The sequence below is a fragment of the Thalassophryne amazonica genome, chromosome 4 (assembly GCF_902500255.1).
Source record: "Thalassophryne amazonica chromosome 4, fThaAma1.1, whole genome shotgun sequence".
In the NCBI taxonomy this organism is placed as follows: domain Eukaryota; kingdom Metazoa; phylum Chordata; class Actinopteri; order Batrachoidiformes; family Batrachoididae; genus Thalassophryne; species Thalassophryne amazonica.
Genome location: NC_047106.1, coordinates 91,945,510 through 92,017,598, shown reverse-complemented (window position 1 = coordinate 92,017,598; position 72,089 = coordinate 91,945,510). Strand labels below are relative to the sequence as shown.

Genomic DNA, 72,089 nt, shown 5'->3' with positions numbered 1-72,089 from the left:
TAAGTTATAAAATACATCTATCAACTGTTTCAGAAGACCATAACAGGTCGGTTTAACATAAAAAAAGGTAAATATTACTCACACATATGCTCTTTAGGTTTTTAGCAGGGAAAAGTAAGATAAAGCAAAATAAAAAAAAGAACCAACAACGCAACGGGTCAGATCACTGCTTCATTGCTTCAAAGCTTCAAAGAAGAGTCGCGCTGCAGAAACGGTTGATTATAGACCCTGCAGGGGTTGTGTAGTCAACGTAGAGAAATTATCATTTTCCTGACAAACACCCCCCAAAAACAACGGCCGCTCTGAAGCACCGATAACGGAATCGTTAAGCAAAAAGGCTATTGATGTCAGTGGATCGAATTATTTCAATTTTCAATTTCAATTTATTTTCATTTATATAGCACCAAATCACAACAGAGTTGCTTCAAAGTGCTTCACACAGGTAAGGTCTAACCTTACCAACCCCCAGAGCAACAATGGTAAGGAAAAACTCCCTCTGAGGAAGAAACCTCAAGCAGACCAGACTCAAAGGGGTGACCCTCTGTTTGGGCCATGCTACAAACATAAATTACAGAACAATTCACAGAACAATTCACAGAACAGTTCACGGACGAATATACAAGAAATGCTATTGGTGCATAGGACAGGAGGCTCGCCAACACGAATACAACTCCCATCTTTGGATGGCGCTGCACCTTAAACAGAGAGAAAAAAACAGAATCAGGCATCAGAAAGACAAAAAAAAAAATACTGTATAATATGCCAGCATTAAACAACAAGAAAACAGAGAAATACTAAAGTGATCGCCGGCCACTAGCCGTAAACGTCACTAAAAGACCCAGAATTTAGGTAAAGTTGATCATTTCTTAACGATACTTGAAAAGAACCGGTTCCCGATACCCAACCTTACCTTTAAATGAGACCTCAAATTAGTAACAGGTGAGCACGTTACAGGCCTAAATTGAGCTCTCGAAATATGTATTTCATGCTTCCATGTCATCATTTCTGACAATTTCTCAAAGAAATTGAGAAACTGTGCCCTCGTTTTACTAAGGACCCCTTCACACATAACACAAAAGACGCAAAAACTGGAAGAAAATCTGCTAACCAAAAACAAAATGGGGAACCACGAAATATTCCACCTGCTGCCGGGAGGGACGCACAGTTGGACGGGTGTGCACGATACCACAGCAATGGTTTTGTGCACGCCTGTGTTCACGCATATGAACAGTGCGAGCACCTGGAAAGTCACACAGCAGCGGAGCAAAAAAATAATAAAACACCACAATTTATAATACTTAATCAGAGTTAGTGTACGCCTCGACGTACACCAGGAAGTAATGAAATGACGTGGATTACTGTTCTCCCTTTCATGATTTACATGGATTACCTGATGCACTCCTTCTCATGAAGATATCAGGCAGGTTCTCGTCTCATGAAGAGTTGGCTCCCGTCTCATGAACAGCGAGCTCTCGTGTCATGAATGCATCAGCTGGCATGGTGTGTCCAGTGCGCAGTGATCCACTGGTGACCGCATTACAAATGTGTTGATGTGTTTTAATTATTACAATGTGGTCCCAGTGTCCAGCCAGCCCCAAGTGCGTGTCCAGTGAGCGGCATACATGTCCAGTGAGCGGCGCGCTCTTGGAGAGACACTGCGTTATGTGGACCGTACCTCATGTGGGTGATGTTACATTCAGATTGCCAGCTGAGTGTTCACATGATGCATGCTGACCAACCGCTCCAGCCTGTGGCAAAAGTGATATATGTCTTTATGTATTTCCACGTGAGGACAGCAGGCACACGCATGCTCCTCACAGCATACAGTTGGAAGGTCATGTCCTTCAAAACACGGTACGTGTTCTCCAGGTGGGCCTCGCAGGTTCAGAGATCTCAACAGCTGCTGCTGTTTGTACACCTGTTCGTACAGCGCACAGAATAAAGTGTCACTCTCTGTTTCTGTGTTCTGTGATCATTCGCTGTAGTTATTTGTTATGTAATTGTGCATGTAGTTATTGTGGTAATGTTTTATATACCTGTCCTGGCTGTGGTCTCTGTGTTTTTAATGTAACACGTCATGTTACATCAGCTGAGAGATGCCTTGCTGTGCTGTGTGAGCTCAGATGTGGCTGGCCGGTACCAATGTGAACACATCTATGCATACATATCATTTCATGCAAATGTCGGGGGGGGGGGGGTGACACGCGCGATACACATGCACGCCACATGTGTTGGGGGAGAGCAGGGGGACACAACATACGCACGATACACACGCATGCCACATGTGTTGAGGGGGGAGCCGACACTTTGGCACATTACATGTGTGTTGCTCAGTGCCACACTCATGGGATAGCCACGCCTTTTCTAAGTACCCAGCGAGCATTGTTAGATGTTCGTGTGTGGCACCTGGAATTTGGCTGACACCTGCTGATAGAGGGGTCGAATGGGCACTCACAGGGCATTCGCTGTCTTTCGGCCGCTGCCTCACGGTAAGCCTCACCGACCGAAATAAACCGCGTAAACGATGGAATTGGATTAGAATGGGAATAACCCCCTTGTGTCTGATGATTTGTGGACGATCATGCTGTTATACGGTTGCAAATAAACATTTTACCGGCTCCGCTAATGTGTTGTCGGTAAAGCTGCACAGTAGTGTCCTCAGTTTCCATCACCACAGCTGATAAAGCTGTCAACCAATATGAAAGCCATTATTCAGAGTCTGTTTAAAAAAAAAAAAGAGTGGGTCTTTTTCCTCACAATCAACTGTAAACGTTTGTCTGGCTTTTTTATGGAAATTTGGAGTAATGGGTCTCATTATTCTTTTGCTTATCTCTGTTCATTGTTGGACTGCAATGTGAGCTCTTGCCTGGCATCACTCTGGGCTATAAGATCTATGATAGCTGTGGCTCCATTGCCAGGGGAGTGAGAGTTTCACTTGCTTTGGCTAATGGTATTGAAGAATTATCTACATCCTCCCAGGCACCATGCACCAGACCAGCCCAAGTGTCAGCCATTATGGGCGAGTCATCATCTTCTCCTTGCATGGCAGTTGCTACTGTCACTGGACCTTTTTACATCCCAGTGGTGGGTAGATGTCTTGGAGTAAAAATTTATTTCATATTCAATGCAAACTAATATATGAATCTGCCAAATGCAGGGTTTTTTCTGTCTATTGTTTGTTTTCATTAGATCAGCCACTTTGCCACTTGTGCTTGTCTCAGTGACAAAATCAGATACCCATCATTCCTCAGAACTATACCCAGTGACTACTACCAGAGCCGGGCTTTGGCACAGTTGGTCAGACACTTTGGTTGGACTTGGGTGGGAGCAATCCGAACAAATGATGATTATGGCAACAATGGCATGGCCACATTCACAGAAACTGCCCACAGGCTTGGCATCTGTCTGGAATATTCTGTATCCTTCTTCAGAACTGATCCACCAGAGAAAATTAAAAAGATTATTGACATTATCGAAGCCTCTACTGCCAAAGTAATTGTCACATTTCTCTCTCATGTTGATATTGTCATACTAATAGAGGAGTTTGCCCACCACAACCTGACTGGGTATCAGTGGGTTGGCACTGAGGGCTGGATCTTTGACTCACTCACTGCAGCTATCGACAAGCATTATATTCTGGGTGGTGCTATTGGGTTATCTATCCCCAAAGCCCATGTCAGCGGCCTCAGAGAGTTTATACTGGATGTAATACCATTAAATACATCCAGTCATGAATTATTTACAGCATTTTGGGAGGAACTCTTTAATTGTAAGTTCAATTCCACAAAGTTGTCAAAAGAAAACATGAAACACTGCACTGGATCTGAAGATTTGAGCGGACTTAAGAACAGCTTCACTGACATGTCGCTCATGCCTATATTTAACAATGTCTATAAAGGTGTGTACGCTGTGGCCCATGCACTTCACAGAATTCTCCATTGTAACAAAACATGCAACAACAATGTGCAGCTAGATCCATTCATTGTGAGTTGAACATTGACGCCTTTAATAGTTATATTTATTTATTGCAACCTGTTTATAAGACTTTTCATCCAACAATGTTTTTTGTAATATATTTTTCATTAGATTTTACAGCACATAAGGAAAACTCAATTCAAAACAAAAGAAGGGGAACATGTTTATTTTAACACAAATGGAGACCCAGCTGCAAAGACAATAGTTCACATTATTTACATCGCCCATGAGAAGGAATGGATAAATATCTGTACTGTAAGGTCTATTGTGGATATATGCATATGTACTGTATATGTACGTACATATAGATATGCATATGTGTATGTGTATAGGTATGTGTGTATGTGTATGTATATGTGTGTGTGTGTATATATATATATATATATATATATATATATATATATATATATATATATAGTATTTCTACCTCATTTTATGCCGTGGTCTGTTACAAGTATTATTATTATTGCTTATCCTTGCACACACTGCTTGATGAACATTTTCCTCTACTCACACCCATCTTGTGTGTTTTTTAAGAGCTGATGTAACGTGAATTTCTCCTCTGTGAGATCAATAAAGTTTATCTTATCATATCTTAACAACCTGCTTTGTGGCGGCATGCGCACAGTAGCACACAGAGCTTTCGGTTTGATAGCCGCTGTTCACATTCACTGTACATGATAATAATTCATAATTTTTATCATGATAAAGTGTGCCACATACATTTCAACAGTTCCTTTTGTGCTCAGGGGGGTGGACATTACTTCAGATCATACCTGCAGGGATACTGTGCCAGATCTATCTCGAGGTTCCCTCATATGCGCTCAGATCATTTCGGATCCCATTATGCCACCATTAGAACACATAAATTGCAGTTAGATGGTCCACAGATGGTGTGTCACCTGATGCACATATCACTTGCGCTGTGAGGGAGCGTCAGCTTTGACATTTTGGAAATGTGGCCAGTTCCTCTGTGCGTGATACAGCATGCATGTGCCTGAGTGCTGAGGACCCCAGTCGCTGGTGAAGGCTAATGGGATGCCCTCATTTCACCTGGCTGCGGCAAAGAGATGGTTATTTTAGAGATGTGGGAATGGACTGGTTGCCTGCCTGAGTGGTTGCCATTCATGAATCAATGTGGTTCTGTGGTGCCATGGATGCAGCAAAGCAAAGCACCAGTGCACACTCCCAGATCTGACGTGGCTTGACAAGTGAGCTCTGAAAACGGAGGTAGTTAGAAAAACTATCTCACTGTCCAATTATGTATGAAACTGACTCTATATGAATTTACATGTGTATCATATCACTCAAACACATTATCTCAGTTGAGTTAAAATGCTTGCAATGGTGTGCTATCCGAGCTTTGGTGTTTAAATTAAGAAAAATAACTGATCTGTGATGTGTTTTGTTGTGACCGCAGACTCTGCCACCTGTGTTCGATGCCATCCTGAATTCTGGTCAAATGTAAGAAGAGATGCCTGTGTTAAAAAGGAGGCAGAGTTTCTGTCATATGAAGAGATGATCAGAGTGCTACTCATTTCAGCATCCATTTTTGGAACTCTCATGACTGCTGCTGTGGCATCGATCTTCTTCACATACAGAAAAACTCCGATTGTCCGAGCCAACAACTGTGAGCTGAGCTTCCTGCTGCTCTTCGCCTTGTCTCTCTGTTTCTTGTGTTCTCTAACCTTCATAGGCCGGCCCTCTGAGTGGTCCTGCATGCTGCGACACACTGCATTTGGGATAATTTTTGTCCTCTGTGTCTCTTGTGTTCTTGGGAAAACAATAGTGGTGTTAATGGCCTTCAGAGCCACACTTCCAGGCAGCAAAGTCATGAAATGGTTTGGACCTGCCCAGCAGAGACTCAGTGTTTTGACTTTCACTCTGATACAGGTTATGATTTGTGTCTTTTGGCTGACAACCTCTCCCCCTTTTCCACTGAAGAATTTTGATGATTTCAAAGAAAAAATAATACTGGAATGCGCATTGGGCTCAGCGGTGGGCTTCTGGGCTGTTCTTGGGTACATTGGACTTTTGGCCCTGCTGTGCTTTGTGCTGGCTTTTCTGGCTCGGACATTGCCTGATAATTTTAGTGAAGCTAAGTTCATTACCTTCAGTATGCTGATTTTCTGTGCTGTCTGGATCACTTTTATCCCAGCGTATGTCAGCTCTCCTGGAAAGTTCAGTGTTGTTGTGGAAATATTTGCTATTTTAGCCTCCAGTTTTGGCCTGCTCATTTGTATTTTTATTCCAAAATGTTATATAATCTTACTGAAACCAGAGAAGAACACCAAAAAGCTTATGTTGAGGTAAGCACATTTAGTGCAGCAGATAACAGACTATTTACAGAGGAATCTTTCAAATCTGGAAACAAGCACCAAAGTTGGAACACATACTCCTCAAACATTACTCTTTTGAAAAAAAAAAACTGAGTATCCACTTTAATTTTCAGTCGGTGGCCAGGTAGGGGTCAATTGAAGAATTACACAGGGGTCAAAATTAAAAAATGTTCCAATCATATTGAAAGCTATACCACATTATTTGTCTGAACATAAATATCACAAAAAGGTATAGTTTGGACTACCTATGACTGAATGTTCTGGAGTTATGGGGTAAAAACAGCAAGAATGTTAACAAAGGTCAGCATTAGTTTGTACAGGGGTCAGACGTTAAAGTTGCTCTAAATATTGTAAAATGTGATGCAAATTATTGGTTGAGTTAATAGGGTTTTAAAAAGGAATAGTTTGCACTATGTGTCATGCTTAGTTATGTTACAGGGTAACATATGTCACATGTCGTAGAATCCAATGGACGTTGACATTGCTCTACCTTTACCTTGCAGACCAAGCATTCAACACAGTCAAAACTATTTCACTTATTAATCCTATTAGTTCAACCAATAATTTGCACCACTTTTTACCAAATTTGGAGCAACTTTAACTTCTAACCCCGTCACCATTCTTGTTGTTTTTATCCAATAACTCCATAACATTCAGTCACAGATAGTCCAAAGTATACCTTTTTGGTATCGTTGTGATCAGACAAATAATGTGGTATAGCCTTCAATATGATTGGAGCATTTTTAAATTTTGACCCCTGTGTAATTCTTCAACTGACCCCTACCTGGCCACCGACTGAAAATTCAAGTGGATACTCAGTTTTTTCAAAAGAGTAATGTTTGAGGAGTATGTGTTCCAATTTTAGACCTTGTTTCCAGAAATGAACAATTGTTACAGTTATCTGCTCCACTACTTCAGAAAAGTGGAATCCAAAATAGCATCTTCATTAAAATAAGGTGTTTATGTAATATTTGTGCTCCAGACTGTGTTCATTTTATTGAAGAGCCAAAATGAACCTAAGCATCTCTAATCCTCCAGCATCACAACGTTTAAATAGTCTTAGTTTAGCTAATAAACAGCATGGAATTGCCATATACCCTTGCCTCTTTTTGTCTGTTTGTTGGTTTCTTGACTCAGACAATGTTGTCCTTTCGGCTGCTCCCGTTTGGGTCGCCACAGTAGATACAACCAGATCTGCATTGGTATTTCACACAAATTTTACACCGGATGCCATTCCTGGCGCAACTCGTTTTACCGAGATGAGGACCCAGACAAGTTTGATCAAAATCATAGTCGTTCTTGAGATATCTTTCTAGCCTACATATAAACACAATCGCCGCTTTTGAAGATTGATGGTGCCTTGCAGTAGGTCGCTAGTGAGCATGCTCCACCTGCCTAGCAACAAATCTGGCTGGGCATAACAGACCGCAAAGCCATTTGGAGTATATGCTTAGATAGTCCAGGTAATGCAATGGCTGAGAAATGGATGATTAAAAGCATCAGAGAGTACTTAAATGACAGGAATGTTTCGACCATGGGTTACAGAAAGCAGGAGCTGTTAGATTTTGCGGAGAGCGGATGAAATTGGCCTGCCAGTGAGAGAAGATGACGATCATGAATGGGAATACCTATGACGTAGAACTGTTGTCCACATGAGCAAATTGTTTGTATTACCTGCATTATCAGCTACTCCAGCTTGGTATGATTCTTTGAAAGACTGTTCAGATACAACAACAGCAGATATATTTGTTCATCTAATGAAGAAGTGTGGCTGCGATGGGTGATATTGATGCATAATGGCAGCATCCACTCCACAGGTTGTGAGTGGATAGGGTAAGTATAGATATAATTAATATAACACTTGGCATATATAAGAAAATTTGAACAAATATACCGCCAACAACAAAAATCAATATCAGACCATGTTATAATAATATTATATACATATTAGTACACAGTATATATTAAGGAAGATGCCAAATGTGAATGTACATGTACTCTTTTGCCACAGAAGTTCTCTTGTGTTTAACAATATTGCCATTATGGTAACCATGACAAGTTTTCCTGAGGTAATCATTTCCCATTTTTGCATGCTATGTTGACAACATTCAAGCTCAGTTTGTACAGATTTTCATGTAACATATTGACATAACATTTAAAATTTCCAATTTGTGAAATTTTTCCCATTCCTGTGATACATATAGTTGACATATATTCAGTGATTTTGGCTTGGATCATGGTGAGTATCCAGTCAGCTTGGCCACACTACGAGACCAGTCCAGTGACTAGTGCAGCAGATCAAAGAATATTTACAGAGGAATCCTTCAAATCTGGAAACAAGCACCAAAGTTGGAACACATACTCCTCAAACATTACTCTTTTGAAAAAACTGAGTATCCACTTGAATTTTCAGTCGGTGGCCAGGTAGGGGTCAGTTGAAGAATTACACAGGGGTCAAAATTTAAAAATGTTCCAATCATATTGAAAGCTATACCACATTATTTGTCTGATCACAACGATACCAAAAAGGTATAGTTTGGACTATCTATGACTGAATGTTATGGAGTTATGGGGTAAAAACAGCAAGAATGGTAACAAAGGTCAGCATTAGTTTGTACAGGGGTCAGATGTTAAAGTTGCTTAGTTATCATGTTACAGGGTAACATATGTCACATGTCATAGAATCCAATTGACGTTGACATTGCTCTACCTTTACCTTGCAGACCAAGCATTCAACACAGTCAGAACTATTTCATTTATTAATCCTATTAGTTCATCCAATAATTTGCACCACTTTTTACCAAATTGGAGCAACTTTAACTCCTAACCCCTGTACAAACTGAAATTTACATTTGTCACCATTCTTGCTGTTTTTACCCCATAACTCCATAACATTCAGTCACAGATAGTCCAAGCTATACCTTTTTGGTATCACTGTGATCAGACAAATAATGTGGTATAGCCTTCAATATGATTGGAGCATTTTTAAATTTTAACCCCTGTGTAATTCTTCAACTGACCCCACCTGGTCACCGACTGAAAATTCAAGTGGATACTCAGTTTTTTCAAAAGAGTAATGTTTGAGGAGTATGTGTTCCAATTTTGGTGCTTGTTTCCAGAAATGAACAATTGTTACAGTTATCTCCTCCACTAGACTGTCTGATAAAGGCTATAAAATGTCTGATAAAGGCCATTAAATGCCACTAAATCATGGTCACTCTTATATACCCCCACCCTGGGGTTCCCACCCCAGTGCATATAACCAAATATGTTGTTATGTGCCCCCACCCTGGGAAGGTGGGGGGGACTAGAAACATGTAGCTGACAGAGCAAACACAAAGGTTTAACTGCCCCAGCAGTTACAGTAAATGGACTGCATTTATGTAGCGCTTTTCCATCTGCATCACACGCTCAAAGCATTTTACAATTATGCCGCACATTCACCCATTCACACAGACACACTCACACACCAGTGTCAGGGTGCTGCCATGCAAGGCCCTCACTACACGCCGGGAGCAACTCAAGGATTAAGGACCTTGCCCAAGGGCTCTTCATGATTTTCCAGTCAGGCTGGGGTTTGAACCGAGGATCCTCTGGTCTGAAGCCCAATGCTTAACCACTAGACCAGGGGTATTCAACTCATTCCAGAAAGGACCGAGAGGGTGCAGGTTTTCTTTGCAACCACCCATTCCACCAGGTGATTTTACTGATTAACTGATTCCATCTGCTCAAAGTGATGTTAATCCATTAAATACCCCTGCACGAGGCCATCACCTCCCCACAGTATCATTTTTTTAATGATTGTTTTTCTGTTTGTGGGTGATTCTTTAACTACGGGCACTATTGGCCTTGTAAATGTAATTTCCACCACACCATTGCCTTACAATATAAAGCGCCTTGGGGCAACTGTTTGTTGTGATTTGGCGCTATATACATGTGCTCTGATGTCACTGTTTATCTCCATAGAAACTACCCCAACAATCTTTCATACAAACTGTTTAGGGACATTACAGTGTTGTTGTGGAAATTACGGCAATAGTGTGGGACAACTACATTTTTTTTTAACAAAAATCACAACAGTTGTATGACATTGAATATCCCAATTATGTTTTGATTATTTTACTGATATTTTATTCAGAGATATTTTAAAACATTAGAAAAAATGTTTCTTTACCATTCATTTTTATCATTGAAGATCAAAAGTCTGGGTGTGGGACAAGCACAAAACGGCAATATTTGCATATAATGATGCTGAAAAAAGGTGAAAAAGTCATCATAGACTACTAGAACAAATTTCTTAACACACTTTCATTGTAAAGATAACTATAAAAATGTGAAATTTCCCCTTTTTTCTGTTTTTCATACAATATGATCAAAGGACATAATAAGTGCCTGTAGTCTAAGAATCACCCTTGTGTTTTCAGGGATGAGAAAGGCTGTCAACATGTTGTGGCCATATTATTTACTGCTGCTCACTTTTTGGAGAAACTGACATGCTGTATCAGTGACAGATGTCCATTGTGTGTGGAAGGAGCCACGATCATCCTCCCATCCGATATGCATACAGGAGCTGGATTTCAGGTATGTATTGATGGTCCATGCATTTTTTACCTCTGTAACTCAACATAATGTCATGATGATGTCATTGCTTTATGTTTTTATATGCATCCAGGGTCATATATTTTTAAACTCACATGTATATATTAAACATGATTTCCCATAATTCTATGCAGCCAGCAAAAGTAGCCAGTGCTTTTTTTAGAAAAAAATTCAGGAAAAATTTTCTTTTAGAGTTGTTGACCCTTAATTCATGGATGTTTATAGATAATGTTCACTCTGAGGTGGCTGAAAATGTCCATATCTAATATATAAAGCCGACCATTTGTGCATGTGTGTGTGATATGCACAGCCACAGTAATTAAGCAATCGACACCAAAATTGCTATGTTGACTAGGGACACCAAGGGGAAGGTCACTGTGGCCCTTAGGTTGAAACCGTATGTGCATGAACACACACATGGTCAGCCTTATATATTAGATCACGACCTGCTCACTGGCACTCTTATTTTCACCGTTCACATGGTACTGAAGTCAGGTAGCAAGCATTACACTTTACTTAATATGTAGTAGTGGCTGGCTAGGGTGCGCTTTAATTACAGTCGACTTTGTGTTAGTATGTTCACTGCAGAGCACTTACAAACATGCACATGATTACATGTGTACTGAGACATAACACACAGTAGTGCTGATGAAGCTGATGTGTGAATGTGTTGCTATTTGATAACTGATAATGGACTCGGACACCACTACGGTTCTGGTGCTGTTAGATCATAGTGCTGGGTTTAATACGGTGGATCACTGTATTCTACTCAATATGCTGGAGAATCATTTTGGGATTACTGAGAAGGTCCTTGCATGGTTGATATCATACCTGACCAGTTGTTCTCACTGTGTTTTGTACAATAACACCACTTCTAACCTTAGTGACATGAAATTTGGGGTTCCACAGGGTTCTGTCTTAGGCCCCCTGCTTTTCTCCCTTTAAGAAGCACCCCTTGGGCACATACTGCAGCGTTTTGGGATTACCTTTGATTGCTGTGCTGATGATACTCAGTTATACATGCCAATAACTGCTGGTAATCCCATCCACATAAAATCCCTAGAGGATGGCCTTGCATCAGTGAAAAGATGAATGTCTAGCAATTTCCTACTTTTAAACTCTGACAAGCCTGAAATGATGGTTCCAGCCCAGTCTCACTTTTTTTTTTTTTTTTTTTTTTGTGCTCCCGTGATGAAATGAGTCACATTTTTGTGACAGGGTTTTTTTTTTTAACTCACTATTCCTAACCCTACTCCTACCACCGACCCTAACCTTAACCATAACCTAATCTTACTCTTTCCCCCCGCCCTAACCATAACCACCCCCAACCCCCCAGCTTCACTTTTAATTACGTGCAGCCATCACGGAATGAATTGGAATGAATTTGTGCTGCCGTGACGAAAATGAGGCGCTTTTCGTCATAATATCATGACCCAATAGATTAATGTATAGTTCGTGCTGCTGAATCACGACTTGCCGTGAGACTAGGTTGATGGTTCTTGGTCCAGTGAGACACCCGCATCAATTTGACCACCTAATGCTTAGCCTAGGCTTGTGTGATCCTACGTTGTCCTTTAACCTCCACATTTGTCATGATCTGGGGCCTCGTACAAAGCATGTGTACACACAAAAACCTGGCATACACCCGTCTCCACGTCCATGTGCAGATGGCTTGAGCGTGGAAATGTGTGGTGCGTCACGCAAAAATCCTGGCTGGCATACGCACATTTCTACAGCTATTGTGCCATCTCCGACATGTACACGTAACACAGGGAACCATTAATAGTGTGATAACAAGAAGTCATCAGAGTGATGTGCACATCAGAGACACACTGATGAACATTTAACACACCCACATGTTTTCAGTTATAAAGATGGATATAAAAGCAGTTATAAAGATGGATATAAAAGCACAAGTGATGTGTAACAAACAAGTGATGTGTAAAATGGCATTAATAGTGATGTTGTTAGAGGACCTTGCAAATGGTGCAATCCAACATGGGTGTGTATTCAGGGAACACGAGGATTTACTTCCAAATGAGGGTAATTGGCTCTGAAACTGATTTCGATTACCAAGGCCACTGTGACTGGAGTTGCGCACAGAACTGCGCCTGGCCCAGAGGGCAATACCGCAAGAAGCCAGGGGTTGTCTGTGCCCACACCCGTGCTGACCATGCTGGGCTTCTTGGCATCAGGGGCATTCCAGCGTGAGCTGGCTGATCGGTCAGGCGTGTACCAGTCAACCTTGTGCCGATCCACCAGCTGTGTGGAACGCAATCATCCCAATTTCATCCCAACATTAGCGCATGTTGCACCGAGAGCCAGCTTCCCGAATGTAATCGGAGCTATTAACTGCACACATTTTGCTATAAAGGTGCCATCACATGATTCATTTGTTTCTGTTAATAGGAAACATTTTCATTCCATCAATGTTCAAATCATATGTGGTGCGCAAATGTGCATCAGGCAGCTGGCGTGGCGAGCCATGTGGGCTGCTTGTGTTAAAATAGTTTATTTGTGTAATTGTTCCAAATGAAATCCAGCGCGGACACATTTGGGCATGTGCACCTTCAAATATGTTTTATTTTTATTATTAATGTCTTTTTTTTATTGTTGCTTGATGGTGAGCTGCAGAGTTTCTTAACAGGCTTCCTGTGTTCAGTATTTGTCAATAAACACGTGTGTAAATTGTAAATGTCACACTGTCAGCAGAGGCGCGTCTCACCGTTTTACTGTCAGTGTGAGCACTGTTCTGCATGAGTGTGTGTCTCACACACTCACGCCGTAGCTCCCATTAACAATTTTCCCGTTTTATGAGTAATCCATTTAAAAGCATACCCAATAAACTATCCCTGCGTGTCTCCACATCATTTCCAGTCATCTATAGTATAATTTCCTTCCTGTGTTCATGTCTGACGTGACGTCATGGGGAATCCCTGCTCTAAGGACCTATTTACATGAAATTGCTTATTTAAATAGGGCGTGTCCAGGGAGGAGTTTGATTCCACGCTCAGTTCCACGTTCAGGCTGATGTACAAACGGAATGTTTGTGGATTCATGCCTACGCACACTTTCATACATCTGAATAATTTTGTGCTTACGCCAGATTCAGGGTTTTGGCGTATGCCAACTTTTAGTAGAAAGTCCACGCAAGTCTTTTTACATGTGGCCACTGGACTTTTGGTATTATGCTTTGCTCTGTTTAGTTCTGCTTAAGCCCTGTTTACACATAGATGGTAAACTCTCCCGGAAGCGTCCCGGCAGAGATTTTGCCCCCTCCGGTCCGTTTTAGGGATCAAACACCGTTGTTAACACTGGCGCACGGGGGGCGTGGTTTGGTTCCGGCTTCACTGGGAATTGTCGAAAAAATTATTCAACATGTCGAATAATTCCGGGAGCGCTCCCGGAGAAGTGGTGTGACGACGGAGACAACGCGAACAACGTTTTTTTTAGTCGTTTCATCCCGCCCCTTCCTGTAGTGCCGCAGTTTCAACCGCCGTTATCGGCGGCTGGCGGTGTATCCCTAACCAACGGCGATAGAGCCCACATCAGCGTACACAACGGCATTTTAGCCGGCGACACAGCCATACCAAACGGCGGCGCTCGCGGACATTACGCCGTTCTAAACGCCACCCCCCGGTTCGCCAGGCGGTGGTCAGTATATAAATGGAAGCGCGCTGCATGCAGGCCTCTCGACCTGAAGAAGACGGAAGAAGAACGACGCTCCATATATTTTTGCAGAGGAAAGAACAAGGCCCCAGTAGAATGACACTACAGATATTACGGCAGAGAACAAAACGACGCTCCAGTTTTTTTTTTGGCAGAGAAAAGACCGACGATTTTTGCAGCAAACGAGGCTCCAATTTATTTTTTTTCGGAAATGGCTCCAAAGAAAGTTTCCAGCGGCAAGGACTTGAAGAAGGGAACCAAGAGGTTTGTTTCACAAGCAGTGGAGCAACATGTTGAGGAGGTGGAAAGGGACGAAGAGGCTGTGGATGATCTCCCTCCCCCTGCAGAGGCCTGTATTTCTGCTGCTCCAGCTGCTCCTGCTCCAGAGCCAGGTGAATCCACAGAACAGCCTGCTGGGGAGGAAGTCCACGTCCGGGCCAAGAAGGAGAAACTGCAGCTGATGAAGGAGGACGAACAGTTGGTTGCAGACTTCTTCAACAGCCATCCCATGTTCTGGGACAAAACCCACAAAGACTACAAGTGAGTGTCTGATCACATTTCAGCATATTTTTCATATCTTGTTACTATCATGTCTCTACACTGCACTTTCACTTTTCAATAATGCATTTTCTGATTTCTGTTCGACAGGGACACCCAGCAGAAAGGTTGCATGCTGGGAGACCTCGCCGGGACCCTCGCCACCACCTGCACAGCCCAGCAGCTGAAGACCTGGCTTGAGTCCATGAGGACAGCATTTGGGAAGCTGTCCAAGGCCCCTCCCTCCGGCACCCAACCGAAAGCTGTCACGGAGGAGGCGGCATGGATATTGAGGAACTTCAGCTGCTGTGGGAAGCAGATCAAGTGCCAAGGGAGGAAGATTGAGGTAAATATTTGCGACATATTTGCCTTGTACATCTGCCATATGTTATTACTATGTTGTTGCAGCTTTTACATGCCAATTGGTCTTCTGTTGCAGGATTTACCCTCTGCTTCTGGCTCGACCTCCAGGAAGCACGCCGCCCCACCTTCGCCCATCTCCAGTGATGATGAGTCTGCACCATTGCAGGTCTTCCAAGACGACGAGGTGTCGGATGCGGCCACCCCAAAGAGGACCAGCAAGGGAGGGCCCCTCAAGTCAAGGAAGAGGGTGTCGGACGCAGAGGAGCTACTGGGCAAAGTAAGTATCAAACATTCCTTCATTTCCTTCCTCCACTTGCCACCTGGGTTTCCGCTTGTTGCATTTTCAGTTCAATAATGCATTTTCCACTTTCCCTTTGTGGACACACACACATCTCTCACTCACACACACACACACTAAAATAAACACACACACACACACACAAAAACAAACACCAACACACTCTCTCTCTCTCACACAACACTCCCTCTCTCTCTCTCTCTCTCTCTCTCTGTCTCTCACAAACACACACAAATCTCTATATTATACTAATGTTACTTTCTCGTTGTGTTATTACAGCTGACTGACCACATGATGGGCAGAATGGAGACCCTGGAGGCTGCCCATGCCAGAGTTGGACCCCAGAACCCAGTGGACCAAAGGTCGCGGATGAAGTGGGCCGTCTTCAAGTCCTGGTACGAGCAGTCCTTAAACATGGACGACATACAGTTCCTGGATTTGGAGGCGGTGGTGAATGCTGAGCTGCACAAGTTCCGCAGGTGGCAGGCGATGCAGCAGCTTCCACAGCCAGCACCACCGGCATCACCCATGGCACCCCACCCCCCACTCACTGCACCACACCCCCATCCGTACCCGCAGTACTACGCGAGTCAAGGGGCCCCAACATACAGATACTACAGCCCTTCCAAGGGCTATTGGAACGCCGGACCACCACCCACCCACGGCCAGCACCACTCACAGTACCATACCCTCCACAATGTGGCGTCCACCCACCGGCCCACACTGTCCCAGCCCCAGCCTGGCACATCGAACCAGTCGGCTCCATCCACCAGCACGGCGAATGACAGCATTGACATTCCCAAGTTTTCCACCTCCGGAGTGGAAAACATGTTGAGGGATATCGGCAAGGGGCTGAATCTCAGTTCCACTTCACAGTGACATTTGTACACTTTTGTCATTTCTTCATTGTTATTGTTTGTAAATTGTGATTGTTTTTTTTTGGGGGGGGGGGGTATGGGCTATTTGTAATGTTATTTGTAATTGATTGTTTCTTGATTGTTTATTAAAATACTTTTGAAAACTTATTAAAGTATATGTAGTAATCAATGGTAAGAGATTGTGACAAAAATTGTTGGTGAAAAGTGTCATCCCAAGTGAAAAAGTAGAGGGAAAAACATTCTGAAATGGTGTCATGCCCAGTGAAATACTGCGAAAGTGTCATCCCAATCTCACACACACAACTCTCTCTCTCACGCACACACACACACACCTCTCTCTCACGCACGCACACACACACACACACACACACACACACACACACACACAACTGTATGAAAGGTACATTGAACATACTGTATTTATATACTTTATTTACACATTATTAACATCACCAGATAACGTGTAAACTAAATTGCAAAAATTACACAACATTCAAGGGAAAAAAAAACACTTGCTGGGGCATTACTTGCGTTTCTTGTGCGCCCACTTTCAAAGGACATGGTAAAGGTAAAAGGTTAAAAGGTAAAAGATTGTGACAAAAATTGTTCGCGGAAAAAGTGTCATCCCCATCTCACACACACACACACAACTCCCTCTCATGCACACACACACAACTCTCTCTCATGCACACACACACACACACACACACACACACACACACACACACACACACACACACACACACACACACACACACACACAGCTGTATGAAAAGTACATTGAACTTACTGTATTTACATACTTTTAGACATTTTTAACATCACCAGATAACGTGTAAACTAAACTGCAATAACTAAACAACATTCACAAGAAAAACAAACCACTTGCTGGGGCAATATTTGCGTTTGTTGTGCGCCTACTTTAAAAGGACATGTAATTATAAAGATGTGTATTGCGACTACAACATCTGGACTGGACAACTTTATTAAATTGAACAGGAAGAATGTACAGTTGCATTGGCATGCAGACATATATATACAATTTTTACTGGCATGCTGAAATTTAATGAGCAATACTTTAGATATGCAGTCCTGTACATATTTAAATCTTGTCCTGTTGCCATGGGACGCTGCCTACAGTGTTGCAGTACTGTACGAGGTACACTCTAAGTTGTCTTGAAATGGACTGCATTTATATAGCGCTTTTCCATCTGCATCAGACACTCAAAGCGCTTTACAATTATGCCTCACATTCACCCTGATGTCAGGGTGCTGCCATACAAGGCGCTCACTACACACCGGGAGCAATATCGGTCTTCACATCGGTCTTGCCCGATGTGAAACGTTGTGACTGCCCATCCAAGACTGTAGGGACAACAGTGCTGCTGTGGATTCTCGCCAAGGCCCGTTGACTACATTGTGGGTCTCTGGATCCTCCCTGTCCAGCATGTCATTCTGCAGGGCAGGATACCGTGTGCGCATGAGGTTGTGAAGAATACAACAGGCAAGCATGATGGACTCCAGCTTATTGGGCTCTTGTGGCAGTGTGGTTAGGAGACATCGGAATCTGAAAACACAGAATTACAAATTATCTTCTGGCCCCAACCATGTGTACATTACATTTAGCTTCTCTATATGTGAACTTACCGGCTAGTCAGCAAGCCGAAGGCATTCTCGACCACCCGCCGGGCCCTGGACATCCTGTAGTTGTAGATCCTGTCTTCAATGGTGAGGTTTCTGTGAGGCACCGGCTTCATTAGCCATGTCCTCAGTGGAAATGCTTCATCACCCACAATGTAGTAACCCACAGGTCTGTCACCACCAGGCAGCGGAGAAGGAGGCGGAAGGCCAATGGATCCATCTTCCATGCACCGTTTCAGGTCTGTACCCTCGAAGATACCACCATCCGACCCGGATCCTGAAGCACCAACGTCCAGGGCCAGGAACTTGTAGTCAGCATCGACCAATGCCATCAGGACTATGGAGTGGAACCCCTTGTAGTTGTAGAAGAGGGAGCCGGCATTCTTAGGGCACTTCATGGCAATGTGTTTTCCATCAATAGCTCCTATGCAGTGAGGTAGATTCCACTTGGATTCAAACCCCTGAGCTACCTGCAACCACGCTTCTGGAGTTTTAGGACAAGACACCAGTTCGCTGCTATACTCAGCTATGATGGCCTCACAGACTGGCTGGATGAATTTGCAGATGGTGGAAGCGTACACTCGAAAGTTATACATCAAGGACTTGTACGAGGCGCCTGTTGCCAGGAAGCGGATGGTGACAGCCAATTTGACTCCAGGTTCCAGTGCTTTCCTCCAGAAGGTGTCTTGCTTCTCTATCCTAGGTGTGATCCTCTGCAGAATCTCGTGGAACATTGGGGGCTCCATTCTCATAAAGTTCTTGAATGCTGCAGTATCCTCCAGCTCAAGCTCCTTCATCAAATTGTCATAATGTCCGTGGTCCACCCTTCGTGCCAGCCAAGTTTTGACCCACCATCTACTCTGCCTTCTCCTCGTCCTCCTTCTCCTCCTCTCCTTAGCTGCTGCCTGCCTATCCAGCTGATGCTGATTTATTAGCTCTCTGTATAATTGTACGATCTGGAGTACACCTCGACCAAGTTCTAGCATGGTGCCTGTTGCCTCATGCAAGGCCTCAGCTTCATCTATGTCCATGGGCATGTCCATGTCGAAGTTGAAGTCCATGGTGCTCCTTCTACAGCTATGCTAGCAACTCCAGAATGATGAAAATGTGTGCAGAACCAGCTCATTATACAGGATACTCTGGGGGCGGAGCCTAAAGTTCCAATGATCCTGGAGTGATGCGGGATTTTCCCTGTTTGCCTGTGTTGAAACCTGGGTAACAACCAGCGGTGCACAGGGCATTATCAGTGGCAGCAGAATACCGCCGTTCTCACCCGCATCTTAACCTGCAATTGTAAGGGATAGAACTGGGTATTAACCCCCGTTGCCTGACGTGTGCCGGATGCTACGGCGTCAAAACGCTGCGTTATTCGGCAGATTTAGCGGCGTTTTATCCGCGTATTTGCGGCTGGTACGGCGGGCAAGACGCCTGCGAAATGCTCCGCCCCTTTCAACCGCGACAACAGCCGGAACTACCGCGAACGTCGGTCTGCGTACAACCCGCTGACAAAACCGTCTCTGTGTAACCTAGGCTTTAGTTTAGTTTGATTTGGTTTTCTGTGTGTGATTTCTCTTGTTGGGTTTTTTCCTGCTTGGGCTTTGTCTTTCCCTATCTCTCTGGTCTGTCTCTCTTGGTACACACTGTCTATCACGGTGCACACTGTCTGGGCCACACCCTGTTCTGGGGCTTTCCACACACCTCTTTCTATCAATCAATCAACCAATCAACTTTTTTCTTATATAGCGCCAAATCACAACAAACAGTTGCCCCAAGGCGCTCTATATTGTAAGGCAAGGCCATACAATAATTATGAAAAACCCCAACGGTCAAAACGACCCCCTATGAGCAAGCACTTGGCTACAGTGGGAAGGAAAAACTCCCTTTTAACAGGAAGAAACCTCCAGCAGAACCAGGCTCAGGGAGGGGCAGTCTTCTGCTGAGACTGGTTGGGGCTGAGGGAAAGAACCAGGAAAAAGACATGCTGTGAAGGGGGGCAGAGATCGATCACTAATGATTAAATGCAGAGTGATGCATACGGAGCAAAAAGAGAAAGAAACAGTGCATCATGGGAACCCCCCCACAGTCTACGTCTAAAGCAGCATAACCAAGGGATGGTCCAGGGTCACCTAATCCAGCCCTAACTATAAGCCTTAGCGAAAAGGAAAGTTTTAAGCCTAATCTTAAAAGTAGAGAGGGTATCTGTCTCCCTGATCTGAATTGGGAGCTGGTTCCACAGGAGAGGAGCCTGAAAGCTGAAGACTCTGCCTCCCATTCTACTCTTACAAACCCTAGGAACTACAAGTAAGCCTGCAGTCTGAGAGCGAAGCGCTCTAATGGGGTAATATGGTACTACGAGGTCCCTAAGATAAGATGGGACCTGATTATTCAAACCTTATAAGTAAGAAGAAGAATTTTAAATTCTATTCTAGAATTAACAGGAAGCCAATGAAGAGAGGCCAACACGGGTGAGATATGCTCTCTCCTGCTAGTCCCCGTCAGTACTCTAGCTGCAGCATTCTGAACCAACTGAAGGCTTTTAGGGAACTTTTAGGACAACCTGATAATAATGAATTACAATAGTCCAGCCTAGAGGAAATAAATGCATGAATTAATTTTTCAGCATCACTCTGAGACAAGACCTTTCTGATTTTAGAGATATTGCATAATGCAAAAAGGCAGTCCTACATATTTGTTTAATATGCGCTTTGAATGACATATCCTGATCAAAAATGACTCCAAGATTTCTCACAGTATTACTAGAGATCAGGGAAATGCCATCCAGAGTAACGATCTGGTTAGACACCATGCTTCTAAGATTTGTGGGGGCCAAGTACAATAACTTCAGTTTTATCTGAGTTTAAAAGCAGGAAATTAGAGGTCATCCATGTCTTTATGTCTGTAAGACAATCCTGCAGTTTAGCTAATTGGTGTGTATCCTCTGGCTTCATGGATAGATAAAGCTGGGTATCATCTGCGTAACAATGAAAATTTAAGCAATACCGTCTAATAATACTGCCTAAGGGAAGCATGTAAAGTGAATAAAATTGGTCCTAGCACAGAACCTTGTGGAACTCCATAATTAACTTTAGTCTGTGAAGAAGATTCCCCATTTACATGAACAAACTGTAATCTATTAGACAAATATGATTCAAACCACCGCAGCGCAGTGCCTTTAATACCTATGACATGTTCTAATCTCTGTAATAAATTTTATGGTCAACAGTATCAAAAGCAGCACTGAGGTCCAACAAAACAAGCACAGAGATAAGTCCACTGTCCGAAGCCATAAGAAGATCATTTGTAACCTTCACTAATGCTGTTTCTGTACTATGATGAATTCTAAAACCTGACTGAAACTCTTCAAATAGACCATTCCTCTGCAGGTGATCAGTTAGCTGTTTTACAACTACCCTCTCAAGAATCTTTGAGAGAAAAGGAAGGTTGGAGATTGGCCTATAATTAGCTAAGATAGCTGGGTCAAGTGATGGCTTTTTAAGTAATGGTTTAATTATTGCCACCTTAAAGGCCTGTGGTACATAACCAACTAACAAAGATAGATTGATCATATTTAAGATTGAAGCATTGAATAATGGTAGGACTTCCTTGAGCAGCCTGGCAGGAATGGGGTCTAATAAACATGTTGATGGTTTGGATGAAGTAACTAATGAAAATAACTCAGACAGAACAATCGGAGAGAAAGAGTCTAACCAAATACCGGCATCACTGAAAGCAGCCAAAGATAACGATACATCTTTGGGATGGTTATGAGTAATTTTTTCTCTAATAGTCAAAATTTTGTTAGCAAAGAAGTCATGAAGTCATTACTAGTTAAAGTTAATGGAATACTCAGCTCAATAGAGCTCTGACTCTTTGTCAGCCTGGCTACAGTGCTGAAAAGAAACCTGGGGTTTTTCTTATTTCTTCAATTAGTGATGAGTAGAAAGATGTCCTAGCTTTACGGAGGGCTTTTTTATAGAGCAACAAACTCTTTTTCCAGGCTAAGTGAAGATCTTCTAAATTAGTGAGACGCCATTTCCTCTCCAACTTACGGGTTATCTGCTTTAAGCTACGAGTTTGTGAGTTATACCACGGAGGCAGACACTTCTGATTTAAAGCTCTCTTTTTCAGAGGAGCTACAGCATCCAAAGTTGTCTTCAATGAGGATGTAAACTATTGACGAGATACTCTAACTCCCTTACAGAGTTTAGGTAGCTACTCTGCTCTGTGTTGGTATATGACATTAGAGAACATAAAGAAGGAATCATATCCTTAAACCTAGTTACAGTGCTTTCTGAAAGACTTCTAGTGTAATGAAACTTATTCCCCACTGCAGGGTAGTCCATCAGGGTAAATGTAAATGTTATTAAAAAATGATCAGACAGAAGGGAGTTTTCAGGGAATACTGTTAAGTCTTCTATTTCCATACCATAAGTCAGAACAAGATCTAAGATATGATTAAAGTGGTGGGTGGACTCATTTACTTTTTGAGCAAAGCCAATAGAGTCTAATAATAGATTAAATGCAGTGTTGAGGCTGTCATTCTCAGCATCTGTGTGGATGTTAAAATCGCCCACTATAATTATCTTATCTGAGCTACGCACTAAGTCAGACAAAAGGTCTGAAAATTCACAGAGAAACTCACAGTAACGACCAGGTGGACGATAGATAATAACAAATAAAACTGGTTTTTTGAGACTTCCAATTTGGATGGACAAGACTAAGAGACAAGCTTTCAAATGAATTAAAGCTCTGTCTGGGTTTTTGATTAATTAATAAGCTGAAATGGAAGATTGCTGCTAATCCTCCGCCCCGGCCGGTGCTACGAGCATTCTGACAGTTAGTGTGACTCGGGGGTGTTGACTCATTTAAACTAACATATTCATCCTGCTGTAACCAGGTTTCTGTTAGGCAGAATAAATCAATACGTTGATCAATTATTATATCATTTACCAACAGGGACTTAGAAGAGAGAGACCTAATGTTTAATAGACCACATTTAAACTGTTTTAGTCTGTGGTGCAATTGAAGGTGCTATATTATTTTTTCTTTTTGAATTTTTAATGCTTAAATAGATTTTGCTGATTATTGAAGGCCTGGGAGCAGCACCGTCTCCACGGGGACGGGCAACGAGGGGACGGCAGGGGAGAGAAGCTGCAGAGAGTGTATAAGACCACAGCTCTGCCTCCTGGTCCCAACGCTGGACAGTCACAGTTTGGAGGATCCAAGAAAATTGGCCAGATTTCTAGAAATGAGAGCTGCTCCATCCAAAGTGGGATGGATGCAGTCTCTCCTAACAAGACCAGGTTTTCCCCAGAAGCTTTGCCAATTATCAATGAAGCCCACCTCATTTTTTGGACACCACTCAGACAGCCAGCAATTCAAGGAGAACATGCGGCTAAACTGTCACTCCCGGTCCGATTGGGGAGGGGCCCAGAGAAAACAACAGAGTCCAACATTGTTTTGCAAAGTTACACACCGATTTAATGGTTAATTTTAGTGACCTCCGATTGGCGTAACCGAGTGTCATTACTGCCGACGTGAATTACAATCTACCAATTTACGCTTAGCCTTAGCCAGCAATTTCAAATGTCCTTCGATGTCGCCTGCTCTGGCCCCGGAAGACAATTGACATGGTTTGCTGGTGTCGCTAACTTCACATTTCTCAAAACAGGAGTCGCCATAACCAGGAGTTTGAATCCTCGGCGAGTGTATCGTCGAGTGGGGAAAAAACGGTTAGAGATGTGAACGGGTTGACGGTGTACACGGGGCTTCTGTTTAGGGCTACGCTTCCTCCTCACAGTCACCCAGTCACCTGCTTTCCCGACTGCCCGGGATCTGCCAGGGGGGAACTAACGGCGGCTAAGCTACCTTGGTCCGCACTCGACTACAGGGCCTGGCTAGCTGTAGAATTTTCCACGGTGCGGAGCCGAGTCTCCAATTCGCCCAGCCTGCCTCCAAAGCTACGAATAAGCTGCACTTATTACAGTACCGTTACTGCTAAAGGAGGCCGAGGGAATAACTAAACATTTCACAGCCCAGAGCAGAAAAGTACGGGAGAGACAGGAGAAGCCGCCATGCTAAATCGGCTAAGAGCTAGTAGCTACGCACCTAGCGGATTCCTAAAAACACGCAAAGTGAATAATGTGTAAATAATTTAGAGGTGATTCAGCAGAAGGAGTGCCTTAATTAAGGCACCAAACAGGCCATGAAGCAGCACAGGCAACGCACAACAACAGCGAACGCACGACACGGTGCCAAAACAAACAAAAATCGACCAAAGACCGCTGTGGAGCAGCACAGGTACGCACGACAACAGTGCTAAAAAAAAAATAAAAAAAATAAATAAATAAAAACGAAAGCGTTAGCAAGCTAGTTAGCTTGCCAACGCTGATGAAGTTAGCTGATAAAAGTGCTCCGTCACGATGTTTCGACCGTTAGAGGTCTTCCTTAGGCGTTGGAGCACAGTAAAAAAGTAAAAAAAGTAAAAGGTAAAAAAGTAAAAAAGTCTTGAAAAAGACTGTTAGTTCAAAGTCCAAAGCAGCAGGTAGCAGTCTCTGGGTAAACAGTCCCAACAGAGAGCCAAAATTCTGATGCAATCTCACTCCGAAGACAGGAGTACCTCCAGCTACCAGTAGATCCAAGTAATGGGGTGTATTCAAGAAAAACTAATCTGTAACTAACTTCTAATCTGTAGCTCATTTATTTAAGTTCATGTATTTAAGATTACTGGTTGCACTAGTTCTCTGCCAGATTGTTGCATCTTGTGCCTTCATTTCCAGCTCTGTATTCTGTGTTTTCCAGTTCTGCTTCCATGTTGTGTTTGACCACCTGCCTGTTTATCCGACCACGCCTAACACCTGATGATTCTGATTTGTTTGCTGATTTGGACTGTCTTTCTGTGTACCAGACCCAGCTGATTCATTCAGTAAACAATCTTAAAAACCATAGCTGTGTTGCTGAGTCCAGCATTTGTGTCCAGACGTCTCAGTCCACGATAACATTAGATATTACAAGGACTGCTTTCTCCCACCTGCGAACGACATAGACTTCCAAGCTCTGGATAGCAAAAAAACTGCCTGGGTCACAACATTTCATAAAAGTTGCGCATGTGCACAAGCAAAATGCTGCAAAGCCCCATGGATCTTTGAATACGGCTATTACTAGAAAATAAAGCAGTGTCACAAACATTTTAAAATCGAATGAATGCAAGCTCTGCATGCCATTAAAACTGTTTTTTTTCCTCAAAATGTGAAAGTTTGGTAGATATCACTAAAAATTTGGGAAATATACTGTATGTATAAAGGAAGATTTTTGTATACATACACTTTATAGACCTCCGAGACAGGATTGTCCTTAAGGCACACATCTGAGAAAGTACAGAGACATTTGTACTGCTTTGAATGTCCTACTGACAGCAGTGGCCTCCATCATCTGTAAATGGAAGAAGTTGGGATCCACCAAGACTTTTCCTAGAGCTGGCCACCTGTCTAAAAACTGATGGCTGGGGGAGAAGGGCCTAAGTCAGGGAGGTGAACAAGAACACGATGGTCCCTCTGTCAGAGCTCCTGCATTCCTCTGTGGAGATAAGAGAACTGTCCAGAAGGACAACCATCTACACAACAAACGCACCAATCAGGCCTGTATGGTAGAGTTGGCCAGAGGGAAACCACTCCTTAGTAAGCAAGTGACCCTAAGAACCAGAAGAAGGAGTGGCTGAGTGGCCCAGCAATAGCCCAGGGCTGAATCTGTTTGATTCCATTGTATTGTACAACCACATATATGCATGTCTATTGTCGTCCTAATAGACAAAAACATGTTTTGTATGACATATTTGCATTCATCTTGTTTCCTGAGGCCTGATCCTGAGTCCAGCCCCTTATTGTAAAAAGTGTATAAAGCTCTGTTTTGGCTGTGGAGCTTGGTTCAGGTGGCCTGCAGAGAGAGAGAGAAAGCAATGCTGTTGCTGACTTTGTTTGTCTTATTTTTACTAATAGGGAAGGGAGCCTCTGTTTGCCGACTGCAAGGCTCAATACAACCACCAGAGCTGGCCCAGGATGGTGACCTTATCATCGGAGGCATTTTCTCATTCCTTACAGGGACAAATTATGTGCTTAACACATTTGAGAACATTCCAGAAATACAAAAATGCAATAGTATGTACAGCTCCTAATTTAGGGTGGAATAATTTGAATGAATTTTCCTTCTGTGTATTGCTTGAACCATTAACAAAGCTGTGTTTTTTCTTGTTATATCTCATCATTCCAGCTTCAATCTGAGAGAGTTTATGTTTGCTCAAGTCAGGATTTTTGCTATAAATGAGGTAAACAGAAATCCAGACTTACTGTCGAATGTGAAGCTTGGGTATAAGATCGATAACAGCTGTGGCACTGCAGACATAATGAGAGCTGTCGTGACACTAGTGAGTGGACAAAAGAGAGAGATCACTGAAGACACCTGCAATAAAAGTGAGACTATACAAACTATACGGGACATCCGGGATCTACACCAACTGCTGCATTTGCACAAATTGTTGGAAGATTTCATATACCTGTGGTAAGGCAATTAAAGTACCACAGCAATGATTTCAGTTTAAATGATGTGTGTTGTGAACCATTAAAGTTATTTGTTTATTTCATTACAGATCAGCCACTTTGCCACCTGTGTCTGTTTGAGCAACAGAAAAGAATATCCCACGTTTTCCGAACTATTCCCAGTGATTACTACCAGAGTAGAGCTCTGGCAAAGCTGGTTAAGCACTTTGGCTGGACGTGGATTGGTGCTATAGCTGTAGATAATAAATATGGCTTGGACGGCATATCTATGTTATATCAAAGCAGCACAAGAAACGGCATTTGTACAGAGTTTTCTGAAATGTTTTCAATAAGTGATCCACCACACAGGCTGCAGAGATTGCTAGATGTCATTAAACATGCCACTGCCAGAGTAATTTTGGCTTTATGTCACACCAAGAAATGAAGGTGCTGGCTACAGTGTTGCACAAGAACAACATCACAGGGCTGCAGTGGGTGGGCAGTGAGGCCTGGATTACAGATCACTCTCTCATTGACAGCGATGGGGGCCGCATCCTGGTGGGATCGCTCGGCTTTGTTATGAGCAGAGCTCAGATCCCGGGGTTGGAGGAGCACTAAGGCAGTTCCCACCCCTCACAGTTCCCAGAGAGTGAGTTTGTTAGAGAATTCTGGGAGGATATGTTCAACTGCTCTCTGAGCACACTAAAAAGACAAAAGGCAAGCTGTGCACTGGCTTGAAAGCCTAGAAAATGTCCAGTCACAGTTCACTGATGTGTCCTGACCTGAGATTTGCTATAATGTCTACAAGTCTGTTTATGCGGTAGCCCATGCTCTACACAATCTGATCACATGTAAGGAGAGTCATGGCCCTTTCACCAGTGGGCAGTGCGCAGACCCTAAACACATTCAGCCATGGCAGGTGCGGAGCTATCAAATTTCTAACTGCAACAACACATTGTTACCCACATGCACCTGTCACTACTCAACTCATGTTCCTCAGGTCTTGCACTATCTCAGCCATGTGAATTTCACCACAAAACAAGGAGAAAGAGTTTATTTGATAGCTACGGGGACCCAGCTGTAAGATATGAGCTTGTTAATTTGCAACTAACTAACAAAGGAACAATGCAAGGAGTTACAGTTGGCGTTATGATGCATCTCTGCTGGAGAGCCTCCAGTTTATGAGAATAACGTCTCAATTATCTGGGGTAACGGGCTATATTAAGGTAACGCACAGAGCCAACACACACAAAAAAGTGTTAAGAGGTACATGCTTACATTTATATACTGTACATGCAATATAAAATGTGTGTGTGGTTATGTGTGTCGCAGGTACCAGTATCAGTCTGTAGCAAAAGCTGCATGGCAGGAACACGTAAGAGGTCCTCCAGAAAGGAAAACCTGTCTGCTGTTTTGACTGTATACCATGTCCACTAGGCGAGATAAGTAATTTAACAGGTAAAGAGCGTGCACCAGCACATTTTCTCATTCACACACAGACACACAGTGGACACTGTGAAGCATAAATTGCTCCACGTGGATATTTGTGAGTTATATTAGCCTTCATTATCCTGTCATGCTATTACATAAATCATTTTAAGTCTGCATTAGCAAAGTATAGCTGAAAAACAAGTAATCAACTGTGACTTCTTACATTTTGTTAATGTATGAAAATAAATAGATTTAATTGCTCATCTGTTGGGCAGCACAGTGGCATAGAGGTTAGCACTATTGCCTCACAGAAAGAAAGGCCGTGAGTTTGCTTCCCACATGGGGTGTTTCTGTGTGGAAGTTTGCATGTTCTCCCCATGTTTGCGTGGGTTCCCTCAGGGTGCTCTGGCTTCCACCCACATCCAACAACATGCGGGTTAGGTGAATTGGAAACTGTCCATAAGTGTGCGTACGGGTGTGAATGTGTTTATGTGTGGCCCTACTGTAGACTGGTGTTCTGTACCAGGTTCTACCCTGCCTCACGATCTATGAGTGCTGGGGTAGGCTCCAACCCCCCTCCGTGACTCTTAGGTGGAGTAAGCGAGTATAGAAAATGGATGGATGGATTCTCATGTGTTATTGAGGTACAGTCCCTAATCAGAAAAAGTGGGGACAATATGGAAAATCCAAATTTAAGAGGGAGAAAAATCAGTTTATTTACTTGATTTGTATTTCAATGCAGACAATATGACCCAATATATTTCATGTTTTGTGTGGTTAACATCATTTCAGTTGTCAATATACATCCATTCCTGCATTTAAAGCCTTCAACACATTCTAAAAAAAGTTGGAGTGGGGACATTTTATTGTAAATATAAGGATTAAATCATAATTTGACATGCACTTTTCTTGAGAGAAGTCAGGGGATGGACACATATACATTTCTGAGTCAATGAATGTTACATCATTTACACGCATTAACACTGGCCTCCCATTGGCAATATTGCGTCCCTGGTTCCAAAAATATGGTAATCAGGCCTAATTCATCGAAATAGCAGTCTAAAGTTGTCTGCGTCACGACCGATTCGCTGATGAGCGAGACAAAGGAACACCTCCATTTCGGAGTGTCAGAGGACAAGTTGGGACATGCCCAGCTCTCCACAATTTCTCTTATACTCACTTGACTGGTAAGCACTGAAAGCCGAGATAGGCATGTCCCAACTTGTCCTCGGGCACTCCAAAACGGAGGTGTTCCTTTGTCTCGCTTCATCAGCGAATCGGTCGTGACACGCAAAGCCTCTGCGCGGCTTTCCATGACATAATCTCTTGTTAAAAGCTGTAGTAACATTCCTTATTCTCTGTGAAGCCTGTAAATTTTCACCGAAAGCCAGATAAATTTTCGAATGGTTTCCAGCTGCCTGTCTCGAACAGTTTCTGAAAAAAGTCTGATGGAAAAAAAAGCCCAAATCATTCCGCCATTTCCTCGCAATGAAACAACGACGAGAGGGTGGAGCAGTGCTCACTCAAAGCCTGCCCACAGGTGAATGACGCAACCGACAGGCGTGAAAAAACTCATGCATGCGCACGAAGGTTCAAGCTTGGCTGATGTAATCACACGTGATTCAAATCCATATAGTTTTTGAAAAAAATTAAAAGGTACGATACTTTTCTAACAGACCTCGTATATGTATGTGGATGTCAGTGAACAGTGACTCTGCTACATTACAAAACACACACATGCGCACAGAAAGACTGGCTGCCGTGCTAAGCTTATCTGGCCACTCTGGTTAATGAAAATGTTCTGCTCCAAAACAGAAATAACCTCCATTGTCTTTTGGTTTTAGCATTTAATTCCTAACCACAGTCACTATGCAGCTAAATCTACAGTCAAGTTCACAATGGTGCTAACAAAATTAAAGCATATGCAACATTAAGATAAAAGGTACATATTACCTCTGATCTGCACAGATTACATCCGATTATTAATTTTTGTGGATCACGGTGTGACATCTTTATTTGGTCAAGTTTCAGGATTGATCACTATGATCTACAAAGTCACTATTACCACTGATTAAGTATGGAAAATAGAATAATGTATTCATAGTGTGCAAAATATTCAACAACAACAAAAAAAAAAAACTGAATGAGCTCAACATGTAAGTGACATCTCCAAAGAAATGTCCTAATATTTCCTTACTTAGTTCAATTACAGGTCAACAATTAGGAACGGATTAAGACCCTCGGGCTTCTAGTTTTGTTGGAGTGTAAGTTGTGCAATCATAACTCAACATGTTATGGGCAAATGGAAAAAAAAAAAAAACTCAAAATCAAATTGTAGTTTGTATTCTGTTATTTAATTTCCATAACTATTTTTCTTTCTTTCAGACTCCATACACTGCATGAAATGCCCTCCAGAGAGCTGGTCCAACAGACACAGAGATGCCTGCATCCCAAACATGATAGAATTCTTGACTTATGATGAAACACTGGGAAGTCTGTTAGTCTTGTTTACATTACTTGGAATTTTTCTAACTTTGACCACAACACTGGTCTTCTATTGTCACAGAGAAACACCATTAGTCAGGGCCAACAACTGTGAGCTGAGCTTCCTGCTGCTCTTTTCCTTAACTCTGTGTTTCCTGTGTTGCCTACCCTTCATTGGCCAGCCTTCTGAATGGTCCTGCATGTTCCGGCACACAGCATTTGGATCACCTTTGTCCTCTGTATCTCTTGTGTTCTGGGTAAAACTATAGTGGTATTAATGGCCTTCAGAGGCACACTTCCAGGGAGTAAAGTCATAAAATGGTTTGGGCCTGCACAGCAGAGATTAAGCATTCTGGCTTTCACTCTTGTACAGGTTGTGATTTGCATCCTTTGGCTCACAATAAACCCTCCATTTCCCTTCAAAAATCTGTCGCACTACCAAAACAAAACCATCTTAACATGTGCTCTCGGATCAGCTGTTTTGGTTTTCAGCTGTGTTGGTTATATGGGACTGTTGGCTGTTTTAAGTTTAGTGCTGGCTTTTTTGGCTCGAAACTTGCCCAATAATTTCAATGAAGCCAGATTTATCACTTTCAGCATGCTTATCTTCTGTGCAGTCTGGATTTCCTTTATACCTGCTTATGTCAGCTCACCTGGAAAGTTCACTGTGGCTGTAGAGATATTTGCAATCCTTGCCTCAAGTTATGCACTCCTTTTCTGCATTTTTTCCCCAAAATGCTACATTATTTTAATGAGGCCTGAGCAGAACACGAAGAAACACATCATGGGGAAGACATCTAATAACATACACTGCTAAGGATCTCCCGATAACAACAGCTTGGGACTCCGACGAGGGCAGTCGCATCTCCTCCACTCTCCCTTATCGCTCTGCTTTTAACCTTCAAGTCCCTACTTCACCAGACTTGTGAATTCCTCAAAACTATATTGGATTCTGGATCTAATGGACTATTATTGGATTAACCATGGACTTGATCAGCTGGTCTCTGAACGCTATTGACACAATTTTTGTACAAGAAGGTCAGGACCAGGGGATCCTGCCTGCCCAGATGGAACGTATCCTGCGGGCTATGTCCTCGACTCCTGGAGTTCCTGGCGTGTGGCATGCTTGGCGCCTTTCTCTGTGGAGGACGTCGAGGACCTATTCATTTTTGGGCCTTATGGTAGCAGGGCTGGTACTTTTTGGCTTATGTGCTGCCCTGTCTACCGGAAAATTGGCAAGACGGCGGCATCAAGAACCACGGGCCCTCGCTTGTCCATCATGATTAACGAGGTCAGCAAGGCAGTGCATTCTCAGACTGCGTTGACTCTTGAACTCAGACGCAAATTGGATGACACCTTGGAGCTGATGTGTACCTTGCAGTTGAAGATGAAGGTTTCGGAGGCTGGTGAATAGTTCTTAATTCATATTGGGATTTGGCTGAGTGAGTGGAACTGTAAAAAGTGTTTTTCACTGCTCAGCTGCAACACTACAGGCATTAAGGTCAATTGCCCACTGTTTTTCCTCCAGAGGAATTTATCCAGGCTCTTGTGAGATTATTGGCTCCGTCTTATCTCAACCCACAAGGACAATAAACTGACAGACTTACACATGGACCAAAGCATGCTCCAGTCCTTATCACTCTTGCTGCCCCTCCCTCCCTGCGGCAGGCCTCGTCCTCTCAAGCTGGCCTGGCGGCGCGACTTGACAGTTTGCAGTGGCTACAACCACACTCACATTGCCTCAATTGGGAAACGGACTGTTTCAAGTTTAGTGCACATAAACAATGTCAAATGTTATGTGTTGTCCTAATTCTGATGTGTGGCCATTATTACGGTAAACAAGTAATAATTGTTGATCAATTGCTGTTGTATGTGGAATGTTGAGTGCGGACATCTCATTGTTGTAATAACAATGATAATAAATCTCTCTGTCTATCTACCTACCTATCATCAGATTTTTATGCCCCAGATCCTGATCTGAGTCATTTAATATTTAGACCCATGCAAATCCATAATTGATCAGGAATTAATGATCAGACCAGTTCTATCACTGCAATCGGATCAGGTCATCCCTATAACTGACTGATCATTTTCTGAAACTGAAAATTGGGATAAATTCTGATTATTAAATTTAATTAAATTTGTATGTTTGTGATAGAATGTTTTATGTTGTGTGGGCCGCTGAAGAGGAGGTACTGCTGGCCCACCACCACCAGATGGCGCCCTGCTTGGAGTGCGGGCTCCAAGCACAAGAGGGGCGTTGGACCTACTAGGAGTGACAGCTGTCACACATCATCAACACCAGCTGTCACTCATCAACCACATCCTCCATAAAAGCCAGGCTGCAACTGCACCTCCCCGCCGAGAAATCAGCTACCATTCAGGTACCTTCTCTGCTGTGATTTTTCTGAGACTGAATATTGTTCTGTGTGCAGCCGTTTTCCTGTGGTGACAGTCTGAAGCTGGATTGGCGGATAGTGTGAGCGCGACGTCTTCGCCTCTCACTCCTTCCAGGGAAGTGACTGACAGGAGCTGCACAGGTGATTCTGTGTCTGGAGGGTGGGAGGTTTTCCCTCCTGGAGGAATTAACTCTGTAAGATTGCTTGGTGTATATACACACACCCCCACCATTAACTGTTTGTTGTTTTCTGCCAGCAGTACCCACCGGGGTCTGACTGCTGAAGACAGTGGCCACCTGGGGCACAGGGCTTGGCGGCTCCGGTGTTCTTCAGATCCGTTGGCGGTGGAAACTGTGTGGGATCCGGCTGTTCTCTTGCCAGACGTCTTCTATAATCTTCGAGCCTGCCCACATGTCCACCTTGTGTATGATTGGACGATCCACATTCTCTGTCATTGTCTGTCTTTCGTTGTGCGATTCACAAACATTAATTGTTACTTTTTGGCTTATCCATTGTGCGTTCATTAACGCCCCCTGTTGTGGGTCTGTGTCACCTTCCCAACAGTTTTAGCTTGCATCATAATTATTGTATTTTTTAGTATAATTTAAGTCATGTTAATTCATCCCAGTGAGCAAATTTTCTGCAGTACTTAAAAATTCAATTGCTTTTCAGTTATGTATTCAACACATCCACTGATCTCTACAATACAGAAACAACATTAACACATTTAAAATATAGTATGTTGACAAATATGCTGATGTATCTTGAAATGAATTGTTTGAATAAGAAAAGTAAATATCACATTGACACATTATTGCTAGAAACAGGTAAACAGTGTACTGATGGAATGACTTGGTGTGAAATGAATGGCAACATAGGGAGACTCAAAGGAGGCATATCAATTGCACTGTGATGGAAGATCCTGGATGGCAACTTGACAGACAAACAACTGGTCCAGCCCCATCTCTTGAAAGCAAAAATTGGTCTGCCAAAGCAAAGTGAAATGTGGCCATCGCATTTGCCCTTTTCAGACAGTGGGCACCTGCATGCTGGATTATGCCCAGAGAAAAGTGCTACATGTTACATGAAAATTCAGTAAGGTATATCTTATATATTATATTCCAATTCTAAGGTGGAACTATGCTAGATACTAAGGTATATTTAAATATCTTAAAAGGAAGAGTAAATAGAACAGTAGAAAAGAGTAGAGTAGAGCCACTTAGGTGCCTGGTCTTGAGAACCAGGGATGGTAGGTTAAAAAGCTTTTTATCCCATAGGAACTCTCCCTACCCACCCAAGCGGCTCAAGAAAAAAGGTATATATAATAATAAATATTAAGACATAAGAAAATTAAGACATCATATATATAACATATTTAAATATTAAGGATAATAAACAACATATACAATAACTATGGTACTATATAATATACAGGAGTAGGTATTAAAATCTAAATAATACAGGAGAAGATTGTAGTATAGGTAATTTAGTATATAGACTAGTAGTAAAATTAAATTATTGTCGGGATTCATGGTGAGGAATGAACAATGCAGGACACAAAATGCAGACTCACAGAAACTGGAGTTGGAGTAATAAAAGGCTTTATCTGGAAAAAACTGGCATAGATTCAGTACACAGGTGATCATCAAGGTGACAGAGGTAATAGGTAGAGACGTAAGGCTAAGGCGTGGTCAAAGCAAACTGGGTTCAGTGCACAGAGTAGCAATGTTGTCAGGACTGAGGCAAGAATCAGAGTCAAAAAACAAGCACAGTTCAAAAAAGCACAGTGAGTCCAAGTACAAGGGCTGAGGCAAAAAACAGGGTCTAACACAAAGCAAGGTCTTACACGGTTGAGCAAAAGGTCAGGAGCGAAACAAGGCTGGAACGCAAACTAGGTCAAACGAACTTGCAGAGGAGTGGAGAAAGGGAAGGCCTTAAATACACAGATGAGGTAATTAGCTTAACAAGGTGCATGTGTGGATGAAAGTTCCAGAAGGGAGGTGTGGTTGGGTGAATCCAGAGGAGCGAAAAGATGCAAGAGAGTGAGGGAGTGATTCAGGGGGACTGTGACAAAGATGAAACAGACACGTGCAAGAGAATAAGTGAACCTAAGGACAAAACAGAGACAAAGATGAAATAAATATGTGCAAGAGTGTAAGTGAACACACAGGGGGAACAAAGAAGAAACAGACAGGTGCAAGAGTGTACGTGAAGGAAATGCAATCGGTGACCAAAATTAATGACAATAAAGGAACAAACTAAACACATGGCTAAAGTCAAGAAGATAATAAACATAGCAAAGAATCTATAAATTACCATCTGAACTGTAAAACAGAAACAAAACACAAGACCAACCATATAAGCTACATGAAGAACACAAGAGGACTGAAACAACTAAAGACTACATTATAAGAATCAGGAGACAAACCAGAATGGTTAACACAGTGGAAACAACCATAACTGGATAGAACAAAGAATGAAAAAAACTACATGACTAAAATATGAAAAACAGAAAATCCAAAAATAAACAGAAAAAAACCAGAGACTAGAGAATATAGAACAGAAAATAAATGATGAACTCAGAATGAAGCTAATAACTAGAAAAACTGAGCTATGAAAATGGGAAATAAGTGAACCTACCCCACCTGGGGCTGGACCCTGACAGTACCCCCCCACCAAAACAGCTGACCCCGGAGGCCAACAGAACCCCCCAAAAAACATGGCAGAAGGAGACACAATGCCGTCAACAATGGGTGGGCCGGTGGGGGCTGGCAGGTGGGCCCAATCCCACCGAGAGCTACCGGAAAGGATCCCTGAGGCCAGAGGCCAAAAGGGCAAGAACAGAAACAGAAACCCTGCCCCGGGGGCGTCAGTCCCAGTCAAAACCACAACTGGAGGGTTGACTAAGAGGCAGACCAATACCAAGAGCAGGAGGTTGACCATGAAAACCAAAAGTTCCCCACTTCTTGGGGAAACGGTGGGCAAGATGACCAGAAGCTGAGGCAGGGATAGAGGCAGGCCTAAAGGGAGATGCAGGAGACAAAACCTCAGAAAAATCAGACCCCTTACTGGGAACAAATTGTTGGGGTCCAGCATAGCGGGCGGGACAAATTAAAGAAATAATGGACTGAAAAGCCATGCGTGCCCGCATCCAAAACAAAAACACAAAGCGGGGAATCAAAAGAAATAAAAAAAACATCATCAAAAACCAAGCAACCCAAAAAAACAACCGAGTGGAGGAGGGACTGGTGAAAAACAAAGGGGACCTGAACCCAGGAAAAATGGAATATACCACATGAAAAATCCAACATAAGGATCTCGGCCGGAAGTAACCCAGGTTAATTAAATCAGCAAAATATTGAGATAAGTGAAAACCAACAAAAGACCTGAGGGGTAAATCAACATTATAAATGGGCAAAAATGAAGAAGCCAACCAGAAAAACCACAACCAGGAAAACAAAATGGAAACAGATTAATAACCGACCAATAGGGGGCACCAAACCAAGAAAAGATAAGATAAGAAAAACAAACACACCATAAGGAGGGCAAAAGAAAATGGACAAATCACTGGAAAAGATTAAAAGAAAAATTATACTTGGAATGGGGCCCAACCAATGCAGAAAACAAAATAATACATCATGAAAACACTGAGACACCAATGAACCAAACCAAGTAAATGGGACCCAAACCATAGCAGGCAACTCATGAAAAAGAAAAACAAACTGGTGGAATGCACTTGAGGACTGACAAAAAATGGGCAACTTAAGCCAGGAACCAAAGAACCTTACCCATATGTCATGCAGGGAAATTACTGGTTTCCCCTTTTGATTTTAACATATGTAAAAACCATAAAAACATGAAAGACAGGGTGTACCAGACCAGAGAAAGGATTATAACTGATGTAACATGATGACTTGACGAAAAAGGACCAAAACATTGCTTTAAGAGTCCAGACTGCATGTCAAATGAAAACGATAGAAAACACAGCAAGCAGAGTTGCCCAAAGGAGTAAAAAGAAGCAAAACTCACAGTCATGAAGATGATGAAATTGGTGGTTTGTTTTGGTGAATCCACAGTAGTGCAGGGAAGTCGTGAAAGTCCAGAAGTTGTGTTCTGGGGTGAATTCTCCTCTGTGGTGCATGCTGGAGATGAGCTCGGTGCCATGCGCACAGCTAGTTCAGGGGCTGTGCATGGAGCAGCTCATTCTGGAGCCGCTTTAAGGTGTGAGGCTGCTGGTGGGGGTGCTGGAACCACCTCCTTCGGCACCATAGACATCTGTGGAGCGGTGGGCAATGTGATTGCATCAGGTGAAGCCGCTGCTGTTGGTGATGAAGTGCACGCTGGGATGGTTTCATCCAAAGTCAGGGAATGTGGCAGGGCTGTGCGTGTCATGGTCGATTCGATCGCTGCTGGTGTGATCTGTGGCGGTGTAGCAGGAGTCTGTGGTGGTGTGCGCGCTTTGACGGTGTCGGCAGGTGGTGCTGTAGAGAGCCCCACTGAGACACGCCGAGGCGTCGGAACCGGAGTTTCCCAGAGCCGGTGCGCTGGTGACGGCGGAACAGGTGATGTCAGCTGCTGTGAAGACGTGTTGCTTCCTGAAGGCCCTACATGAACAGGGAAGACAGGCAATGCTACAGCTTCCAGAACCGTAGGTGGAGTGGTTGTGGGTGCCGTTGACTGGAACTGAGATGCACGTAGTTTGTGTGGAGCTGGAGTGGGTGCGGCCAGCGCAGGTTGCCGCATAAGATCGCAGGACCGGCCCACCAGGCTGATCAAGCTCTGCCCACTTCCGGGTTGAAGAGCACTGTGATGGCACTGCAGCTCGCAGACTGGGCGTGGTTAGAAAGCCCCTCTGTGGGGGTGTGACAGCAGCAGGAGAGAGTGTTATCACCCGAGGTGTTTCATGGCAGGCTTCAGTAAGTTCAGCTTCAAAAAGATAGTCCATCGGATCCTCAATGAACGGAGGGAGCCAACCTTGCTTGAACAGGGTTTTAATGTTAACTAATTCTGGAAATGTCTGGACCAAATTGGGTTCAGTCTGCAGTATCTCATCAAGAGCAGAAAAAATACCCTGCTTTCGCTGCTGCCCTGGATTGCCAAAAAACTCAAAAAACAAGTCCTGGATTTTAAACAAAATGTTAGCAGTGTCTTGAAGCCTCATTCCCTCTGTTTCTGATGAGGTTTCAACATCCTCCTCACAATCATCGTCATCACCACATCATCATCAATATCTTCCCAATCAGACCCACTGTCAGAGCAAGATGGACAGGACGGCAGGAAGCGTTCAGGTTGCCACACCCAGGCTGGAAGACTACCTGCAGCAAATAGATCATCCTGGTTTTCTAACTCTGGGAAGAAGTCAAACAGCCAGCGATTGCCTTCAACAAGGTTCCAGGCTTGGTCCAGAAAATCAAATTTCTTCTTTGGGGTGTGGCATGAATGGAAACAGTTGAAGAAAAAATTTATTTCAGAAAAAATGTCTTTGATGGTAGCCAGGTCGAGGTTTGGGGTGACCATTTTTGAGTCCGCTGTGTCCTTGTATGGCCAGTTCGTTCTGTCGGGATTCATGGTGAGGAATGAACAGAATGCAGGACACAGAATGCAGACTCACAGAAAATGGAGTTGGAGTAACAAAAGGCTTTATCTGGAAAAACTGGCATAGATTCAGTACACAGGTGATCAGTCAAGGTGGCAGAGGTAATAGGTAGATGTAAGGCTGAGGCGTGGTCAAAGCAAACTGGGTTCAGTGGCACAGAGTAGCAATGTTGTCAGGACTGAGGCAGAATCAGAGTCAAAAAACAAGCACAGTTCAAAAAAGCACAGTGAGTCCAAGTACAAGGGCTGAGGCAAAAACAGGGTCTAACACAAAGCAAGGTCTTACACGGTTGAGCAAAAGGTCAGGAGCAAAACAAAGCTGGAACGCAGACTAGGTCAAACGAACTGGCAGAGGAGTGGAGAAAGGGAAGTCCTTAAATACACAAATGAGGTAATTAGCTTAACAAGGTGCATGTGTGGATGAAAGTTCCAGAAGGGAGGTGTGGTTGGGTGAATCCAAGAGGAGCGAAAAGATGCAAGAGAGTGAGGGAGTGATTCAGGGGGACTGTGACAAAGATGAAACAGACAAGTGCAAGAGAATAAGTGAACCTAAGGACAAAACAGACAAAGATGAAACAAACACGTGCAAGAGTGTAAGTGAACACACGGGGCGAACAAAGAAGAAACAGACAGGTGCAAGAGTGTACGTGAAGGAAATGCAATCGGTGACCAAAATTAATGACAATAAAGGAACAAACTAAACACATGGCTAAAGTCAAGAAGATAATAAACATAGCAAAGAACCTATAAATTACCATCTGAACTGTAAAACAGAAAACAAAACACAAGACAACCATATAAGCTATGTGAAGAACACAAGAGGACTGAAACAACTAAAGACTACATTATAAGAATCAGGAGACAAACCAGAATGGTTAACACAGTGGAAACAACCATAACTGGATGGAAACAAAGAATGAAAAAACTACATGACTAAAATATGAAAAACAGAAAATCCAAAAATAAACAGAAAACAAAACCAGAGACTAGAGAATATAGAACAGAAAATAAATGATGAACTCAGAATGAAACTAATAACTAGAAAACTGAGCTATGAAAATGGGAAATAAGTGAACCTACCCCACCCTGGGGCTGGACCCTGACAATTATATTTAGTAGGCTAAGCTATAAATCAGGTATTTTATTATAGAAACAGAAGCTATGCTGTAATGTGTATTGGTATCTATCTAAAGTAACTCTACTAGCATACTATAGGAAAATAAAAAGCATAATCTATATGCTATCAAATGGAAACCTAAGAACTTAGGTCCTATATGTTGATATCTTTAAAAGAACACAAAAACTGATGAATCATTAAAAATCTACACCATGTAAAATAAAATTGTAAATAATGAAAAAAAGCTAGTTATAGTAGGAAGAGCTAAATTAGCCATTAATAAGCCAACCGTACCTAGCAACCTCTTCTTTGTCTTTCGGCTGTTCCCGTTAGGGGTCGCCACAGCAGATCAATCGTTTCCATCTCACCCTGTCCTCTGTATCTTCCTCTGTCACACCAACCACCTGCATGTCCTCTCTCTTCTCCCGCTGTTCGTGGCAACGTTTTCCTCCTCTTCTTCGTCATCTTCGCCCAGCAGTAGCCCAATTTCCACCAGCACCCTGTTGGGCAATAGCACCGGTGGCGGACGTTGTTAACCCGGGCCGCGACCGATCCGGTATGGGAATTCAATTCTGAGTCTGCATAGTTGGGTTGGCTTGTTTTACGCCGGATGCCCTTCCTGACGCAACCCTCCTCATTTATCCGGGCTTGGGACCGGCACTCAGAATGTACTGGCTGCACACCCCATGTGGCTGAGTTAACCGTACCTAGCAACCTAACAAACAAAAACGGTGTCCAACATGTCCAACATGATGTTCTCTGAGAACATAAATGATACTCCCAGACCAGTCTTTATTTCGTGCTCCCGTCACAAAATGATTCAAATTTTCGTGACGGGGTTTTTTTTTAAACTCACTATTACTAACCCTCCTGCTACCCCCAACCCTAACCTTAACCACTTCTGACTCCCCCCCCCCCCACCCCCCACCTTCACTTTTAATTTCGTGCAGCCATTACGGAATGAATTAGAATGAATTTGTGTTGCCGTGATGAAAATGAGGCACTTTTCGTCACAATATTACGAACCAATAGATTAATGTATATTCATGGTGCTGAATTACAATTTGCCATGAGACTGGGTTGGATACTCCTCATCTGAGTCTCCCAAGTAACCTTTCCTTTGATGAAAAGTCATACCAGCAATAAAAAAAGGATATTCCAAATAGACCTGGTACCAAACACATCCAGTTGTCATCATAGATCACTGGTCCAAATTTCACAACAGAACTGTAAGACAGCCAGTACCAGGATCCAAAAACTTGGACCTTCATTCTCCTCCAAATATAGCAGCATAAATATACACCTCATATCTCCATAAGTTCTTTCAAAGTCTCAGTCTCAAAGGCTGAGGCCTAAGAAACATGAATGTCACTACTGAGATAAGTGAATGTCTCCACAAGTTCAACACTGTCACAACATATGAATACCCTTAGATGGAGAGAGATGTACTTCCAATGAGGGAATCAAGGATTCTGATCTCCCTAATATGTTTAATGTTTTTATTCTCTATTTGAAAAGCATAACTTTCCCAGAGACATCTCCATTTAGAGAGTCTCTTAGTCCTGAGTCTGATGTTGTCTTGACCAGGGATGAATGGGTCAAAAGTATTCTGAAGGGTATAAACACTAGAAAGGCCCCTGGTCTTTCTAATGTTTCTAATGTTATAGTCTCTCAATTCTCACCAAATTCCGGTTAGCTGGAAATCATCTACAGTGATCCCAGTCCCAAAAATGACTAAACCGAAACAACTTAGTGATTTTACGGATGTCATTTTAACTTCATTAATAATGAAATGTTTTGAGATAATTGTGAAGAATCTTATTCTGGAAACAGTGGTTGGAGCCCTGGACACACTTCAATTTGTTTAACAGGCAGGGAGAGGAGTGGAGGATGCAAAGCTTTTTATTCTCAACTCCCTGTATAAACATCTGGAGAAGCCACAGGCACATGCCAGACTCTAGTTTGCAGAGTTCTTGTCAGCATTTAATACGATGCAGCTGTATCTGTTAGTTCAAAGGCTGCATGATGATTTCCACCTGCCTCAACAGCTTGTTTTATGGATTTTTAATTTATGGATTTTTTTATGGATTTGATTGAAACCCATTGAAAGTCTTGAACTTAACGCTGATTCAAAGCAATCACTCAATAAAATGTCAACTGACACATTTTAGCCATGTGGTACCCTCTCTGGTCACGATCCTCCATGCCAGTGTTTTAGTATTGAGGATTCCAGGAAAACTGGAAAAGGAAGGGGTGTCCTTTTCTGATATTTCCCCTAGAAGCAAAAAATAGATGGTCACTTTCAAGAGATGGGAATCAACCAGTTGTCTACATATACAGTTACCATCCAGGACTCAACGTGGTTCCATGGTGTCGGGAATATAGCAAAAACTTGCACCAGTGCAAGCTCCCAGACCTGAGCTAATCTTTTTAAATTTAAGATGGCTTGTAAGATATTCTGCATCAATTACAATTCAAATTCATTTTAATTTATTTCATTTATATAGCACCACATCACAACATTGTTGCCTCAAGGCATGTCACATGAGTAAGGTCTAACCTTACCAACCCCCCTTAGAAAGCACACAGGTAACAATGGTAAGGAAAAACTCCCTCTGGTGATAATGAAGAAGAAACCTCAAGCAGACCAGACTCAGAGAGGTGATGCACTGCTTAGGCCATTCTAATAATTAAAAGGTTTTTACAAACTTTCCAAGAATTTCTTAACAAACAGAAGAAGTAGAAAACGGAAACAGAAAAAAAACAGAAGAGCAACAAAAACAAGTCAAGTGTACATAAGTATTCGCAGCCTTTGCATAGAAGCTCAAAACTGAGCTCAGGTGCATCGTATTTCCACTGATCCTCCTTGAGATGTTTTGTCAGCTTAATTAGAGTCCACCTGGGGTAAATTCACTTGATTGGACATGATTTGTAAAGGCACACACCTGTCTACATATAAGGTCCCACAGTTGACAGTGCATGTCAGAGCACGAGCCAAGCCTGAAGTCAAAGGAATTGTCTGTAGACCTCCGAGACAGGATTGTTTGGATGCACAAATCTATAAATATGGCCCCACTCTGACCAGAGTAGGGCCATATGTACACTGGAATTGTTAATGTAACACTATCAGTGTTGTTTTACACTGGTGATTTTAATGTCCTAGAGCTGGCCACCTGTCTCAACTGAGTGAATGGGGGAGAAGGGCCTTAGTCAGGGAGGTGACCAAGAACCTGATAGTCAGTCAGAGCTCCAGCATTCCTCTGTGGAGAGAAGAGAACCTTCCAGATGGAGAGCCATCTCTGCAGAAATCTACCAATCAAGCCTGTACGGTGGAGTGGCCAGATGGAAGCCACTCCTTAGTAAATGGCATATGGCAGCCCACATAGGGTTTGCCAAAAGGCACCTGAAGGACTCTCAGACCATGAGAAACAAAATTATCTGGTATAATGAAACAAAGACTGAACTCTTTGGCATGAATGCCAGGCTCATGTTTGAAGGAAACAAGACTAACCCTACAGTACATCCCTCTCCATCTAACCAGATGGAACTTGAGGGCTGCTGCAAATTGGAATGGGCAAAACTGCCCATATAAACTACGCTGTCACCATAGTGGAATTCTTGCACTAGTTACCACACTAGATTAACGGATTCCACACCCACATTAATAGTAGGTCATGCAGGTTTGCTAATCACCTGCTCTGTGGCCTGCTGTAGAGTCCTAATGTTACCCTCCCTGTAGCACTCTATCTATGTTCTATGTTTGCCAATAAGATGGTGATGCCTTCCCCAGTAGGGTGAATGCCATCCTGCACCAGCAAGTCACAGCGACCCCAGAAAGAGGGCGAGTTATCAATAAAAGTAAAGCCTTCCTCTCTGCAAAACTGCACCAGCCACATTTTCAAAGATATCAGCCTGCTTAATGCCTCATCATTTCTCTGAGAGGGGAGGGGCCAGAGACTATTACTTGATGCTGACACATCTTCCTGGCCAGGTCACAATTCCTCTCTATGTCCATTTTTGTGACCTCTGTCACACCATAACATCATTGGCACTGACATGAATGACTGTCTACTCTTGTGCATAGTCAGTACCCTAAGATGAGAGAGAAGCAGTGTCAGGAGCTCTGGCCCAAGGAATACACTTAACATTGGCTGGTGTATGTAATCTGACTTTGCGGGTAATAGAATTCCATATCACTAAGGCACATCATTCTGGCCTGGAGATAGGGGGAGAAGTTACCCATGTGTTCAGAGGATTATCAACAGGTATAGGCTAAGGCCGACAAATTGTTCACTATCGGCAGCGGCAACTGTGAGCCAGTATGACAACCAGACGCCAAGCCTTACAGGATTAATTCTGCCTAAAAACAGTCCAAATGCCATCAATCTTAGCTGGCAAAGGTAAGCTAATGTTAACAGGCACGCTAGCAGCCCCAACACAAAGTTGGTCTAGAGTGCCCATAATGTCTAACTCCACTGAACAAAGAAGCTACTCTAGCTTACAGCCATGGCTCTCTAAGATGACCATGTTGTCCAGTGACATTGCTCAAGTTATTTTTAAAGTGTTGTTCACGAAGAAAAGAATAAGTGAGTCGTGAAAGCTAGCGCAAGCTAAGCGCTAACGAGAAGCAAACCACTCCTAGGATTTACAGAGCAGTAAATTCATGAGCTAAAATCTGTAGCTTTTGCACTTTAAGACTAACAAAAGTAATGCACAGGTAACTAAAATAAAAGACATGATTACAACCTTTGGCACTCAGTCCGGTCACTGAGGACTCAGTCCGTCGCAGAAAGTGGTCTGACAGGGAACACGTAGCAGCAGGTTTTTCAACATCACTTTAAACTGTGTTAAGTAGTGAAGAAAGTGCTTCAGCAGGGTAATGAGTATATTTTGCATTTCTGGTTGGAGTTTTTGAAAATATGGATTAATGCACTTGTCAAAGTATTATATGCACTAAATCAGGCTTAAGGCATGAGGCCTTTAAAGAAAACCCACACTTCCACCAAGAATTATCACAACTGTACATTTTTGCTGTATTAATGATTTTTTAGGTGTTTTACTGGTGTTTGTGTTCTGCCAAATACACTTTTAATTTAATTACAAAATTCTGTTGGTTCAAACACATGATGATGAAATTCAATAGAATTAATGAGGACACATGGACACAACATACACTTGAAGAATAACAGTGAGACAACAATTAAATAGGTCCCCATCTGTTGAAAGTCAATTGAATTACCCTGTGGACCTGCTCCAGTGGGAGTGCAAAATCACAAAAGGCAAACACAAGTGATTAAACATTGCACCAGACTGCAACAGCCTGCATCATCCTGCACAACAGCAGCAGGTGGCTCATTGCTTATTAATTTACAATTATGCCACAATATGAACTTGTTACATTTAGAATTAAGTAAGGCATTATTTTGGCCTCTCTGCCCTTATGGCTTTAGTTGTCTGATCTCAAATCTATACAAAATATTATTCAATTTCCTCATAAAATAAGTGCAGATTAATAAAAACACAAAATCATCACACAGATATAAGCTTTATTTTGTTATTTGAAAGCAACAAATTTGCGTACCCGGATGATCCTAGGAGCTATTTTGTCGGGGGCTTTGTGCTCCCTGTAGGGTCTCCCAAGGCAAACAGGTCCTATGTGACGGGTCAGACTAAGGGCAGTTCAGAACCTCCATGACCAGTAAAAAAATCAAGGACCGAGACGTCGCCCGGTATGGCGGAGCCAGGGTCCCACCCTGGAGCCAGGCCTGGGGCTCGCACGCGAGTGCCTGGTGGTCGGGCCTTAGCCCATGGGGCCCGGCCGGGCTCTGCACGAAAGAGCGACGTGGGCCTGCCCTCCTTTAGGTTCACCACCTGCAGAGGGGGCCATGGGGGTCGGGTGCAGAGAGGATTGGGTGGCGGTCGAGGGCGGGTGGCCCCGTCGGCCCGGTCCATGCTCACAGCCCCTGGCTGTTGGGACGTGGAATGTCACCTCACTAGGGGGGAAGGAGCCTGAACTTGTGCAGGAGGTTGAGAGATACCAACTAGAGATAGTCGGGCTCACCTCCATGCACAGCTTGGGCTCTGGTACCCAACTCCTGGAGAGGGGCTGGACGCTTGATTTTTCTGGCATTGCCCATGGGGAGAGGTGGAGAGCTGGGGTTGCATTGCTTATTGCTCCCCAGCTCAGTCGCCATGTGTTGGAGTTCACTCCGGTGAACGAGACGGTCGCGTCACTACGCCTTCAGATCGGGGACAGGTCTCTCACCATTGTCTCAGCCTACAGGCCGAGCAGCAGTGCAGAGTACCCGACCTTCCTGGAGTCCCTGGGAGGGGTACTAGATAGTGCTCTGACTGGGGACTCCATTGTTCTCCTGGGGGATTTCAACGCCCATGTGGGCAGCGACAGTGAGACCTGGAGGGGGTGATCGGGAAGCACAGCCTCCCCGATCTGAACCTGAGTGGTGTTCAGTTGTTGGACTTCTGTGCTAGTCACAGTTTGTCCATCACGAACACCATGTTCGAGCACAAGGGTGTCCATAAGTGCACGTGGCACCAGGACACTCTGAGCCGGAGGTCGATGATCGACTTTGTAGTCGTATCATCTGACCTTCGGCCACGTGTCTCGGACACTCGAGTGAAGAGAGGGGCAGAGTTGTTGACCGATCACCACATGGTGGTGAGTTGGATCCGCTGGGAGGGGAGGAAGCCGGTCAGACCTGGCAGGCCCAAACGTATCGTGAGGGTCTGCTGGGAACGACTGGCGGAACCCTCTGTCAGTGAGGTCTTCAACTCCCACCTTCGGGAGAGCTTCTCCCAGATCCCGGGGGGGGGGTTGGAGACATGGCGTCCAAGTGGACCATGTTCTCCACCTCCATTGTCGATGCAGCCGCTCGTAGCTGTGGTCGCAAGGTCTCTGGTGCCTGTCGCGGTGGCATTCCCTGAACCCGGTGGTGGACACCGGAAGTAAGGGATGCTGTCAAGCTGAAGAAGGAGTCCTACGTATCTTTGTTGGTAGTTGGGACCCCAGAGGCAGCTGACAGGTACCGGATGGCCAAGCGTGCCACAGCCCGTGCAGTCGCAGAGGCAAAAACTCGGGTCTGGGAGGAGTTCGGGGAGGCTATGGATGAGGACTATCGGTCGGCTTCAAAGAGATTCTGGCAAAACGTCCGACGCCTCAGGAGGTGGGAGCAGCTCTCCACCAGCACTGTTTACGGTGCGGGTGGGGAGCTGTTGACCCTGACTGGGGATGTTGTCGGGCGGTGGAAGGAGTACTTCGAGGATCTCCTCAATCCCATCGTCACGTCTTCCGAAGAGGAAGCAGAGACTGGGGACTCAAATCAAATCAATTTTATTTATATAGCACCAAATCACAACAAACAGTTGCCCCAAGGCGCTTTATATTGTAAGGCAAGGCCATACAATAATTACGGAAAAACCCCAACGGTCAAAACGACCCCCTGTGAGCAAGCACTTGGCAACAGTGGGAAGGAAAAACTCCCTTTTAACAGGAAGAAACCTCCAGCAGAACCAGGCTCAGGGAGGGGCAGTCTTCTGCTGGGACTGGTTGGGGCTGAGGGAGAGAACCAGGAAAAAGACATGCTGTGGAGGGGAGCAGAGATCAATCACTAATGATTAAATGCAGAGTGGTGCATACAGAGCAAAAAGAGAAAGAAACACTCAGTGCATCATGGGAACCCCCCAGCAGTTTAAGTCTATAGCAGCATAACTAAGGGATGGTTCAGAGTCACCTGATCCAGCCCTAACTATAAGCTTTAGCAAAAAGGAAAGTTTTAAGCCTAATCTTAAAAGTAGAGAGGGTGTCTGTCTCCCTGATCTGAATTGGGAGCTGGTTCCACAGGAGAGGAGCCTGAAAGCTGAAGGCTCTGCCTCCCATTCTACTCTTACAAACCCTAGGAACTACAAGTAAGCCTGCAGTCTGAGAGCGAAGCGCTCTATTGGGGTGATATGGTACTATGAGGTCCCTAAGATAAGATGGGACCTGATTATTCAAAACCTTATAAGTAAGAAGAAGAATTTTAAATTCTATTCTAGAATTAACAGGAAGCCAATGAAGAGAGGCCAGTATGGGTGAGATATGCTCTCTCCTTCTAGTCCCCATTAGTACTCTAGCTGCAGCATTTTGAATTAACTGAAGGCTTTTCAGGGAACTTTTAGGACAACCTGATAATAATGAATTACAGTAGTCCAGCCTAGAGGAAATAAATGCATGAATTAGTTTTTCAGCATCACTCTGAGACAAGACCTTTCTAATTTTAGAGATATTGCGTAAATGCAAAAAAGCAGTCCTACATATTTGTTTAATATGCACATTGAATGACATATCCTGATCAAAAATGACTCCAAGATTTTACAGGTCAGGGTAATGCCATCCAGAGTAAGGATCTGGTTAGACACCATGTTTCTAAGATTTGTGGGGCCAAGTACAATAACTTCAGTTTTATCTGAGTTTAAAAGCAGGAAATTAGAGATCATCCATGTCTTTATGTCTGTAAGACAATCCTGCAGTTTAGCTAATTGGTGTGTGTCCTCTGGCTTCATGGATAGATAAAGCTGGGTATCATCTGCGTAACAATGAAAATTTAAGCAATGCCGTCTAATAATACTGCCTAAGGGAAACATGTATAAAGTGAATAAAATTGGTCCTAGCACAGAACCTTGTGGAACACCATAATTAACCTTAGTCTGTGAAGAAGATTCCCCATTTACATGAACAAATTGTAATCTATTAGATAAATATGATTCAAACCACCGCAGCGCAGTGCCTTTAATACCTATGGCATGCTCTAATGTCTGTAATAAAATTTTATGGTCAACTCAGAGGCGGACTCATCCATTACCCAGGCCAAAGTCACCCAGGTGGTTAGAAAGCTCCTCTGTGGCAAGGCTCCTGGGGTGGATGAAATCCGTCCTGAGTACCTTAAGTCTCTGGATGTTGTGGGACTGTCTTGGCTGACATGCCTCTGCAACATCGCGTGGCGATCAGGGACAGTGCCTCTGGATTGGCAGACCAGGGTGGCGGTCCCTCTGTTTAAGAAGGGGGACCGGAGGGTCTGTTCCAACTATAGGGGGATCACACTCCTCAGCCTCCCCGGTAAGGTCTATTCCAGAGTACTGGAGAGGAGAATTCGACCGATGGTCGAACCTTGGATTCAGGAGGAGCAGTGTGGTTTTCATCCTGGTCGAGGCACACTGGACCAGCTCTACACGCTCCATCGGGTGCTCGAGGGTCCATGGGTGTGTTCTTCAAAATGAGCTCTGTTCAGGTGCTGCATCATGAACAGTTTTTAGATTGTTTTTGTGGTGCAATATTCAGATATGCGTCACATAGTTGGGTTCAAGATATGTAATTGGGTTCAAGATATGTAATATGTATATGTATATGTGTGTACTCTTGTACACACAGAGTACAACTATAAAGAAACTGAACTAAAACAAAATTGAAAACAAAATAAAAGTAAAAAATGGTTGATTCCTCATAAATTCATTTATTTTCAGCTGTTTGTCTGGGTCGCAGAGCAAGCAGCTCAATCCACACTTCCCTGTCCTTCAATAATGAATAGTAATCAGAGCCATTTTTTGTTTTTTGGCAAGGTAAAAAATGCAAGGTATATATATATATATATATATATATATAAACATTTCATGTTTCTGAAAAAAATAATTAATGAATTCCGGAAAAAATCCTGTGCAAAGCAAAAGTTTTTTTGGGTCATAGGTATAAACTCAGGGAGGACCTGCATACAGTGATAACAGTAAAATCGCCATTGTTAAATTAACACTGCCAGTGTACTTATGGTCCTACGCTGGCCAGAGAGGGACCTTATGTTCACTGGCAGTGTTAATTTAACACTGTCAGTGTTAGTTTTACACTGGTGATTTTACTGTCATGTCATAACAGATAAGATGTGGAAGGAAAGATAAAAATCTAGTGAAGACTCTTTGTTTGTTTGCTGTTTATGATATGTTGGTGTCAAGAAATTAATTTAATATGAATGTGCATTCAATCAACTTTAATGAAAATGAATTTAATTCAGGGTGGGCTTTTAAGCAACTTTCTTTAAAAGGGGGGGGGGGGGTGGGCAGATGCTTGAGGAGGGGCATTCTGATGCATGGTTACGATATCTTTCACTGTATTTCCCAAACTACAATGTAAAGAAAACAACTATGTCACACAGAAGCAGTAACCAATGTCCAAATGCTGTTGTTCAGTTGTGTTTATGTACGACTTCATCTGGTTAAATTCTTCAAAACATTATGAGTAAAATGAAATAAAAAAATCTGTTTAACATGTGCTGTTAACACCTCACTGCTGTCGGCCTGTGCCTCCAGGACCGCGCCTGTAAGCAAGTGTGATGACATCACTGCTTTGAGCTTTTCCTCATATCTTTGATGATTGTCAGGCTTCAGAGATGAAATACAGTTAGCAGTCATGCTCATTTCAAACTTAAATCTTATGATCCACCTGTGATAATCAATTATTAAATGAGGAACCAGAACATTGCCAAACAGTTGAATCTATGCTGTATACAGAAACTCATATTAAATACAGTTTTTCATTCAATCATAAAATGAATTTGTCTCAAACATTTAGAGGCTATCTTCTGCTTCTACTTATACTAATGAATGAGTATAAAGAAGATGTAGTGTAAAAGAAGAAACAGAAGAAGAAAAATATTATTTTTAAGAATTTCTTACAATCGTAAGCCCACAATTTGAATAAAGGTAAATTAATATATATATATATATATTTTAATTCTATATAGAAGAAAACTTATTTGGACTATGCAAAGCAGCAACAATAGCTCCGCATTACTGTTCAACAACTGAATTGCCGGTGAAGTTATTATCTTTTATAAATGTTGTACAAAAAAGTTTTCAAACATTTAATTCCATTGCACGTTCACCTCACATATGATTGTCTGTTCAGTGAATTAAAGAGGCAGTTTACTCACATTTTGCGCCTGGTATAGTAAAATTAATTAGCTGGTTAGCTGTGCTCCTTAACGCAGTGTGCGCCTAATAAATTATGCGTGTAAGAAGTAGAAAATGTGATTTATACTCTGGTGTGTCTTATATTCCAGAAAATACAGCATTTGAAAGCGGAAGTAAATCACAGATCTTAGTTCTTGCAGTCCATTGCACAACTCATGCAAAAATTAAAGAATTCAAGCCTTTAATGTTTGGGGATTGTTGTATATTTTACACTGGTTTTCTTCCTACCTGAGTTCACTAGTAAGGGCCACCAATATGATGCTGACCATGGGCACTCAATCTCAAGAAGCTTTGGTGGCTGTTCTAATAAATGATCTGTATATGATCTTTGATACTAAGCACACAGATGTGTTTGCTCATCAGAAAACATCTCACTTGAGCATGTCATCTAACTAGCAATGCACTAGGGTCCAGTTCATAGGGCTCTAAAAAATAATGAGATGACACTCTTGTTTTGATTCATGAAAATTCAGTAGGTATATCTTATATATTATATTCCAATTCTAAGGTGGAACTATGCAAGTATACTAACGTATATCTAAAAAGGAAGAGTAAAATAGAAGCGTAAAAAAGAGTAGAGCCACTTAGGTGCCTGGTCTTGAGAACCAGGGATGGTAGGTTGAAAAGCTTTTTTATCCCATGGGAACTCTCCCTACCCACTCAAGCGGCTCAAGAAAAGAGATATATATATAATAATAAGAACAAGACAAAAGAAAGATATCATATATATAACTGATATTAAAATAATAGGGTAATAACATATACAATAAATATGGTAGTATATTTATGTACTGTATTATTGTATTATTATTGTATTATTTATGTATCTATATTTATGTATTTATGTTATGCTCAAACCATACCCATGATTAACCCTCTGGAGTCGTGGCTATTTTGGGCTTTTTTGACTACTTTTGGTTTTACCTTAATAATTTACCTTAAAAAACTGTTTACCTGGCCTTGTTTGGTGTAATTTTTTTCCAGCACAACCTTACCTGTGTGACTTTATAGTTTTCTTTCATTCTGACATATTGCATTAAAACAGTGACACAATATTCTCCCCAAAACATAAAATTTAAACCAGAATTTTTTTTTTTTTTTTTTGAAACCAGAAATATTTTTAAGGAACCATTTTTATAACTTGGAATGTAAATGTAAGTTGTAAACTTCAAAAATATATGTAAAAATGTAGCATAAATAAAGTTATATACAATTTTTTTGTGGCTATTTACTACATGCAATAAGATGCCACACAAATTATATTTGTGCCACTCAGAAAAACAATTCCTGTTCAGTGCACATCAGAAGCTCCAAAAATTTGTACAGATATTCCATTTCAATATCCATGTGTATTTTTCCCTAATTCCTTGTTTTTGTAACATTTTTATTGGTATTGGTACAGACTGCCCTGGCTGTGTTAGTTGCCAAAAAAAAAACAAAAAAAACAAAACAATAGAAAAACAGTGTTTTTGACGTTGGGGGGTGGTCCTCCACCTGAAGTCCTGTGTTCTCCGCCCCGTGTGATTGGTTAGTTTCTGTTTTTTCACCAATGGTAACACCCCTTTCTTCTGCTGCTGCTGAGGGAGTCCTGTTTCATTACAACCCTCTCCTCTTCCAGCTGAAAAGGAGGAAATGAGTAATTTTGCTGCAGCTGTCTGCAAAAAGCGCAGCGAATATGAAAATATTATATCCCAAAAAACTTGCGTAAATTATTAATCATAATTCAAGTTAAACTTGGCCAATTAACAAAATTTAAAAAGTGGTTTGGGGGTTGAAGTCTCCACGTTCAACACACATTCAAACAGACCCTTAGAGTGGAGCCAATTGTTCGCTATGTCTGCTTAATGAGGTCATGTGACTTTTGACGTGAGGGTGCGTCGTTCGACTCCAGAGGGTTAATGAAGAGATGAAATGCAACCTTTGTGTGCTCTACAGCTTGCGTTGTACCCAGACTGTGCAAAGTGTAAAGTGGAGTTGGACACATCCTAAATGAAATGGCTGTGTGCTTGAAACCATGTGTTATATGAATAGATCTGTAATATAGGGCCAATAGAGTCACAGATATTACTCTAATTAAGGACATAATGTAATTGTGAACTTCAAAATAAATTGAATAAATGAAAGGATATTGCTTGTCTTTTTTAATATCACGATTGAGTTCATACAGTACATACCTACATCCAAACATTCGTGTAGACAACACAAACACATCCCTGTCTGCTTTGAAAGATGGGACTTGGTCTACTTCCAAATAGTTCACTTGTGAGAATGGGAACCAATGTACTAAATATTAAAACCAAATGTGAATTACACATATTCTAACGTGTTTTAAAGAAGTGATGTGTTTTTTCATACATCCCCATGGATGATTGAAATGGTAATATGTGTGTGTGTGTGTGTGTGTGTGTGTGTGTGTGTGTGTGTGTGTGTGTGTGTGTGTGTGTGTGTGTGTGTGTGTGTGTGTGTGTGTGTGTGTGTGCGCGCGCGTGTGTGTGTGTGTGTGTGTGTGTGTGTGTGAAATTTCCTGAAATTCATTGGTGTGACATCATCTGTGATAAAAAGTCTCTCGGTAGGATTGCATCCATTTTCTAAACCTGCTTATTCCTGTTAGGTGTCATGGGGGGCTGGAGCATATCCCGGTGGTCATTGGGTGAGAGGTGGGGTACACAGGGCTATCGCATGGCCGACACATTTTGACAGACAATTGCATATACACCAATGGTCAATTTAGAGATCATCCCAGTCTACCAGTTCATCTAACCTGCATGTTTTTGGATGTAGGAATCCAGAACACCCAGAGGGGGGGAAAAAAAAACAAACAAATAAAAAAACACAAACATAGGGAGAACATGCAAACTCCACACACAAGACCAGGTCGGAAGCAAACGTGGGACCTTCCTGTCTGGAAAACTGGGAGGCTCCCCCTTTGATGTTGACCAATAGCTGAACTTGTTTACCTGCAAACTATCCACCCTGTGGGAGGTAAAAGTGAGCTCTAATAAAACCTGTGTCCTTGTGTTCCTTGAAAAATCTGAGCAAACATGTATAAGTTGTGCAGGGTTGTTCTTTGTTCATTTTCTGTGATTTGCCTGAATACAGCTTTTGACTGTGAGCAAATAAAGAAGTTTGTCATGCCAAGTTTGTTCAAGGAGGGAAATATAATGATTGGAGGAATTTTTCCTGTTTTCACTAAAGAGCTTAACAGCACTTCTTCATTTATAGAGGGCCCACTTGACGTTAAATGTACAGAGTAAGTGTGAATAAACTGACACCATTCCTTTATAGCATTGCACAAAGATGACAATATATTGTACAGTAACGTGTGTAATTTAACAGTGCATCCACTGACAACCAATTCATTTTTTTTTTCAGATTTAACCTGCGTGCCTTTCGATGGACCCAAGTGATGATATTTGCAATTGAAGAAATTAACAAAGATTCTGTACTCCTGCCAAATATATCTCTTGGTTACAGGATCCTTAATTCTTGTGCATCTTCAAAAAATGCATTGCGTGCTGCACTAATGTTGAGTAGTAGTCCAGACAGGACACAGTCAATGTCCCCATGTCTTCCAACAATATCTGCTGTTATCGCGGAGTCAGGATCATCCCAGTCTATAGCTGTGGCAGGAATGCTTGGACCCTTTCAAGTCCCAATAGTAAGACATGCTGTGAGGAGTTTTGAAAAGGAAAAAAGCTGATTCTGATGATGTGTGATATAACCAAATTATTAAATCAGTAATTACCTCAACCTCATTTGGTGTTCTTTTTTCCCCAAACAGGTAAGCTACTTCTCAACATGTGCCTGTTTAAGTGACAAAGCTAAATATCCCACTTTTTTCCGGACAATCCCCAGCGACTATTACCAGGCTAAAGCTTTGGCAGCACTTGTCAAACATTTTGGGTGGCAGTGGATTGGGGCTATACAGTCAGACAATGATTATGGGCAGAATGGCATTCTGGCCTTTAGAAAAGAACTCAAAAAGTTTGGTATTTGTATTGCATTTGTTGGGAAAATTCTACGAACATATTCCATGGATAAAATTCTGGATGTTGCAGAAATAATCAAGCAGTCAACTGTCAAGGTTATTCTGGCTTTCGTTCCAGAAGGTGACCTTTACCCTTTGATGGAAGAGGTAGTAAAACAGAATATTACAGGAATCCAGTGGATCGCGACTGAGGCTTGGATAATAGCTCCACGACTAGCAACTCCTGAAATCTACCGCTCTTTCAGAGGAACAATTGGGTTTGTGGTTCCAAAAATGTCGATCCCAAAACTAAGACCATTCCTTTTCAGAATTAGCCCTTATACCAATCCGGATGCTGCCTTTGTGAGAGATTTTTGTAAGGTTATGGTGGGCTGTACACCTCCTTCACCTGGAGAACACTCAAGTAGTCAGACAACAAAAGAACTATGCACAAACAGTGAGACTTTAATGGATTCTGAGAACATATTCTTAAATGTTACACAGCTCAGAGTGTCTTATAATGTGTATAATGCAGTTTATGCCATTGCTCATGCACTACATCATTTGATATTCTGTCAAGACATTGTGGGGAAGCCAGCAAGGCTCTGTTACAATATATCAGAAATACAGCCAAAAGAGGTGAGCAACACAAGCAGTCATCAAAAAGAGCTTTTATTTGTTATATTTTATTTCTACTTGTGATCCATACTGCCTTTTTTTCCAGGTCACTGACCATCTGAAAAGAATAAAATTTTTCAAATCAGTTTGGGGATGCTGTGTTCTTTGATGAGAAAGGTGACCCTCCTGCTTCTTATGACATCATTAACTGGCAGTTGAGAGATTGACAAGTTCAACATGTGACACTGGGTCACTTTGTTTCTGATGCTAACGGGAACTATGAACTCAGCATTCAGGAGGAAAAGATAGTTTGGAATACTGGAAAAACGGTAAACTGATTGCCTCAACTAGTATCCTGGAAGACCATTTGATTATGGCAAAAATGACCAGTGCTGCATTGTTTAAGATTTCACACTGATAGTGTGCTCTGAAGTATGCCCACCAGGAACAAGGAAAGGTCACATTAAGGGAAAGCACATCTGATGTTTTGATTGCATAACATGTGATGATGGAACTATAACAAATGTAACAGGTAGTGTGGAACATCTATACAACCTATTGAACCTCATCATTGCACATATTGTTAATGCAATGTGTTATTCAGTGCATATTATGTTGAATCTTTCAAAATATTAATATCAGTGTTCCTGTAGTCTCAAATCAAGTTTATAAAATGTATTTCCACCCTAAAATAAATGACTTACCTGTCAATATTTTAGGTATTCAGTCAAGTCAATGTGGACAGTGACATGACTTTTGTATATTTACCAGTGGTGGTAGAATATCAGATTTATTTCCAGGGGGATTTAACAATCCTCCATTTTCAAAGCCCATAAGCATTAGGCAGGGGTTGGTAGTAATGATCTACCAGTAACACATATATGTATGTAAGTTTTTTTTTTTTGTTGTTGTTTGTTTTTTAGAGGAACAAGCAATTTTCACGTTCCTTTTAAAACTGTACACTCTTACCTAAGTATATTTTACAGAAGCGTATTGCATTCACTGGATTAAAAAAAAAAAAAACAGCTGATCTCATAATTATGAGTAAAGCTCTCATAATTACAAGAAAATATGTCATAATTCCAAGATCCTGATCTCAGAATTATGAGATCAGGATCTCGTAATTATGAGAAAGGATTAGGTTTCTAAATTGTTTTATATATATACTTCCGTACTTCCAGTCCCTCAGTAAAGAAGTGGGCTGAGGTTAGCTGATGATAATGCACTGCAATCAAAGACAGTGTGGATTTTTCCCTCAGGTGCTCCTGGATGAATGTCCAGGGAGGAGCACGGGGTGTCTCACCAAAATGAGCCGTGTCTCGCTCCCCTCCAGACTTCCAGCTTTCACTCACACAGCCCCACCGACCACTGAGGGACAAAGAGGGGTTCTCTCCCAGCATGCCAGTTTGCGTGCCCCATGCCCCGCCTCGCTGGAGGAGTGTCATTCATCCAATAACATTTTAGGGGAAAAGTCACACTTTATGTGTATATAGAAGTGGTGTGTGATCACAGTGCAGTGTTTTTGATTATGACTCTGGAATTCTCACACTTGTCTTTACTGAGGTACTGGAGATACGGAAGCCCATTGTATGGAAGCAATTACAAAAAAAAGAAAAAAATTATCTCATAATTCTGAGGTGCTGAACTCGTAATTACAAGATCTTTTCTCATAATTACGGTATGCGCGGCATAATTTTTTATTTATTTATTTATTTTTTATTCAGTGAATGCAATATGTTTCTGTAATATTTTGAGTCATTTACTTTTTACTTATGCACATTTGATTTACGGCCTTTGTTATACCACTCTTCTGTAAATCAAGTGGCGATAGCATGAATCATCTCCACAGCTGCCAGTGTGCATGGCATCGAAGAGAAGCGCCACAGGTCTGTTTGTGCACTGAGGCTAACACAATGACAGAAGACAGAACAAGAAACAGCTAATCCATAGTCACATCTGACAGGTTTTTATCCCCAAATCTGGGGGTGGGGGGCAGTTACACGAGGGAGTGCCTGTTGTCCTCCCAGTAAACTCTGTCATCTCCACTTTAAAAAAAAATAAAAAATTCCAACCATGGCAAGCATCATGATGGCTTGAGATTTGTATTCTGTTCATAAAGGTCAAAGAAATGTTCAAATAGCATATTTGTTGAGTATCATTGCTGTGATTCCAAGATTCTCTGATTCAAAGTCACACCTGAGTTAAATTTTTCATCACATTTTTAAAAACGGGAAAACCAAAGTTGAAAACTCAAGTTGCTGCCGAAGCTGCGCAGAAGTCTAGAAACTACTGCAAATACAAAACACTCTCAAATGCATACTGGGAGCAAAGGGTGTAAATGTTCATAAACTATGATATTTTTGGGTTTGAATGGCACCACAGTCTACTTTTTAGGATTGAGTCTAAACCATAAAAAAGGATACTAAACATGGTATCAGACACAAATTCAGATCAAAAGCACCAAGCTTTCACAAATGGGATGTGAATAAAAGGGTGAATCCTTAAGTTTCTGGAATAGCAAATCTTTAGGAGTCAGAAGTGATTTTAAAACAACCCTTCATTTGGTGTTTTCCAATTGACCATGTGTGGTTGAATGTAGGCATGTAGAAGGCCCAATATTATGGCTGTATCTTCTGTATCTTCTTCACAGACTAAGTTTAATTATGGAGTTCCACAAGGTTCTGTGCTAGGACCAGTTTTATTCACTGTATACATGCTTCCCTTAGGCAGTATTATTAGACGGCATTGCTTAAATTTTCATTGTTACGCAGATGATACCCAGCTTTATCTATCCATGAAGCCAGAGGACACACACCAATTAGCTAAACTGCAGGATTGTCTTACAGACATAAAGACATGGATGACCTCTAATTTCCTGCTTTTAAACTCAGATAAAACTGAAGTTATTGTACTTGGCCCCACAAATCTTAGAAACATGGTGTCTAACCAGATCCTTACTCTGGATGGCATTACCCTGACCTCTAGTAATACTGTGAGAAATCTTGGAGTCATTTTTGATCAGGATATGTCATTCAATGTGCATATTAAACAAATATGTAGGACTGCTTTTTTTGCATTTACGCAATATCTCTAAAATTAGAAAGGTCTTGTCTCAGAGTGATGCTGAAAAACTAATTCATGCATTTATTTCCTCTAGGCTGGACTATTGTAATTCATTATTATCAGGTTGTCCTAAAAGTTCCCTGAAAAGCCTTCAGTTAATTCAAAATGCTGCAGCTAGAGTACTAATGGGGACTAGAAGGAGAGAGCATATCTCACCCATATTGGCCTCTCTTCATTGGCTTCCTGTTAATTCTAGAACAGAATTTAAAATTCTTCTTCTTACTTATGAGGTTTTGAATAATCAGGTCCCATCTTATCTTAGGGACCTCATAGTACCATATCACCCCAATAGAGCGCTTCGCTCTCAGACTGCAGGCTTACTTGTAGTTCCTAGGGTTTGTAAGAGTAGAATGGGAGGCAGAGCCTTCAGCTTTCAGGCTCCTCTCCTGTGGAACCAGCTCCCAATTCAGATCAGGGAGACAGACACCCTCTCTACTTTTAAGATTAGGCTTAAGACTTTCCTTTTTGCTAAAGCTTATAGTTAGGGCTGGATCAGGTGACCCTGAACCATCCCTTAGTTATGCTGCTATAGACTTAGACTGCTGGGGGGTTCCCATGATGCACTGAGTGTTTCTTTCTCTTTTTGCTCTGTATGCACCACTCTGCATTTAATCATTAGTGATTGATCTCTGCTCCCCTCGACAGCATGTCTTTTTCCTGGTTCTCTCCCTCAGCCCCAACCAGTCCCAGCAGAAGACTGCCCCTCCCTGAGCCTGGTTCTGCTGGAGGTTTCTTCCTGTTAAAAGGGAGTTTTTCATTCCCACTGTCGCCAAGTGCTTGCTCACAGGGGGTCATTTTGACCGTTGGGGTTTTTACGTAATTATTGTATGGCCTTGCCTTACAATATAAAGCGCCTTGGGGCAACTGTTTGTTGTGATTTGGCGCTATATAAATAAAATTGATTGATTGATTGATTGATTGACTGTACAACTGACATGTAATAATCATGTTCTGCAGGTGCAGTTGAATGCACACCCTGTCCTTGGAAATACTGGTCCAATGACAGAAAAGACAAGTGCATTCCTAAAACAATTGAATTTCTTTCCTACCATGAGCCAGTTGGAATAGCAGTCACAGTGGTGAGCCTAATAGGAGCATCTCTCTCAGTGGTCACACTGTGGATCTTTATGCAGCACAAAGAAACTCCAGTAATTAAAGCCAGCAACTCAGAGCTTAGCAGCTTGCTGCTGTTTTCTCTCTTTTTGTGTTTCCTCTGTCCACTTTCCTTTCATTGGGAGGCCTACAATCTGGAGTTGCATCCTGTGACACATCGCCTTTGGAATAACATTTGCACTTTGCATTTCCTGTGTTTTGGGAAAGACCATTGTTGTGGTGATAGCTTTCAAAGCCACGTTTCCTGGCAGGAGAAAGACAGGAAAATTTGGTCCTGCACAGCAGCAGCTCATCGTCTTGTCCTGTACTTTGATTCAGATAGTCATATGTGTGTTGTGGCTTAAGTTAAATCCACCATTCCCAGACATGGTATTCACATACACCAGGAAGAAAATAGTATTAGGATGTAACACTGGTTCTGGGGCTGCTTTCTCTGTGGTGCTGGGTTACGTAGGGATTCTTGCAACAATGTGTTTAGTTTTGGCATTCATGGCACGGAATTTACCTGATACCTACAATGAAGCTAAATTGATCACATTCAGCATGCTAATATTTTGTGCTGTGTGGATCACCTTTGTACCAGCATATGTCAGCTCTCCTGGAAAATTTACAAAAGCAGTGGAAACCTTTGCAATTTTATCATCTGCATTTGGCTTGCTGATTTGCATATTTGCACCTAAATGTTATATACTGCTGATCAAGCCCGAGAAAAATACCAGAAAGCCCATCATAGCAAAAAATCAGAGAAAAGGTTTCTGATTATTAAAATTAAGGATAACTCTGCACTATAATTGATTGGTTTGAACATTTTTTAAACTGATGTGATAGTGCATGCAGGGCACTGCACATTAGGAACAGTTGTGGTTGAATTTACAGTGCATCTGGAAAGTATTTACAGCACTTCACTTTTCCACATTTTGATATGTTATATGCTGTCTTATTCCAAAATGGACAATGTAATTTTTCCCGGTTCTATGAAATTTACTGCCCCTTACAAAAAAAACGAAATCGATATATTCCTCATTTTGAATTTATTGAAGGTTACGTTGAAAACCAGGATTGGGTCGTCACAGATGGAGTCTATCTTGTGAAAGATGACAAAGATGGCTCAAACCACACTTTTAAAAAATGTGGGTGTTACAGTGGTTGTGGTTTAGTCTATATGTTACTGTTTAGTCTATATGTTACTGGCTCTCACAGACAGGGGGAGCCATCCCTGTATCTGAAACTTGCATATGCGTGATGGAAGTGAAACTTAACTCTTATGGGCCTTTCACACTGAATGTGTCGGAAGCGTCAGAGGCATCAAGAATTGGTCTAAAAAGCATTATTTTCAATGAGACGCATTGCTTTTTAGAGGCGTCAGAAGCGTCACGTCAAAAGCCAAGCTAATGCGACGCTTCCCATGGGAGTGCACATGCTGCTTATCGGCAGGCTGACGCGGTCAATGTTCAACCCAGTCCAACTGTCGACGCTCTGAGCTGTGACGTAGCTTCGTGCTGTCCAATAGGAACGACGCGTCGGGCCAAAACACTTAAAATAGCTAAATAAATCATTAAATGGTTCTTTTGAAACCTTTCATCTGTAAATTAAAACCACCTGTTATTTCAGATTAGATAATGTCTTGTCTAACATAAGGAACCTTGGACATTTATTTTTAGACAAATAAAAAACATGGAAAGTATGGTAGATTATTTATATCCCATTTCAACCAGAAAAAACAGGCACTATCAATAAATACGAAAAGTCCTTAAAGCGACAGAATCACCTCAAAATCTCTCATCAGCTGTTAAAATTTTCACTGAAGACCAGCTTAATTTTTCGAACCATGTCCACTTCGATGTGTCTCACAGGTTTAGAAAAAATTTTGATCAAACAAAGCGCCAGTCTCTCAGCAACTTCTCAGACAAAGGAATTCCGACGAGGGGCTGGACGACTCCTCCCACAAGGAGTGCTCACAGGCGAATGACGTCACCGACAGGCGTGGAAAAACTCACGCATGCGCACGAGGGTTCAAGCATGTCTGACGTAAAAACATATGAATGAAATCCATATAGTTTTTGAAAAAAATAAAAAGGACCTATACTTTACGGACAGCCCTCGTATATAAAAAGAAAAAAAAATGGAAAAAAAAGATGGAAAAAATGCCCAGAAAAAAAAAAAAAGTTATTTAAAGTTGAGCTTTTGTGGTCTCCGAAAAAAGCTGTAGCTTTATGTGGTAAAAATAAAAAGACTGAACCATTTACAAATTAAAGCATTCACTCAGATCAACTGTGCTAAAAGGCTAAGCTAACGTTAGCCGATCAATAAACCTTCACAGCAGTGCAGTAAACGTCATGTTTTACTTTTATATTATTCTCACCTCGATAAAGCTGCAGAACTAAACTCCACTGGTCAAACTGGGAGTTAGCATATATCCAAAAAGTGGGACTGAGTGGGTCTGCTCCATCACCCCGGCTGCCTGCCTCACTCTGCCCAGGGATGGTGGCCCAAATCCTGTTTTCTCCTTGCGGGTTGGCCCGCTGTCGTGGTTCAATCAATATCCCACCAAGTCAGTCCTCTCTCGGTTGGCGTCACTCCGAAAAGTAGCTGAAAAAAGCTTCTCCCAGCAGGGTGAAGGGAGAATCGTTCTGCTGCTGTTTTTTAAAGCTTTTATTGTGGTACAGGCGACACAAATTAAAGAGGGCGATCGCTCAACTTTTTTCGGGTTGTGGAAACAGCCAGAGTGTGACATAGCAATTTCCGCCCCCCCTTGACGCTTCCAAAGCGAAGCAACTGACATCACGACGCGTTGGAAACACATCGGCCTGGCATTACGATGCGTTGGAAAGCTTTGACGGATAGGCCTTACACTTTCAGTGTGAAAGGTCCATTATGTTTAAACTTTAAACCAGATCTCAGAGACTTCCAAACAGATAACAAAGGCAAGCACTTGATCACTAACATAAAATAAGGAATATGCACAGACATTATCTAATAGATGAAATTAATTTTTTCCTCAAAATTCTACAAATTTATTAAAAATAAAATACTAAGAAATCACATGTATATAAGCATTCTCACACTTTGCTCAATGCTTTGTTGATGCAAGTGGCACATCTATCTTTGCTACACCTCTCAAGCTCCACTGGGTTGGATGGGGAACATTGGTGCAAAGCCATTTTCAGATCTCTGCAGAGATGTTCAATCGGACTCAGGTCAAGACTCTGACTGGGCCACTCAAAGACATTTTCAGAATTGTCCTGAAGTCCTGACAAGTCTCCCAGTACCTGCTACTGAAAAACTTCCTCACAGCATGACTCTGCGACCACCATGTTTCACTGTAGGGATGGTGCCTGGTTTCCTTCAAACATGACACCTGGGATTCATGCCAAAGAGTTCAATGTTTGTTTCACCAGACCATAAAATTTTGTTTCTCATGGTCTGAGAGTCCTTCAGGTGCCTTTTGGCAACCCCCAGGTGGGCGGCCATGGCTCTTTAACTAACGAGTGACTTCCATATGGCCACTCCACCATACAGGCCTGATAGGTGGATTGCTGCAGAGACGGTTGTCATTCTGGAAGGTTCTCCTCTCTCCACAGAGGAATGCTGGAGCTCTGACAGAGTGACCATTGGGTTCTTAGTTACATTCCTGACTAAAGCTCTTTTCCCCTGTTCACTCAGTTTAGGGCCCTGTCCCACTGGTCTTTAGGAGATTTGCGTATGGATTGCGCACATAATTGGCTCATATTCGCTTAACATCCGCAATATGCGTGAAACATGCTTGTATGAGTCGGCCGACACCCGGACACATCCGCAATTATCCGCAGAGGCACGTTTTTCCGTTTCCAGGATTTTTGAGCTGCACAAAATTTTGGCTGCGGATGACATCCACCTTACATACTCCATACATACACAATACATATTCAATCTGTGCGCTGTATATTCGCAGTCATCTGCTGATATCCGCAACTGACAGAGATTTGCGGCTTGGCAGCGGACTGGGACAGTGTGTACAATGGATATTTTGCGTGCCCATCATGTCCACATCACAAACTAAAATAAGGTGTAGCAACTACATACAGATTGGCCATGAATAAAGTGTTTTTATTACATCTACTTTGCATCTGATTTGCGGCGGATGCAAATCAGATGCGCTGTGTCTCACAGCTGGATGCCGTTCTTTGTTCTACCGGCTGCCACGCGCTCTGCGCTGGACGCTAAGTATATAAAATAATTATTTTGTGGTGGATTCATCATTTTATTCTGCAAATTGGCCGTTGAAAACAGCTCTAATCACCTCCTGAATCAGAGGAAAGCATTTTCAGTCATCTAAAAAGGTAATTATTTGACTTGTTTACATTGTCAAGGCTTGATAAAACAGTTGTGTGTTTTTTCCTTCTTGTCTGCAGCTGTATTTATTCCTGTGTTTATAACAGATTTAACTTCTTATAATCGTTCAGATGAGCTGCGCTCTGATGTGATCCACTGACGTCACCACTTGCCCTGTTCACTGCTTGTTTACTCCAATCAACTTGTCAAGCCCAGCAATTGCTCCAGAGGCTGTACTGTTGGTGTGGATAGTGATGCCGACGGCCCAAGTGCACTTTATTTATGACCACAATGCAGATGCCGAGCACACACAACATGTGCGCGATGCATCATAATACACCCGTAATACTGCTGTGATAATCGCAATGCGTCTGATCTGTTTCCTCACTGCATGTGTTATACAACTGTGATTGTTCATCATATATTCACTATATATTATTAATATATCTGTAATTCATACTGGGACATTTGCCATTTTTGGCCATTTTTGTTGCGGACAACAATGAACGCCCGTACTTTGTATACTCAATTCATGCTCAATTAATCCTCTCCCCAGTGGGACAGGGCCCTTAGACAGGCAGCCAGCTCTATTAATAGTTCTGGTGGATCCAAATTTCTTCCATTTATGGATGATAGAGGCCACTGTGCTCTTTGGGATCTTCAAAGCAGCAGCTATGTTTCTGCTGATGTTTCCCCTGATTTGTGTCTCAAGACAATCCTGTTTCAGGGGTCTACAGACAAGTCCTTTGACTTTCTGTTTGCTTTGTTCTCTTATGCACTGTCAACTGTGAGACCTTATATGTGGATAGATGTGTGCCTTTCCAAATCATGTCCAATCAACTGAATTTACCCCAGGTTATTGGGGTCTGCTCCTTTCTCTGCCCCTGACCAAGGCATTGTCTCTACATGTGGAGTTCATCCCAGGGTGCTGGACTGTGGCTGCCCACTGCTCCTAGTGGTCGCATTGTGTATAACTGCAGTTTGGATGAGTTAAATGCAGAGGACAAATTTTGTTGTATATGTGTATGTACAATGACAAAAATGGCACTTCACTTCAAATAAAGTTTAATTGCCGGATAACAAATGGACTGGGTTTTATACTTTCTGGTGTCTCACCAGGACATATCAATCAATCAATCAATCAATTTTTTTATATAGCGCCAAATCACAACAAACAGTTGCCCCAAGGCGCTTTATATTGTAAGGCAAGGCCATACAATAATTATGTAAAACCCCAACGGTCAAAACGACCCCCTGTGAGCAAGCACTTGGCTACAGTGGGAAGGAAAAACTCCCTTTTAACAGGAAGAAACCTCCAGCAGAACCAGGCTCAGGGAGGGGCAGTCTTCTGCTGGGACTGGTTGGGGCTGAGGGAGAGAACCAGGAAAAAGACATGCTGTGGAGGGGAGCAGAGATCGATCACTAATGATTAAATGCAGAGTGGTGCATACAGAGCAAAAAGAAAAAGAAACAGTGCATCATGGGAACCCCCCAGCAGTCTACGTCTATAGCAGCATAACTAAGGGATGGTTCAGGGTCACCTGATCCAGCCCTAACTATAAGCTTTAGCAAAAAGGAAAGTTTTAAGCCTAATCTTAAAAGTAGAGAGGGTGTCTGTCTCCCTGATCTGAATTGGGAGCTGGTTCCACAGGAGAGGAGCCTGAAAGCTGAAGGCTCTGCCTCCCATTCTACTCTTACAAACCCTAGGAACTACAAGTAAGCCTGCAGTCTGAGAGCGAAGCGCTCTATTGGGGTAATATGGTACTACGAGGTCCCTAAGATAAGATGGGACCTGATTATTCAAAACCTTATAAGTAAGAAGAAGAATTTTAAATTCTATTCTAGAATTAACAGGAAGCCAATGAAGAGAGGCCAATATGGGTGAGATATGCTCTCTCCTTCTAGTCCCCGTCAGTACTCTAGCTGCAGCATTTTGAATTAACTGAAGGCTTTTTAGGGAACTTTTAGGACAACCTGATAATAATGAATTACAATAGTCCAGCCTAGAGGAAATAAATGCATGAATTAGTTTTTCAGCATCACTCTGAGACAAGACCTTTCTGATTTTAGAGATATTGCGTAAATGCAAAAAAGCAGTCCTACATATTTGTTTAATATGCACTTTGAATGACATATCCTGATCAAAAATGACTCCAAGATTTCTCACAGTATTACTAGAGGTCAGGGTAATGCCATCCAGAGTAAGGATCTGGTTAGACACCATGTTTCTAAGATTTGTGGGGCCAAGTACAATAACTTCAGTTTTATCTGAGTTTAAAAGCAGGAAATTAGAGGTCATCCATGTCTTTATGTCTGTAAGACAATCCTGCAGTTTAGCTAATTGGTGTGTGTCCTCTGGCTTCATGGATAGATAAAGCTGGGTATCATCTGCGTAACAATGAAAATTTAAGCAATACCGTCTAATAATACTGCCTAAGGGAAGCATGTATAAAGTGAATAAAATTGGTCCTAGCACAGAACCTTGTGGAACTCCATAATTAACTTTAGTCTGTGAAGAAGATTCCCCATTTACATGAACAAATTGTAATCTATTAGACAAATATGATTCAAACCACCGCAGCGCAGTGCCTTTAATACCTATGGCATGCTCTAATCTCTGTAATAAAATTTTATGGTCAACAGTATCAAAAGCAGCACTGAGATCTAACAGAACAAGCACAGAGATGAGTCCACTGTCCGAGGCCATAAGAAGATCATTTGTAACCTTCACTAATGCTGTTTCTGTACTATGATGAATTCTAAAACCTGACTGAAACTCTTCAAATAGACCATTCCTCTGCAGATGATCAGTTAGCTGTTTTACAACTACCCTTTCAAGAATTTTTGAGAGAAAAGGAAGGTTGGAGATTGGCCTATAATTAGCTAAGATAGCTGGGTCAAGTGATGGCTTTTTAAGTAATGGTTTAATTACTGCCACCTTAAAAGCCTGTGGTACATAGCCAACTAACAAAGATAGATTGATCATATTTAAGATCGAAGCATTAAATAATGGTAGGGCTTCCTTGAGCAGCCTGGTAGGAATGGGGTCTAATAAACATGTTGATGGTTTGGATGAAGTAACTAATGAGAATAACTCAGACAGAACAATCGGAGAGAAAGAGTCTAACCAAATACCGGCATCACTGAAAGCAGCCAAAGATAACGATACGTCTTTGGGATGGTTATGAGTAATTTTTTCTCTAATAGTTAAAATTTTGTTAGCAAAGAAAGTCATGAAGTCATTACTAGTTAAAGTTAATGGAATACTCAGCTCAATAGAGCTCTGACTCTTTGTCAGCCTGGCTACAGTGCTGAAAAGAAACCTGGGGTTGTTCTTATTTTCTTCAATTAGTGATGAGTAGAAAGATGTCCTAGCTTTACGAAGGGCTTTTTTATAGAGCAACAGACTCTTTTTCCAGGCTAAGTGAAGATCTTCTAAATTAGTGAGACGCCATTTCCTCTCCAACTTACGGGTTATCTGCTTTAAGCTACGAGTTTGTGAGTTATACCACGGAGTCAGACACTTCTGATTTAAAGCTCTCTTTTTCAGAGGAGCTACAGCATCCAAAGTTGTCTTCAATGAGGATGTAAAACTATTGACGAGATACTCTATCTCCCTTACAGAGTTTAGGTAGCTACTCTGCACTGTGTTGGTATATGGCATTAGAGAACATAAAGAAGGAATCATATCCTTAAACCTAGTTACAGCGCTTTCTGAAAGACTTCTAGTGTAATGAAACTTATTCCCCACTGCTGGGTAGTCCATCAGAGTAAATGTAAATGTTATTAAGAAATGATCAGACAGAAGGGAGTTATCAGGGAATACTGTTAAGTCTTCTATTTCCATACCATAAGTCAGAACAAGATCTAAGATATGATTAAAGTGGTGGGTGGACTCATTTACTTTTTGAGCAAAGCCAATAGAGTCTAATAATAGATTAAATGCAGTGTTGAGGCTGTCATTCTCAGCATCTGTGTGGATGTTAAAATCGCCCACTATAATTATCTTATCTGAGCTAAGCACTAAGTCAGACAAAAGGTCTGAAAATTCACAGAGAAACTCACAGTAACGACCAGGTGGACGATAGATAATAACAAATAAAACTGGTTTTTGGGACTTCCAATTTGGATGGACAAGACTAAGAGACAAGCTTTCAAATGAATTAAAGCTCTGTCTGGGTTTTGGATTAATTAATAAGCTGGAATGGAAGATTGCTGCTAATCCTCCACCCCGGCCCGTGCTACGAGCATTCTGACAGTTAGTGTGACTCGGGGGTGTTGACTCATTTAAACTAACATATTCATCCTGCTGTAACCAGGTTTCTGTTAGGCAGAATAAATCAATATGTTGATCAATTATTATATCATTTACCAACAGGGACTTAGAAGAGAGAGACCTAATGTTTAATAGACCACATTTAACTGTTTTAGTCTGTGGTGCAGTTGAAGGTGCTATATTATTTTTTCTTTTTGAATTTTTATGCTTAAATAGATTTTTGCTGGTTATTGGTAGTCTGGGAGCAGGCACCGTCTCTACGGGGATGGGGTAATGAGGGGATGGCAGGGGGAGAGAAGCTGCAGAGAGGTGTGTAAGACTACAACTCTGCTTCCTGGTCCCAACCCTGGATAGTCACGGTTTGGAGGATTTAAGAAAATTGGCCAGATTTCTAGAAATGAGAGCTGCTCCATCCAAAGTGGGATGGCTGCCGTCTCTCCTAACAAGACCAGGTTTTCCCCAGAAGCTTTGCCAATTATCTATGAAGCCCACCTCATTTTTTGGACACCACTCAGACAGCCAGCAATTCAAGGAGAACATGCGGCTAAACATGTCACTCCCGGTCTGATTGGGGAGGGGCCCAGAGAAAACTACAGAGTCCGACATTGTTTTTGCAAAGTTACACACCGATTCAATGTTAATTTTAGTGACCTCCGATTGGCGTAACCGGGTGTCATTACTGCCGACGTGAATTACAATCTTACCAAATTTACGCTTAGCCTTAGCCAGCAGTTTCAAATTTCCTTCAATGTCGCCTGCTCTGGCCCCCGGAAGACAATTGACTATGGTTGCTGGTGTCGCTAACTTCACATTTCTCAAAACAGAGTCGCCAATAACCAGAGTTTGATCCTCGGCGGGTGTATCGTCGAGTGGGGAAAAACGGTTAAAGATGTGAACGGGTTGGCGGTGTACACGGGGCTTCTGTTTAGGGCTACGCTTCCTCCTCACAGTCACCCAGTCGGCCTGCTTTCCCGGCTGCTCGGGATCTGCCAGGGGGGAACTAACGGCGGCTAAGCTACCTTGGTCCGCACCGACTACAGGGGCCTTGCTAGCTGTAGAATTTTCCACGGTGCGGAGCCGAGTCTCCAATTCGCCCAGCCTGGCCTCCAAAGCTACGAATAAGCTACACTTATTACAAGTACCATTACTGCTAAAGGAGGCCGAGGAATAACTAAACATTTCACACCCAGAGCAGAAAAGTGCGGGAGAGACAGGAGAAGCCGCCATGCTAAATCGGCTAAGAGCTAGTAGCTACGCTAAGCTAGCGGATTCCTAAAAACACGCAAAGCGAATAATGTGTAAATAATTTAGAGGTGATTCAGCAGAAGGAGTGCTTTAGTTAAGGCACGTAAAGATTACACTGGGAAACAAATCGTAATCTAGATAACTAGATCAATCTAACTGCGCAGATCAAACAGCTAACAGATACAGAAAAACACCGCTGTGCTCCGGAACAAGAAGTGATACAATACCGCAGTGAGAGCCGACCACCAGTAGAGTCAAGTAAAAAAGTAAAAAAAAAAAAAAATAAAAAAATAAAAAGGTAAAAAAGTAAAAAAGTCTTGAAAAAGACTATTAGTTCAAAGTCCAAAGCAGCAGGTAGCAGTCTCTGTGTAAACAGTCCCAACAGAGAGCCAAAATTCTGATGCAATCTCACCAGGTACCAGGTGACGACATATAAAATGAGATCCTGGTTCCTTCATCAGCTTCTTTGGCGTGAGTACCTTGGAGGTCCCATAGAGTGCATCCTCAGACTCCAGTTGCAGTATCAAGCGGCCCTCCTACGAGCATAACTGAACCTGCAAAATTCTAATATGTACAGTGGGGGGCTCCATTGTTCTGCTGGGGGACTTCAACGCACACGTGGGCAATGACAGAGATCCTAGGCCAAAGATCGATAATCGATTTTGTGATCGTATCATCTGATTTGAGGCCACATGTTCTGGACACTTGGGTGAAGAGAGGGGCAGAGCTGTCAACTGATCACCATCTGGTGGTGAGTTGGATCAGAGGGTGGGGGAGGACTTTGGACAGACCTGGTAAGCCCAAACGGACAGTGTGGGTGAACTGGGAATGTCTGAAGGAGCACACTGTCTGACAGATCTTCAACTCACACCTCTGGCAGAGCTTCTTTAGCATCGCTGTGGAGGTTGGGGGCATTGAACCAGAATGGGCAATGTTCAAAGCTTCCATTGTTGAAGCTGCAGCGGGGAGCTGTGGCCTGAAGGTCTTAGGTGAATCAAGGGGTGGCAATCCTTGAACACCATGGTGGACACCGGTGGTCAGGGAAGTCGTCCGACCAAAGAAGGAGTCCTTCCGGGATATGTTATCTCAGAGGACTCCAGAGGCAGTTGCAAGGTACCGACAGGCCCGAAGGGCAGCAGCCTTTCCTGTGGGGGAAGCAAAGCAGTGGGTGTGGGAGGAGTTTGAGTTTGGAGCAACCATGGAGAAGAAATTTTGGTCGGTACCAAGGTGCTTCTTGTGGACAGTGAGGCACCTCAGGAGGAGAAAACGGGGAACCATCCAAGCTGTCTACAGTAAAGATGGGACTCTGTTGACCTCAACTGAGGATGTAATCCGGCGCCAGAAGGAACACTTTGAGGAACTCCTGCATCAGACAGGAGCACCCCTATAGTAGGGGCAGAAAGGGATTGTCATGGATGAGACGCCTCTTCAACACTGCATTGACGTCTGGGACAGTGCCTAAGGAGTGGCAAACTGGGGTGCTGGTTCCCATATTTAAAACGGGGGACCAAAGAGTGTGTGCCAACTACAGGGGCATCAGACTACTCAGCCTCCCTGGTAAAGTCTACTCCAGGGTGCTGGAAAGGAGGGTTCAGCCGATAGTCAAACCTCTGATTGAAGAGGAACAATGCGGGTTCCGTCCTGGTTGTGGAACAACTGACCAGCTCTTTTCTCTCACAAGGATCCTGGAGGGTGCCTGGGAGTATGCCCACCCAGTCTACATGTGTTTTGTGAACTTGGAGAAGGCATATGATCGGGTACCCCGGGAGATACTGTGGGAGGTGCTGCGGGAGTATGGAGTGAGGGGTTCCCTTCTCAGGGCAATCCAATCTATGTATTCGCAAAGCAAGAGCTGTGTTCGGGTGCTCGGCAGTAAATCGGACTCATTTCCGGTGGAGGTTGGTATTCGCCAGGCCTGCACCTTGTCACCAGTCCTGTTTTATATATTCATGGACAGTATATCGAGGCGTAGTCGGGGGGAGGAGGGTTTCCAGTTTGGTGGGCTCAGGGTCTCATCACTGCTTTGTGCAGATGATGTGGTCCTGTTGGCTTCATTGGCCGATGACTTCCAAGAATCACTGCAGCGGTTCGCAGCCAAGTATGAAGTGGCTGGGATGAGGATCAGCACCTCTAAATCTGAGGCCATGGTTCTCAGCAGGAAACCGATACGGCCTTGCGCCAAGTGAAGGAGTTCAAGTACCTCGGTGTCTTGAACTGGTGGAGCATGATGGAGCATAAGATTGGCCGGAGAATCGGCACAGCAGGAGCGGTACTGCATTCACTCTACCGTACTGTTGTGACGAAAAGGGAGCTGACCCAAAAGGCAAAGTTCTTGATCTACTGGTCAATCTTCGTTCCTACTCTCATCTATGGTCATGAGGGTTGGGTCATGACCGAAAGAACTAGATCGCGGGTACAAGCAACCGAAATGGGCTTCCTCAGGAGGGTGGCTGGTTTCTCCCTTAGAGAGGGGTGAGAAGTTTGGTCATCCATGGGAGGCTCGGAGTAGAGTTGCTGTTCCTTCTCGTTGAAAGGAGTCAGCTGAGGTGGTTCAGGCATCTGGTAAG

General features: G+C 42.6%; 1 protein-coding gene and 2 pseudogenes across 1 annotated transcript; all 3 read left to right on the top strand.

Moving 5' to 3' along the window:
* The first annotated feature begins 1,479 nt into the window (after positions 1 to 1,479).
* LOC117508981 (extracellular calcium-sensing receptor-like) lies at positions 1,480 to 6,288 on the top strand. The gene is made up of 5 exons (XM_034168806.1): positions 1,480 to 1,527; positions 2,860 to 3,084; positions 3,190 to 3,984; positions 4,087 to 4,230; positions 5,383 to 6,288. The coding sequence occupies exons 1-5, from the start codon at positions 1,480 to 1,482 to the stop codon at positions 6,286 to 6,288; spliced, it is 2,118 nt and encodes a 705-aa protein (XP_034024697.1).
* Positions 6,289 to 19,476: 13,188 nt separating this feature from the next.
* LOC117508980 lies at positions 19,477 to 31,562 on the top strand (annotated as a pseudogene).
* Positions 31,563 to 54,015: 22,453 nt separating this feature from the next.
* On the top strand, positions 54,016 to 60,449 carry LOC117508487 (annotated as a pseudogene).
* Positions 60,450 to 72,089: the final 11,640 nt, after the last annotated feature.

Bases quoted from the DNA above. Each gene is read 5' to 3' on its own strand.
- LOC117508981 (XM_034168806.1), top strand. From the start codon at position 1,480: ATGAATGCATCAGCTGGCATGGTGTGTCCAGTGCGCAGTGATCCACTG. The intron at 1,528-2,859 runs GTGACCGCATTA...CTGCAATGTGAG, and splicing joins CAGTGCGCAGTGATCCACTG to CTCTTGCCTGGCATCACTCT. The intron at 3,085-3,189 runs GTGGGTAGATGT...TGTTTTCATTAG, and splicing joins GACCTTTTTACATCCCAGTG to ATCAGCCACTTTGCCACTTG.